Source organism: Ammospiza nelsoni, chromosome 22 (assembly GCF_027579445.1).
Source record: "Ammospiza nelsoni isolate bAmmNel1 chromosome 22, bAmmNel1.pri, whole genome shotgun sequence".
Taxonomy (NCBI): Eukaryota; Metazoa; Chordata; class Aves; order Passeriformes; family Passerellidae; genus Ammospiza; species Ammospiza nelsoni.
The window spans coordinates 1,514,739-1,584,376 of NC_080654.1; the positions used below are offsets into that span (position 1 = coordinate 1,514,739).

A 69,638-nucleotide genomic window follows, 5' to 3' on the forward strand; every position below is an offset into this window, starting at 1 on the left:
TTGTGCACTGTCAGGTCTGTGCACAGTAGGGCTGTGCTCTGTCATGTGGCCATACAGGGTACTGGCATGCAAGTCATAGCAATGCTGGCTATGCTCATGATCTGTAACTTTCCTGGGGACTTTTTCTAATATTTTTTTTTTTCTTGCAGTGGGTGAGAGATTCAGGAGGCTGATCCCTCAACTGTGGACGAGTAGGTCCCATTTGATGTCCAGCTTTTTCAGCAGAGCTGGCTGCCACATTGTGGCCTGTTCCCCTGAACGTCACATCTGGCAGATGTAAAACACACATGTTTTGACTGAAGCTTTTTCTTTAAAATGCCAACATTAAAGGAAGGCTTGCTTTGTAAAACTGAAACTGTAAAACTCTTCTGAAACCCAGTCTGGGGGATTAAAAGAACCACATGAAAAGGGATAAATATGACCTGGACATTTACTTCCTGTGCAGAAGTTCGCTGAACATGTGCCTCCCAGCCTGTCAGAGCAAAACAAGACCTTCTGCTCTTATTCTCAGAAGAGAAAGAAAAAAAAAAAAAAAAGAAGAGAGGAAGACATGACAACTCTTTTTTATTTCATGGCTTATGTCAGATACATTGACAGTTCTCTACAGTGGCATCTCATGCACCTTAAAACCAGAAAGATGCACAAATCGTAATAAGAAATTTAGTATTAACAAACCATTCTTATTTGTACTATAAGCTTGATCCATTTTTAATTGGCAATCAGGGACAGATATCCTTTGGGTTTCAGTGGGAGTAAGATCAGACCTAAAGATACAATGGACTGAGTCCAAGGATTCTCTGATGATGTACAGAAGAAAAACATGGACAGACAGAGCTTCAGTTAGTCAGAAAATGGCTCACTTTCAAACAAATGAATGCAAGATGTTTATATCAGCATTGCCCATTTCAAGTATTAAAAGTAATTTTTGGGTTCCAAAACAACTTTACTTAAATACTGAGACTTGAAAGGAAAAAAGAAATCAGTTATAGATTCTCTGTATTTCTTTCCTAGGTTTTGAATCTTCAAGAAGATATCATATTTTTTCTGGTTTCCTTTACTAATAATGAATTGCTAGAAGCTTGATTATTTTTAAAACTGAAACTGACATTGTGATTTATTATAGTATGATTTCAGAAGACAAGAGTTGGGAGGAAAAATCATATAAAAGCAGGCAATACATTAAAGTCATTATTGTTCTCAAAGTAACTTTTAGATCTCAGGTCTCAGTACACAAATTGCAGAGGGTAAAATGCAATATAATGTAAAGTTTGGGACTGCCATTCTGTTTTGCCAAAAAAGTTCCTTTATCCCAGTGAAGTTTCCTAAAAGCCAGTTGCACATTAATTTGAGATCATATTTCTCCCTCATGGACAATGGTGTTAAATTACTCTGAATGTGTTGCATTAGTTGCCCAAAAGTCATAATTTCCAGAAACACAGCTTTATATATAAAGAGAAGACACCACTTTCGATATAAAGACAGACTTCCAACAGAAAATGTTGGGCTCTGCACATGGAATGTTGTGGAGTATCTGTCTGCACCACTGGGCTGTAACTGCTGCAATAGCTCACCCTATGGATGCACATATGGGATCCTAGTTGGATCTGAGTTAGAAATTTTCTGTTGTTCAGGGTACCTGAATCTGTAGTCTGTCAGTTCAGCCCCACTGCTGTTTGACTTCTTTACTTGTCTATTTTATTTGTTTGTTTTTTTAATTTTACAGTGATTATGTTTGGATTGGTGTTCTTGGATAACACTCCCTGTCCCATATAGGAGATATATAGACACCAAATAACCCCACAACATACTACATTTTTGCTCTCCCAACTGGATTTCATCTTTGAGATGGACTCATCTCTTCTACTTGCAGTCTTAGTTTCTAATTCCATGCAAGCCCTTCCCATTGTCTGCTACTCCATCAGGCTAGGAAAGAAATCTTCCTTCTGTCTAACCCTGACAAAACTTTAAAAAAAAACAACGACAAATGAACTTTTATTTTAAAACCAGGACCAAGCAAAACAAAAATGTGTTTCGAAATCATTGTTCAATGGAGAAAAAACAGTTCCCCAGTCCTTTCCAAATCCAAAGTGGACAGTTCCTCAATCATTTCCAAGACGGAAAGAGGCCATTTTATGATCCAGAAAGCATCCATTTTCTGTGTCAGTCCTGAGCTAGGAAGGCTTGTGCCTGAGTCAGTTCTAAGGGGGGAATGGCTGGCATTTCTCCAAGCTTGGGAGTGTTGCTATCACAGCAATTGTTTGGTGATGCCATCCCAATAAAGCTTCATTATGGTGTTCCTCTTTCTATAAACCTCAGTGCCCTCCAGTGTCCCCAGCAATCACTTATCTAATATTAGGATATTAAAAAATATGGAAAGATTTTAAAGAGACTTATTAAAATGCAATTAGCAGCATGTACGACTTAAGCAGTGAGATTATTTTAAAAAATGACTTGATTGTGTGGAATGCCACGCACCTTATAGAGATAATAAAGCTGCCAATCAAGCCCATTTTCAAATTAGGAAATTTTCATTCTTTTTTTACAGCCCCCTAAGTGAATATTAAAACTGATTATTAACCTCGGAGTGTAGCAGCAGCCCCTGAGCCTGTAAGCTCTGAAAGGGAGGTTTCATAAGCGAGGGTAGCCTGGGCTTCAGCTCCCATTTGGACTGAGATCTCTGCGTTTATTTAAAGGGACACCCTTTAAATAAGGAAATCTGGGAAGCCTGCACGGGTCCCTTGTTTGGAAAGGGGCAAAGCTCCAGCGCTTGCCACGGGAGCCCGGGAGGCCAAAGCGCGCTGGCTGCAGCGGCCCGGCCGCAGCGCTGCGAGGCTGGGATAACCTGCAGGTAAGGCTGCCCCCGTATGTCCGATCACAGAATCTCCGCGAATCCTGCACTCCCAGCACGGAACCCGCCTTTCGTTCGAGGGAAAATGTGTACATTAACTGAATGTTTCTGTGGGAGCACACCCCTTTGACAGACTCGGGGTGCTGTGCATGGATTTTCAGTGGATGTTGTTATTCTCAGTTCATGTTGTTACTTCCCTTGTTAAATGTAAAACCCTGTCGTTTACCCTGCCTTCTTTTTATCTAATTTCTGTCCTACTGAGAGACAATCAAGTGTGACATTTCCTGCTATTTCACTTTGCTGGCATTTTCATTTCATTTATTAAAAAAAGGGCTCTTTCTCTGAGAAATTAAGTCACACTACCTTGACAGGTTACTCCTTTCGCAGCTCTTTACTCCACTGTCAAAGCAGATTTATTGATGCTTCCTGAATTCTCTTTCAAGCTGGAAATTATGAATTCTATAGAAGGCAGCAAGTTATTCTTAACTTCAATGCTTTATTTTTGGAAAAATGCAAAGATTCAGAGGGAGTCAGGAAGGGGTAGTCAGAGATTCCAACTCCAAAGCAAGAGAATGCTTGTTAAGCATAAAGTCCTTAACTTTAAATATATGCCTAAATTTACCTTTGCTGATCTCTTTGGGAACACACACAGGTCTGAAGGTATGAATGTGGACACTTCCCCAACAGCTTGGTGCCAAGCTGCTTTGCAAGAATGAGAGTCTAGACAATATCTAAACAGAGAGAATGTCACTGAGTTTGGAAGCATCTAGGATAGAAGTTATTTTACCAGCACATATCTCATGACTGCAACTCCCTCTAGAATCTAGCTGTGGCACCTGGCTCTACTTAGAATTTGCGTGGAAGCTATCTATACATCTTTTCAAAGTAAGTAATCTGCCTGGGTTGGATAATGGGGGTTAGAAGGATGACAAATTGGGTTAAGAAAATGTCAGCAAGAGCCAGGTTTCAAGTCTAGAATGAGTCACATGTGAAACAAGTTTAGTGGCCAGGGTTCACCCTTGATCTTGAACTTGTCCACATCACTGAGTAACCACAAGTCATCCAGTGTAATTCAGCAGCATAACTGACAATCCAGCACTGGCAATATTGCTGGGCGGAGAGGGGGAAAAGATGTCACTGCCTCGTTAGTCATGGCACAGTTAATGAGAAGCGCTGATGGAACAGTGTGCCACAGAGATGACATTAGGCCTCCAAGTCTGTGCTGAAAAGCAGCATCCCCGGCAATACCCCATGTCCTGTGCTGCTCCTGAAGCTTTCAGGGCATCTCTTTCCTGCTCCTCAGAATGGAGCAAGTGTTTTCATGGCTCACCCTTTAGGCTAGTCTGGGTGGAGAATGTCTGTGGTGGTTTAGCATGCTCATTGCAATGAACTGAGCATCAGTGATATTCTGGGAGTCAGAAAGCTGGAAGGGAAAGAAATGCAGGCAGTCAGTATTGAAGTACACCAGAGAACACATGTGGGACTCAGGGACCTATACTGCAGGTGGGATAATAGAACTGCATAAAAGAGTTCTGAAAATAACTGGGGGTTGTTGTTTTTGTTGCTTTATTTTTCCCATTTCCATAAGCAACTACTCACTGGTAAGAAAATTTTATGATTGGAACCACACTGAAAATGACAAAGAGAATTAAGGATATGTAATGGACATCTAATCTTTGGGTCTGTGAGCTACTAAATGTATGATAATGCCAAAACAGTAAATAACTGAGTTGTTAACATATTCTAAAACTAGATCAAGCAAAACAAGCATTCACTAATACTGAGACAATTCCTGGCAGCAGAGATTGCTGAAAATATTTCAACAAGTGTTACGAAAGAGTGACTGCCAGGCTGCTAAGCAAATTTCAAAAAGCATGAAGACTTTGTCCCACAAGCTGCCTTGCTTTCCTTGATTAGGATTAGCTTCAGGAAGAGCCTTACTGTGGGTGCTGGCAGAACCAGACGTGAAAAGAACAAACTCTACTTAATGCCAAATATTCCAGCTGCAGCTTTGACAGCAGGAATTGCTCTGCAAGTCTGTGTTTCAGAACTCAACACAGATTTAAACAAATGGAAAAGCAGTGGGAAGTCTGACATACAGCAATTCAAATATATTAGATGAACCAACTGAAAAAATAACCTTGCCTTATTTGTAGCAGCTTATTGATCAAGGTAAGTTTTGATCCAAATATTTCTGAGCGTGGAAGAAATGAATAACTAAGTGATACAGTCACAGCTCCTGTGTTTCTTCTCTACTCCTAAAAATAGGCATGGAAAACCTGAAACAGAAATCTGTATTTCTCTTTATTGTTGGAAAAGGGGAGACAGAAGCATATTGAAAGCATCCCTTCACCAGGAAAGCATACTTCCAAATCCTGGGATCTGCCACCCTCTCTGAGCTTTCCCCACCCACTTGTGCTGCCGGATGTGTGCCTGCTGCAGGCTCTCTGTCTGCCTCTCCAGTCCCTCCAGGTGTCAGCCTTGCACTTTGCATAAGGTTTTATTCCATCAGCCACATCTGGAATGCGGCGCTGGGTTCAGTGGAGATTCCTGACAAGACAGCATCACAGATCTTAAAATATTGAAAGCATTCCCTAATTTAATTTCAGACAAAAATGCTGAATTATCAGACTCCCGCCAGGCCTCTCTCAGAATGGTCAAAATGATGCCATGGTGTATAGGAGGGGATCTAAATGGGTCCATTAGCTTTCAGCAGGATGTGCCAAGGAAACCGTGAACATTTGCCAGCCCAGAAACAGTCCAGGAGTCAGGACTGTCACTTGAATTTTCTTTTTTTAGGATGTAATTGACATGACTATCCTTTCCTTGGCCTTAATCCCTAACTACTTCCCAAGATACTAAAAGCTTTTGCTGTCCTCTGCACTCTTGCACATAAATCAGGACTACACTGAGATTTTCTCACTGGATCTCATTGTGGTAATGCCTCTGGAAACTCAAATGCAGGAAAGCATATGCAGGCCCACCATAACACCTGACCCCAGTCTGACTTCAGGGTTAAGATTACTGGTTTTTACTTAAGGACCAACACTGCACGATAGACAGCAAAGAGAGATAAATATTGTCAGACTCCTATACCTAGAGGACTGCACAGACAGCCTGGATGCCAGCAGTAGGATTCCCCTTAGGATGTTCCTAATTTACAATACAGCCCAGAATTGCTACAATTCTTAAGACAGGTCAGATTTTGGAGGTGTACTTAAAACTACATGCATGAGCAGTAATGCACGAAATCGTGAAAACAGAAATCCATCCTTTGACAGAGCAGGAAGGGGGCTGTGTCAAGGCTAAGTGGTGTGGGAAGTTTGCAAAAATACAACGTTTCTTTCAGATTTAAGTGTCTTTCAGTTTCCGGAGCAGAAATTAGAGGCGTGGCAGAGTCTTGATGCCACAGGTTTTGAGATGACATCCACAGATGAGAAACTGGGCAGACTTCAGGCTTTAATCCTTGTAGTTGTAGCCACAGAAGAGCTGTTTGGTGGCAGCAATTTTCAGTAACTACTGAGCTGGGAAGGCTTCAAATACAGGCTTTGATGGATCCAAAAGTTTGTATACATTAACTGCCACAGGACAACTTGCAAACATGATAATGAATGCAGTTTTCACAAGGTCTTTCAAAAAGTCTGAGCATTTCAAAATTTTTGTGGCTGTTAGGAGCAAGTTTGTCATGACAGTACAATTCTGGGTGTCAGGTGTCACTAAGGTTTTTCACTGAGGGCTTACAGAATGACCATGGGGAGCCTGGCTTATCCCAATACTTTCAGTTTTCCAAGCAGCTACCTACAACATTACTGGCAAGAACCGGATTAATTAATTGCATGATAAATTTAAGGGCAAAAAGAAGACATGATAAAATTCAGAAAGATAGAAGTCGATCACCTCTGGCAGTTTGAACTACACAAAAAGTCCATTTGGTCACGTTTGGTTGATGGGTAGCTCTCACCACCCTCATCAAGGATGACTTTCACTTCTACAAGCATTAGTTCTCCCCCTTCTGTGGATGTCAACTATTTCTCATGTAAAGGTCTTGCTCCTCTTTCAAAATTACCTGTGTTAAGGCAAATTATGTGTTCCCTTCCTTTCCTTGTTCAAAGTCATTTACATGAAGAATCACAGAACTGAGATTATAGATACTGGGGCAGGGAATGTAGAAATACAGCTAAGGCTGGAAATTTGGGTGGGCCTCAATTTATGGTGGACAGCCAAAGAACAAAGGTCTGATGTCATCATAAATCATTTATATTGCAAATGATTTAAGATAATGAAAACCCATACGCATTAAATTTTGACCTGTACATCCATTTGAGATATTTTAAGTAGACAAAAGATAGATTTTACATAAATCTTCAGTAAATGTATTTCAAAAAAATATCACCAGGCAGTAAAGCCTAACTATCTTAAAAACAGTCTTTGTCTTATCCTTCAGCTCTTGCTTCAATGTGCATCATTCAAAACCAGCAAAAAACTACTCAGACTGTCTTCCCTGTCCTTGAGAGAAAAGCAGAAAAAGATAAAAAACATTGAAGGAAAACTAGACAAAGCTTGTGAACAGATCCTGCCAAAGCAGTCCTTCACGCTATTCCAGGTGTTCCAGAGTACTTGCTACACCTTACCCAAGCCACCTGGGACTTTTGAAGGAGTCTATTTCCAACCCCCTCTGTAAATTCCAATGGCTGCATTCAGTATTTAGAACCTGTCACACACCAATGAATGCAATTTTATGTTAGTTAGCAATTTTATGGACCAGTTCCCAGTCTGTGGGTTTTATCCTTTGGTTTATGCCAACTTATGCTGATGAAAGCTCATGCTCTTCCATGCTAGGAGTTACTATAGAATCTAGCCAAAAAGAGACTGAATCCCAGCTCCACTACACTGCACAAGGAATCAAATTCCATTGGAAGGTGCCTGGCATATCAGCATTGGGAACTGACTAGGTACCTCTGTGAAACACAGGGAGAAATTCTTCCCAGGCTCTGCTACTGGATGCTCTAGAAAGGCAAGGGAGATGACTTGAAGATGGTTTGATCTAACTCTGCCAAACAAAACAGAGCAAAGTGATTTTTGCATTCCCTGTGCAAGATGCAAATGTTTGATAGTTCCCACAGGTAGCACTCAAACAAGAGGGTGGAGATGGCAGATAATCCCCACTGTTCTAAACTCTTCACAGCTCACAAAGGTAGGAGCCAGCAGGCCAATGCCAGCAGTGGAGCCTTTTTGTCACCATTTGGGTTTCCAGTAACTACAGAAGATCCTTAGCTCCTACCAGAGCTCTCAGCCAGGCCAGTCCTTCTGTTTGCTCGGTTTGCTGAGTAGCAGCCAGGACACCACCACACCTGGCTGGTGAGCCCTGGAGTTCCAGTGACATGGACCCCAACAAGCCTCACCCAATAGCTACTAGGGCTGAAAGGACCCAGACTGAGCCACTGAGCCCTTCTGGAGCTTTAAAAGAGCCAAACCTATTTTAAAAAAATCTGATTTTCAATGTGTTTGCTGAGAGACTAAAAAACACATCACCTGTTCCAATCAGTCTGGAAGAATTAAGCAAAAAAGGAATGCAGAAATTCTTCCTCTTTACAAAACAGGACTAAACTATCTCAGGTGGATTAGAAATGAGATAACTGGAATCATCATTTCATAGGATCATGGTAAAAATGCCTTAAATATTTCAGGCACTATAATGAAGTCTTAAGTGTTGTTTTAGCTGAGAGAATTAGGAAGAGAGTGAGTACCATGGACTAAGCAATCTTTCCAGGTACTTTATGTGGGTGAAAGCTACTTATTTTGTTTCAGGGAAACTTTTCTTTAGTAGTTTTAGACTGCTGGGCATGAGTAAACATTTATGTTGATAACTTGCTTGTGAATGGAAAGCTCTCATTATGGTAGATGTTTATGGAGAAACTGTTCATCCTCCTTATCAATCTGACCAGACCAATACACCATTATTCATTAAATTCTCCTGTCTTTTACTGCTCTGTAATTAGGAATAGGCCCAGGCACTTTGTGTTTTTCACTACCCACAGTTGCATGGTGTTTTTGTATCAGGAGCTTATATTTAGGTGCCCGTTGATGTTGTTTTTCATCCCAAGTGCTTTTGGGAGGGCGAACAGTTGATCATTATACTGAGTTTGCTGGTACCCATGAGCACACTTAACCTAGAGCAGCAAATAGTTATTGTATTGCATTTTGTTTTGTGCCTCTGGGCACACTTAAGTCAATGTACATGATGGCTAGTACCACACATTATATTTGTCTGCACCCATGGGCCCTTGGAATTGCCAGTGTGAGGGAATTGGTGAATTAACTAGTGGTATGCTGGTGTACTTACTTCAAGAGCTACTGTTAATGCTACTGTTAATTGCTTAACTTAAACCTAATCATAATGCAAAATAACAGAAGTGCTGCAAGAATCCCGATTCACACAGAAAAGGAATAGTGACATTTGCTTGATTCTAAGCTAGTTTATTGCCAAAACTGAGGATGTTTTAGGGCAGAAGTCTCTGATGGCTAATTGTCCTTCTTTCCCTCCCTGTTTTACAGTCGGCACAGAGCTCCCCGTTCTCGTCAAGCTTCTACTCGCACAAAATCCAGTCCAAGGCTGGTGCTTACTCTGCTCATTAGTGAAATTACCACCAGGTGTTGTGTGAGATGGAGGCTGCTCTGCTTCAGCACCACAACAACCTCACTGCTAAACTGAGTGGAAATGGTGCAGCACATAGTGCTGACACACTACTATCACCATTCTGTCCTCACGGCACATTCAAACTACACTGGCTGTCTCCATGCTGACTTGGCAACACCAGAACTGGCTTTGGGATGCATATTGTGGATCACTAGAAAATTTCTTCGAGTGATCCACAATATACATTTCTTCTTCTTCTTCTTTTGTTAGCCTGCGTCTAGTCAGGTCCTCTCAGAACCACTGAAAAATGGTAATTCAATGGTAAGACTGAGTCTCAAGTCACACTCAAGGCATGGATGAGCTGAGCTTCAGTGGTGCTGGGAGCCAATTTTTGCACTTGAAGAAATATAAAGTGGGAGTCTTAAATACTCTCAGCAGAAGCCATTAATGCAGGGTACTGGATTAACCTTTTCTAGCAGTAGAGTCCTCTGTCCTTACTAATAGCTCTTAATTTTTATGAGATTCTTTGAGCGGGTTTTTTGAGGTTTCTTTTTCGGTTTTCTTTTCTTTTCTTAACACTCCTTGAGCTCTGGCAGCCCTGGGACCGTGACCACTGCCCTGGGAGCCTGTTTAGTGCCCGACCATCCTCTGGGGGAAGCATCTTTTTCCTGATATATTTGCCTGAACCTCCCGTGACACACCTCCAGCCTTCCCTCGGCTCCCGTCACCGGTCGCAGAGAGCAGAAAACGGAGCTACTCCTCCGCTGCCCCTCACGAGGAACTTGTAGGCTGTGATGAGGTTTCCCCTCATTCTTCTTCATGCTGAACACGCCAGGTTAACAAGTTTGGGTTTTGTTGTTTGTTTGGTTGGTTTTTTTTTTGTTTTTTTTTTTTTGTTTTTTTAATGAGGTGGCCTTGTTCTTGCTGGTAGTGGAAACAGGAGAGAGGCGTCACAGAGCTTCGGCGAGGATGCCTTTGCTAGCGGCTTCTCCGGGCGAGCTACCCGGGAGCGGCCAGGGAGCCGCTGCCCACTGCGGAGCTCCGCCGTGACGGCCTCGCCGGACCGGCCCCGGACGGCGCCGGCTCCCGGCAGCTCCCGCGCTCGCGCATGCGCGGGCAGGGCCGCACCACCGGCCCCGCGCCTGGGGGGAGCGCGGCTCTCAGAGCTGCCGTCATCGCCGCCGGTTCCGAGAACGCCCCGGCCGATCTCCGGCTGAGAGCGACCGGCGCCCGCTGGGGCACGGCCGGGGCTCCACGCTCTCCCGCGTTCCGGCCGCCCCGCCGGAGTTCGCTCCCTCCTCTCGGCCACCTGGAATGGTTCGGCCCGCGGCCCGGCCCGGCCTCTGAGGAGCCGCGGCCGCCATTTTGTGCGGCGGCGGGCAGAGTGCGGTGGAGGGGGTGTTGAGGAGTTTTTGGGACGTCGCTCCCTTTCCTGGCCGGTGAGCGGGGCCGGGGGGCGCTGGGGTGGGTGGAGCCGCATCCGGAGGTTGTGGGCTCGGGCGGGCCCGGCAGGCGGCGAGGCCGGCGGGGGCTGTGCTCCCGGCTCCGCGGAGGTAGCCCGTGGCGCCCCTGGGAATTTCCGCCGTGCTCGGGGACTAAGTCGCTGTTGGTGCCTCTGTAGCTCCAGGGCGGGCCGAGGCTTACAGCAGGCCCGGAGGCTTTAGTGTTAATGAATAGCGCGTTTCGGGGCCCCCTGTTGTGTAATAAAGAGAGATTCGTGCTTCAGGCCGAAGAAGATGAAAGCCAAGTCGGGGGGATAGGGTGATCGCTTATGCCTTCTCTTTCCCTTTTGTACTTCAGTAACTTCCAGCGAAGATGTCGGAGTATATCCGGGTGACGGAGGACGAGAACGATGAGCCCATCGAAATCCCGTCGGAGGACGACGGCACGGTGCTGTTGTCCACGGTGACGGCGCAGTTCCCCGGGGCGTGCGGGCTGCGCTACAGAAACCCGGTGTCGCAGTGCATGCGAGGAGTCCGGCTGGTCGAGGGCATCCTGCACGCCCCCGAGGCCGGCTGGGGAAACCTCGTCTACGTCGTGAATTATCCCAAAGGTTTGTCCTCGTGGCTTCGGTTCTCCCTTCTGGGCTGCTTTCTTTAAGGTCCCAGTCACTGCTGAAGTAACATGGCAGCATGTTAACTGCAAAGTTAAAGAGCAACATGTTACTCTTTAACTTTCCAGTTCTCAGAGATCCGTGATTTATTCTGGTGTCTGTTCTGCCGAGTCGGTCTGACCCCAGTGAGTTTTTTATTTTTTTAACTACCTAAACAAGTACTTTAAAGACAAGTCTTGCATTATCCTTGAAGGCTAGTCTTGTATAGGCCTTCAAAGGGTACTATTAGAAGTGTACTGTAATCTGTGTACTCACAGACACTTTTCTTCAAGGCATGGTTTAGTCAAAGGTACCATTTAGAAGTGTTCAGGAAAGGAGAAACCTGGCCACCCTGCTCCACCCCCCAAAAAAAGAGGGGAAGGAAATAAATTGCTAGTGAAGTAGTCTTGTTAAAAGTTCATGTTTTCCCCACCTTATAGTGGGGAAAACATGAAACTTTTCCCAACCTTATAGGACTGTGAATGGTGCTGGATAATTCTTAAGTAAACTAATGCAGAACTGACTGGGTCAGTTTGCATTTTGGAGGAGGGTTCAATTGTGGACTAGCTTTGGTTCAGGACAGTCAGATATGTGTTCCATTTAGCTCTCAACATCTGGTGTACTCTTCCTCACCATGGTTTCTAATTTAACCCCATGCAGTTGATAGTCACTGGGTCAATTTCCAGCTCTGAGGATGTCTAATGTACTTTTTTATATTCAGATAATAAGAGAAAAATGGATGAAACCGATGCATCATCAGCTGTGAAAGTGAAACGAGCAGTGCAGAAGACTTCAGATTTAATAGTCTTGGGTCTTCCCTGGAAAACCACTGAACAAGACTTAAAGGAATATTTCAGTACCTTTGGAGAAGTTCTGATGGTGCAGGTAAAATCCATTTGCAGCTCAAGTAAGGAGGGACATTGGGTAGATATCAGGCTCCTGAGAAAGCAGTAGAAACAAAGAAGCTTAATAAATTTGGACAAGATCAGAACCTGTGTCTCTTCCTAAGGATGTCTTTTTTTTTTCCATGAGCCTGTTAATTTTGGGAGAAGATGTAAAGGAATTAGAGGTTGCTGTGATAAGAATGGTTGGAAGACAGGTGAACTCTCAAACAGATTTTTACCAAATTCATTCAGTAACAACATGCTTCATACTAGTGGTTACTTCTGGTTTTTGTTTTTTTCCCCACCTAGGTTAAGAAGGATATTAAAACAGGCCACTCAAAAGGTTTTGGGTTTGTTCGGTTCACGGATTACGAAACCCAAGTGAAAGTAATGTCTCAGCGTCACATGATCGATGGAAGATGGTGTGACTGTAAACTTCCCAACTCTAAGGTACTTTGGGATTTCCCACTGCTTTTATTTGTACCAAACACTCCAAGTGCACCTCTTCATCAGCTGTGCACAGATTAACTGTCCGCTCTCGGATGTGGCTTTACTGTGAATGAACAGAACAAGCGAGAGCAAGGAAGGAAAACAGGGAGCAGGTGGGTGAGCTGGAAGTAATTTGAAATGTTGGGAAAATTGCTCATTATGTGAGGGAATGAAATACAGATAGAAATCTGTGTTTGATGTCCAGCAATACCTGCCTGACTTGCCTGTTGCATGAATAAATGCAGAATAAAGCAGATGGAATCACTAATTTGGGGAAGAGCAGAACAAGTCTTTGAGTTCCAGACTGAACCTATAGCTTCTATTCTTGTCTCTGTATGCAACTATTACAAAAAAAGTGTTCTGCAGTGGCCTTGTCACCATCCCTGTGTGTTGCTCCCATGCTCATTTTCTTGTGGTTCTTCCCCCCCACCTTTACAAGGTGCAGCCATGTCCTTGGAATAGAATTTTTTAAATTTACTTATTTTAAGTCTTAAATTTACAGTCTCAAACTTTGTTCCATCAGCAGCTGTCAGAACAGGCTAGATTCAGAGTGTCATTTCCCATCCTGTAACTCAGTTCTCAGGGACTGGAGTTGTGATGGTTTTTGCCTTCAATTCTCTCCAGCAAAGTCCCGACGAGCCCTTGCGCAGCAGGAAGGTGTTTGTTGGGCGCTGCACCGAGGACATGACGGCAGATGAGCTCCGACAGTTCTTTGCCCAGTATGGGGAGGTGGTAGATGTCTTCATTCCTAAACCCTTCCGAGCTTTTGCTTTTGTTACGTTTGCAGATGATCAGGTAAGTCTTAAAATATTTTAACTTCATAGACTATATTTTAGTAGCGTGATAAAGTGTCATTTCTGGAACTACACATGAAATGCTTACTTGTCCACTGTCTGATTTATTGACTGGACTGAGAGTACACTTTCAGATGCAGCTGTGCAGACAGGACTTTGTACTACAGTTAGTGTAGTGATGATTGCAAAGCTAAATCATTTCAAATTGAATTAAGTACATGCATATGCTTTCTTTGCAGGATAAATATCTGGTCAGAATTGTAGGGGGTGTTTTGTGTTTTGTCTTGTACTGCTAACATCTTTGAAAAAAAGGACATCTAACATACATTTAATCAATCCCTTATTTCTTATAGGTTGCCCAGTCTCTTTGTGGAGAGGACTTGATCATTAAAGGAATCAGCGTACATATATCCAATGCTGAACCTAAACACAATAGCAGTAGACAGTTAGAGAGAGGTGGAAGATTTGGTGGTAACCCGGGAGGCTTTGGGAATCAGGGGGGATTTGGTAACAGTAGAGGAGGTGGGGGAGGACTGGGCAACAACCAGGGCAGCAACATGGGCGGGGGTATGAACTTCGGGGCCTTTAGCATCAACCCTGCCATGATGGCAGCAGCGCAGGCTGCCCTGCAGAGCAGCTGGGGGATGATGGGCATGCTGGCCAGCCAGCAGAACCAGTCAGGGCCCTCGGGGAACAACCAGCCTCAGGGCAACATGCAGCGGGAGCAGAACCAGGGTTTTAGTTCAGGCAACAACTCGTACGGAGGGTCCAACTCGGGGGCAGCGATAGGCTGGGGCTCAGCCTCCAACCCCGGCTCCAGCAGTGGGTTCAACGGGGGCTTTGGTTCAAGCATGGATTCCAAGTCATCAGGCTGGGGAATGTAGACGCAGTGGGCTCTGATACTGACTCTATGGTGGGAAATCAAATTTTTTAACTCATGGTAAGTATACTGTAAATTACGTATATGCTAAAGTTTTCCAAATGAATTTGTTCAGTGTGCAGTATATTCAGCAGTATTTTTGACATTTTTCTTTTCTAAAAAAAGAAAAAAAAAAGAAAAAGAAAAGAAAGGTAAAAGGAGTTTTCTAAGTTTTGTTACATATCTGGTTGGAATTCTGAATGTTTGGAAGTGGACTGCTGTTTGCCCGATAGGTGAACTAACACTACAGTCTATAGGAAAGGTTTCTCCTGTAATACTTTACCCCTTGTTTCCCGGCTACATGAATTCTTTGCATGTTCAAAATGGAACCATTGGTCAGAAACAGCATTCTCTCCCTCTTGTTTTTAATTTGATCCCACCATAAGACTCTCCAAGCGCCCCGTTGGACAACACAGTGTCATTTTTGTTTGTGTTTGTTTGTTTTTTTTAACGCTGTCTCCCCTCCATACTAAAGTACGATATGAAGGCTTCATTTAATCTCCGCAGTTCATCTCATTTCAAATGTGTATGGAAGAAGCACTTCATTGAAAGCAGTGCTGTAAATATTCTGCCTTAGGAATACTTCTGTCTACATGCTTTCTCATCCAAGAATACTTCATCACACCGCACATGCTGCGTCTTAGACGGTGGGTGTTCCATTTTTATCCGCTACTCTTTATTTCATGGAGTCGTATCAACGCTGTGAACGCAAGGCTGTGAGATGGAACCAGAAGGCTGTTTGAACTTTTGAAACCATGTGTGGGATTGGTGGTGGTGCCGAGGCATGAGAGGGCTGGTATGTGCGAGATAAAGGAGCGAGCGCATGCAGAGACCTGGTGGTGCATTAATAGGATTTTATTTGACTTGGCGAGATGTCTCTCGATCCTGTGGCTTTGGTGAGAGAGTGTGCGGAGAGCAATGATAGCAGATAACGTACGAGTGTTTATTGCATTCAAAGGACATCCACATGTGGAAGACTTTTAAGTGGGTTCTCTACCTAGTTAATCAATTAGTTGAATGTGTTACGTGAAATGGAATATTTGTATTTCTTTTCCCTTATGTCAACTGCTGTGAATGCTGTATGGTGTGTGTTTTTTTTTCTGTTAATGATCTGTAAGTGTGGTAATGTGACCTGAAGATGATGGGGGTTTGTGATGAGAACATTGAGCTTGTGGTGTGCTTTGCAGTAGCTCTTTTAGCAGAGATCACTAGAGCTCAGTGTGCCTCTCCAGGGTGGAAGTTCCACTGTCTGTAAGATATCCAAAAGAATGCTGTTTGCTGCAGTTTCGTGTTTGGATGCTTTTTATAAGATTTGTCACTGTAGGAAATTCTTAAATAAAACTGATTTAAGTAATATGTGTCTTTGTTTTGCAGCCCTGAATGCAAAGAATTCATAGCAGTTAATTAATTTTACCCTTTTGCGATGAACTTCTGTAAAGCTTTTTGCAGCCACTCGGTTTGTTTCAGATAAGCAGGTTCTAAAGGAGCCACCGCTCAGCACGTATCGATACCTGACACTCTCCTCTAAGCCACTGTAGCCTTGCACTGTGCAGTGACATAGATCTAAAATCCAGGTCCCACACCTTGGGGTGCCCGCACCTAGACTGGTAAGCAGCTCCCTCCAGATTTCATCTGTGCCAAGGAACCTTACTTGTTCTTTTAGCAATGGAAGTTCCTTTTCAGAAGTGGGTTGGGGGAAACAGAGTTGCTGTCATGGTGGATTTCTGTCCACATCATCTTTGGGGATGGATGCTTTTAACTTGTTTTTAGATCAGCCCACTCATGGGAAACAGGCTTCTGCCACACTTCCAGCCCAGAAGAGTGCTGTTAACTAGTCACAGGAAAGGGTTTCCAGATGAGTAAAGCTCTGTAAATATACACAGACTGCTAAAGTTTGAAGTGAGTTATGACAGGTGCAGAGGTGTCACGTAGGAGGCAGCTTCTTAACAAAGTGCAAGGCATTAGAGCAGAAACTCGTGGAAGGTTATTTCCACTTGTGGTATGAGCTTGAGGAATTGTGTTGTGTACTGGGGGTTGCAGCCCACTGAAGCTTGGATCTGTATTTTTCTATACACCATAATACTGTGCTGTAGCCATGAATAGTCTGAATATGGATAATTACACAGTTTTTAATCTATGTGATTTTCAAGTGAACCTTCAGTACTCTCTCCCACCTTGGCTTGTGAATAGCAGAGCATCTAAACAGCAAACAAAACTGCATGACTGAGTTTTCCACCTGCAGAATTAAAAAATCAGTTGTGCCTTAATGTGCTTAGTTTAAAGAGGGTTTCTAAACACCCAGGCTGAGAAAGGATTCCCACACATTTGTTCATATTCCACTGAAAAAGTTGCTTACATTTTTTTTCTGCACCTTAATCAGAATAATCTCCAAACTGTCCCATCTGTGAATTTTGCATTTTAGCACTTGCACTATTACCAGCTACTTCTGCTGAGTAACACTTTAAAATGGTATTCTTGGAGCTCCAAAGACTAACTGTGACCCCCTGCAAGGAACCTCATGGTAAGTTTTTGTAATTAGCATGGTTTTAATTCTGTTTCAATTGCTCAGGTTTAGGTTTAAGAGACTGGTTGGCAGCACTGAGTAGTCTTTGCTAATAATTTTAGCCTTCCTTCACCTTCAAACAAAATCTCCTTTTCAAGTTACAGTAGCATTTCAAGAATTTCAAGTTACAGTAACATTTTAACTGCTTTGCATACTTTAATGTTTATAAGTGAGTAAATAAACTGTCACTGAAAATACTGAAGTGTTTGGAGTCTTAATTTTTTCTAGAGATACTTCATTTTCAGTTGCATTACTTCAGAAAGTGAAATGCTAATGAAAGAATCCAAGATACAAGAAAGAGGAAGTTTATTGTAGGGGGGGGGTCAATATAGAAAAAAAAGTTTTTCTAACAGTGCTAATTAGCTCCAAGAATCTGTCGTTGGACCGAAACTCTGAATGTGAAAGCTTGTTCTTCAGAAAAACACCATTTTTCCAGCTGAAAGCTGGAACTCCTCAAGCAGCAGTGATCTGTAGGGGCACAGGGACAGCAGGGCTGCTAAATGCCCCCACATACAGCCAGGAGCTGGTGCTGCATACCTGGCATGCACCACCTGAGGGGTAGGTGAAGGGATGTTGGTGCTCTGCAGGCTCTCACTGCACCTGTGTTCAGTCAAACAAGAATTCACAGCACTATTTAATGTCACCATTGAGTCAGAAGTGACACAGATAAATCCCTGCATTCACAGAAGGCTATATCTAACTTTATTAAGAACCCATTCCTTTTTACTCTCTAGTTTGCTACAGGTGGACCTAATTGGTCCCTTAATTAAAATTCTGTCACCATTGGCTAATTAAGATGACATCCCTTGGGAGTAAACAACTTGTTGCACATACCAGGTGCAGATTGATGAGAATTCTTTCTCTCCAGCTCCCTAAAGTTTCCCAGACCAATTCATGGAAAGCTCATCTAGCTTTCTCTCTCTCTGAGCAGGCTATTGCATCCACAATTTAAAAGAAATTAATAAAGCATGCTGTAGGCAGATGGCAGCTTTGTACAGTTGAAGGAGTTCTAACAGCTGCTGGGACATTTCCTCAACCATCATCTGCGCGTGATATCTGTAAGATTAGTACTGATTGAGATGTCCTGCTCCACTCTAACCAGTACCATTATCAAAGGGGATGAGATAATTTTTATAATCTTCATGAGTTAGATTTCTTTCTCCCTGGCCACCTTCATAGTGTTTTCTCAAAATTCCCAATTTACCCCTCAAAGATGGGATTTTTTGATCAGCTATATGGTAAGCAGCTGTTAGAACCCCACTGCCACCCACAGCTGAGCCACCTTCTAACTTTTCTTGCCCTGTAGATAACACCACTTATCAGGGAAGCTCTCCAGGCTCCTCTTCCCTTTCTGCAGGAACTCACTCCACAAAGTGCAAAACGGCAATGGCAGCAAAAGCTGTTTAACAGTTTGAGATCTAAATACTGAATTATTGTGCTCATATGGATTAAATTAAGTTAATGATTCTAAATGTAATTCCTGGATTGTTCTGGAATGGAAAAATTGCTTGCAAATGAATATTTGATTTAGAATACAATTTTCATTAGTATTGCATCCCTTGGAAAAGTTCTGTAATCAAGAGAGACAGCATTGCTGAGGAATTTGGGCACAGAGGAGGAAGTGCATTTGTTCTGAATGTAAATTAGGGTAATTGGAATATATGGATATTCTAATCTAAAAGATAAGAGGCATAATTATGCTATTACACTGCACAATATTTCTCCCAAAACTCAGTCTTGGATCTTGACTAATTTTACAGAGTAATGAATTTAGCAGTTCAGGCATTAAAAAACCAAATACAATCCACAACCCTGTACTCAGCAGCAAGGGGATTTTTTTCCTCTCACAAATCCTGCTGTAGCATAGTTCAATCTTCCTGTCAGAAACAATGCCAATCAATTTAAAAGCAACAATTTAGTTAATTACGAAACTGTGTTTTCCAAAGAGATCTGGAATACAGGAACATTTGGCTTTTTACTTTCCTCATGGAGAACTGCACTGGGTTCTGGGCATTACTCTGCAGTAGGCAGCCTTAGGCATGGCCAAGGCCTGTTCAACAGTAAATGATTTAACAAAGCTACGATCAATAATAGAAATTACAGTCACACTGTGAGGTTATCATAACATTTTCAGGTTTTTTGGCATTCCTCTGCGCTGTTAAACATTTAAATTAACTCACATTAGTTCAGTTATTCTGTGTTTCTACATAAACTGAATATGTGCATCAATTCAGACAGACTATGAAGTAACTGCTGAGGTAAGCCTGAGCCTCCCCAAACCACAATCACCTCAACTGTGATTTTAAAATTCTGTGAGCATACACAGTCTGGAGTATCTTCCAAAACTGCCTGCTGAGAAAGCTCAGTTCAGTTACTAAGAAATAAGTCTGAAACACTGCATTCAGCAGGAATGTCCATGTATTACTGTTTGAACTTCCCTGGAGAGGTCTATAATGAAAGAACATTAAAAATTCTCACCACAGATCATGTCAATCTGTTGTAAAATTGTTATTTTCCTCCAACATAATTAGAAGCAAATTTCTAAGTAGCAGCGTCCAGGGCATCAGCAAGGGCAGATGTACACACAGCATGCACAGACAGGAACAATTCTTTGGGGAGCATATCAAAGGACAACTGCTGCCAAATCCACCAAACACACCTAATTACAGTATGGGAATGATGGAAATTGGTAACAAGAAAGGGCACCTCCGTGTTTAATGCACGAGAAATTAAGTCAAACGGGATGCATTTATTCTGGTTTAGAGCAAATCTGGGAGAGAATCTTTAAAGGGGCTCTGGTAGGAAAGCAAATTTAATTGGCTTCTCCTTCTAACTGGTCTGGGAGAAAATACTTCTTTGGAGAAAAGTGGAAAAAATCTGTTTATTAAACAATAAAACTTAATATTGCACAATAAAACTTCTTGCTGCTCTAAAAGAGATGACCAGCTGAGAAAAGCCCATCCTCGGGTTGCAGCTGAGCTCACTCAGTCTCTGATCAGTCCCTCAGTGCTGGAAATGTCACCGGCCAGGCTTGGCCACAGGTGCAGCTGCCGGTGCTTTCCTGGGTGTTCAGTCCAGAGCAGGGTTTAAGAGGTCTAAAGAAAAGGGGGAAAAAACCACAGTCCAGGGAACTCCTTTGCTTCAGCTATCTAAACTAATTAAAAACAAAAAAAAGAGCTCTGTCTTGCTGTCTGTCTATCTGCAGACAACACAGTCCAGGAGCAGGAATGTGGAGGAGTGAGAGCAGCGTCTGAAAAAACTGTGCGCTTCTTCTGTGCCCCCTTCACCCTCTGCAACAAGGTGCAAAACTTATTATTCAGCATAAACAAAGAGAGACTCCTGGGGGATAAAAGCATCATATAGTGAACCCAGGACACGGGGTTTACAGGATTCCCTTACGTCGAGCGGCACAACCCGAGCCTGATGTGCCGCGCCTGCACTGGAGCGCTCTGACCACGCGGTGATGCTCCAGACCGCAGCAGAGTCGGAGTATTTTACTTACTGCTCAAGACTGCTGGGAGAAAACTGTCACTCTGGTTTTTTAAGATTTTTCTAAGCTTTCTAATGTTGACATTCTTGTAGTGAACTTTCTTACACGCTTTCTGCAAATAACTCATTGTTTTGCATTCTTTTATGGAAGAGGAGAGAGTTGACAGACTGTTAGTTTGACTCATGTCATTAGAGAAGTGTCACTGCCACTTTTTAATCTGCTGTCACTTTTAGAAAGCTACAAATGTTAGAGTCAGGAAATAAACTTCCCTTTTTCCTCACCTTGAGAACAGTAGCGTGTGCTTGTGTTCTTTGGTGTCCTATAGTGACAGAAAGCACACGTTTTCTCTAACCGGACACAATCTTCAACTGCTGAGAATTAAAGCAAAAAACCATGACTGACTCCTGATAATGTTCTCACACCTAAGGGGAGCAGTGACCTGCCACAGCCTGGCTGCACTCACAGGATCAGCCCAGGACATCTGCTGCCTCGATGTATAATGTTAAACTCTTGACAAGTTAGGAAAATTGTTCCATAAAATAAAATCATATGCCTGGATCCAAGCTGGTCTGTAATGATCAGCTGGAATGCTGGAGTTCTCTTAAGAGCATATCTAAAAGGAGCGTTAGGAAACAAAGGTGTGATGTGGTTCTGGTCTTCTTGCAGTTTAAGAGCTATATAAGGTTAAGCAACAAGAGCCAGATAAGAAATTCAAGAGTCTTCAGGTAGCTCTGATGCCCAGGGCCCTTTCACAATGGCTTGTCTCTTAGCAGTTCCTGTCTGATCTGCCTTCTTTTTTCCCAAGTGACACATGGGAACCTCAGAAAATGAATGTCCCAGAGGCTGCATTTGGCTTTCAACAGGCAACAGCCTCTTTATTTACTGCAGCAGGCGAGTCTGAAAGGCAAGGAGCCACATGGACAAGTCATGGAGCAAGAGAAGCCTTCAGCCCTTGGGCAGACTGCAACAGGTTTCCTTCCTGGACTGCAACCAGGAGGAAAACCAGCTCTCCCCAACACATCTGTCTCCATCTCTGCCTATGTGAGGAGAAGCTTAAATATCTTCTGCTGGAAAACAAAGGAGAAAAAGGGCCTGTCAATATCAGCCAGCTCAAACAGGAGTCCGAAGGACACAGGGGCAGCTTTTGCCCTCAGCTCATGAGGATGTGCAGAGACCTTTGGCACATCAGCAATGCCCAATGTCTTCACTGTCAAGGTGGCTCAGCCCATCACTATTGCTGAGGATCTCCCTCTGCTAGAAACTCAGTGCAACACAACAAGAGGTCTTTTCAAGGAGGGGAGCATAAATGTGCACACACCAATGGTCAGTGCAGAGCTGCTCGTCTGCTGGTTCACAGCCCTGGCTAACTCTGAACCTCCTCCCAGCTGCACCAGGCACACAGGGAGTACTAAAAATGAAAATGAAACCCCACAGCTTTCACTGATATTATTGTCAGGACTGGATTTAAGTAGATGTTGCAGATAGGGGAGCATCTCCTGATCTAGAAGGAGCTCACCTGTACATGTCCTCTTGTTTTCGTGCAGTGTGTAGCCAACCCTGCAGCTGCAATAGTAGCCCCCCATGTAGTTGTGACAGTGATGGCTGCAGAGGGGGTTGGTGTCCAACAGCTGCTTGCACTCATCGATATCTAATGGGCAAAGCACAGAATCAGGCAAACCATAGATTTCAACACAACGTTCTCTCAGTCTCAGCCACCCTGTGTTTCGTGAGGTTGGTCATTGGTCACTGTGCCCCTCTGCGTCTGCTTCTGCACGATGAGACCTCCTTGCTTCTCCTGCCCCACACCAGCAGCCTCAGGCACTGAGAGCACAGGGAATTGCCAACCCCACAGCAGCCCTGGCTCCTCCATCTGCAATGGGGCCAGTCGCTCACCTTCAGCAGCATAGAAGGCCTCAAAGCCTGTGAATGGTTTCTCGTTGGAGTAATCAGAGCGGAACACCACCGTGAGGTGGTTATCAGCAGAGATGTACGTCCTGTTACCCGGAGCCTCCTCGGTGTCTGTGCTGCCCCTTCCACACAGCGTGGCCAAGGTCTTCCCACCAGAGCTCAGCTGCAAAACAGGCAGAAAAACCCAGCAGGTGAGCACAGATCATTGGTCTTCCCAACCTGCTGCCAGGGCTGGAAAAACATGTGTTTAACAGTGTGAGAAAGGAAGCTTGGATGCTCTCAAAAGGTTCTTCTGGAGGTCAGTCCACATCCAAGGCCAGGGAAGAGTGGATTTCCTCTGTTCTCTGTGACTTAAGACCATAATTTTGTCTCCCGTTCTCCTTTCAGAGATCCTCATGAACCTCTGATGCCAGCCATGCTTTGTTTATAATACTCTCATTAACCTGGCACTCCCAGTGACAATCAGATCTGGGTAAAGCCAGAGACAACTGGGGTAAAAATGTTTTGCACACTGACAAATTCAAATGCATAGAAAAAGGTGTCCTTAAGCAAGTAACTCACTTGCTCTATGATGCACGTATTAGAGTTCCAGCTCTTCATTTATCTTTAACACAAGAGAAATGTTCTGATACATGGAGTTTATGTCGGGCATGGTAAAGAGGGAGCTGTGTACCACACAACCACCAGAAATGAATATTCTGTCCTACACAAGGGAAAGTACATGAAGAACAACAGACATTTGGGGAATGGGAGCAACTTGCCATATAAAAGTGTGGAAATGAGATTTTTCTCAGTGGGAACAAGGCTGCCTGGTTTGGTTCAATCAGATGAAAAGCTGGGTTTGCACACTCCCTGCATGCACATCTCCTTCCTTATTGCACATCAGGCCCACGCAAACAACAAAAGGAGTGGAGAGGTGGCATGGCCTCAGATCAATGACAGGACGCCTGGACCAGAGCACACACATCTTTGAGGGATGCTGCTGCTCACCCAAACTCTTCCCCAAGGCAGCATATTTTGTTTTTTAATTTTTTTTACTATTATTTTTATTGGGTTTTGTTTGGTTTTTTTTATTGTTCCTCTTCCTGAGGCTACTTCTCACATTAGCCAGCAAACACACCACAGTAACTGCTCAGATGAACTGACAGTGTCTTGTTTAGACTCTCACTTTCATTTTATGCTCTCCCATTATGACCTGTGTCAAGCATTACTTGTTAATTTAAAACTCTGTAAAATAGCAAAACACTCAAATATTGTTTCGGGCAAAATTTCACACCTTTTGCTTCACCACAGAATAACATCAGAATTTTCTGAGCAAAAGCATCTCACGTTTCAGACGTTCCAACGTGACAACCACATCTGCTTCCTGGTCCCGTGGGCCTCAATAAACACATAATTTAGAAACCAGCTGAGCCTGAGCTTTATAAGTAGACTAAAATCAAGAGCTGACAAAGAGTTATGTTGATTCTGCATGTGCCCAGGATCACATAAACAGAGTTTTTAACAGCTGCACCTGCTACATGTTACCCCATCCCACACATACCTTCACATAATCATATTCACACAGGTAGGACAGCTCCAGGTCAAAATGGGTGAAGTAAATGCGAACAGAATATCCTTTGGGGACAGTAATATTCCATATTTTCTCCTTGTGATTTGGGTAGACCTTTGGGAAGTTTGGGGATGTGATCCTTCCATACTTTTTTTGTGGCACAATGCTGCTCCTTACTCCACTACAGAGCACAGCCAGCAAAACAAACAGCCTGTGTCAAAGTGACAAGAAATGACCTAAGAAAGAGTGAGAATTATCTTGGATCATACCCCAAAAGCCACACATCCTTGTTGCCTGTATCGACACCAGATCAGGTCACTCAGTTCTAGCTGAAACCTTCATGGCCACCGGCAATGAAAGCAATTGGGAGGGATCAGTGGGGTCACTGTAGTAACAGCTAAATAGGATGAGCCTCATGCCCACGCCTTCTGGACCCTGCTCAAAATCAAGTGGCCAGAGGAGCTGGATGGAGGTGACAGCACTCACCTCATTTTGGTGCCCTCCCGTCTGAGCCCGTTCTGCCGTGAGCCTCGGGGAAGGAATCCCTGCCCGCGTGTTTGCATTTGGGGGTGGATGTGTTTATTGTGCGTGCTCTGCTGTGTTTGTCTGGATGTTGAACCCTTGTGCTTATCTCCCTCCCACCCCCCTTCAGCCTGCTGAGTTCTGGGAAAGGCAGGATCACTAAAAACCAGGCTTCAGTCAGCGACAGGGAGAGCAGGCAGAGATGGAGAGGATGGATTAGGAGTGCTGCAGGCTCTTGGAGGGAGCCATAACATCACTGCTCTGTGGGAAGGGGGAGGAGGTGGCTCCACACAGGGTCTGCCAGGGTGAGCAGATGCTGTTATCTTGTTGTTATTATAGTCTTAAAGAGTCCTTACCTTCTCGCTGGTGCTCTGCCACATAGCTGTTCTCTGTAGCACAGTTCTCCATAGCTTCTCACCCCTTTTATCCCAGCTATCTTTACGAGCCACAGCTGCTGCCCAACTAAGGACTTGGCAGCTGTGACTCATTTAGAATAGCTGGGACCCACTTATCTAATACATAGAACTCTCACTACATTTCAGTTGTTGTATTCTTATTGCTGTTATAACAATACATGTATTCAGGCCCCCACAAGCAAGGGGAGCTGGCAATGCTCCTTCCCTCTGAACAACTCGTCCCCATTTACTACTGATGCAAAAACAGCAAGTGGCTGCGTCCATCAGCAGAGCACAGAGGTGTTGAAAACAAAATAATGGGGCACGTTACAGGATTTTAGAATAATGATGCCTCTGGTTGTATGGTTCTTGGTAACAGGACAGAAATGCTGTGGGGACATAACACTGCAGTACACACAGGCACCAGTTTCAGAGATGTAAATTCTTCCTGTTTTCAGCTGCAGATTTTAATCCAGTGCACGCTTGTGGCGACCGAAATCTACTCCATGCCTTCTCCATAAGCATGGATTGCTTTTTATCCTGCCCATCCTGGAACAGCCATAAGTAAAAAGTCACACTTGAAAAAATAATTAAAATTTCTTTTAAACATTTGTGGATCTACACAGGGGTTTCACACTGCCCAGGTAATTCAACTGGGAGAAAAAACACTATGGGACATAAAGCTTTATGAAGTCTCCTGCATGTAGACTGCTTCTTTCCAAATCAGCATTTAGGTTTCCCACAAAACTCCAGCACATGTGGAAATAGTCCTAATATATAGAGGGTGAAAACCCAGATATATTAAAGCTGAGCCTAGGTTCATCTCTTCTCTGATGAAAATGAACAGAATTGGAAAACTGATCTGCAGCATGGAACAGACTGTTGGATTGCACATGCAGGAAATTTAGCCTGAGATATCCTGTAATCTAATGGACACCTTTTCAACAGCCAAAAGTCATTACCCCGGGCACAGAAGCTGGTGCTGGCAGGAAAGCAGGAGTTATTATATGAACAAAACCAAGGCCAACAAACCATTCAGCAAACTGCAAGCAGAAAACACCATTTAATAAAAGCGAAGGAGAAAATACTAGCATAATAAATAGTAATAATGGTGTGGCAGCAATACCTACAAGCACAGCTAACAGACAAGAACCAAGAGGGCATTGACTTTTCCCATGGCCCACTAGCTGCTAAAACGATCCTATCATCAAGATAGATGTGGACTTTATACTGTCTGGAAAAGGGGGAAGAGAGAAAATTTTGGAAAAAAAATCAATCCATGCCTGACTGAGCTGCTGCCTGATTCCCATAGGCATAAACACTTCCAGAAGCATTCCACTTCAGGCTTCCTGCTCACATCAGTGGCAGAGGAATGGAAAGCCAATTCTGATCTAAGGTCTGAAAAGTTCCTCACAGCCCAGAATTTGCTGAATGCCCTGAGGCTGATAGTTGCTGCCAAACATTGAAACAGGACTGCTGACTCAATGAACAGTTATGCCGGGCACACATTGGCCTTCCTCAGGCATGAGAAGTAACACCAGATATAAACCAGGCTAAAAACATGTCCCTGTTTTTTCTCCCAGAAGCCTTTCACCTCTAAAATACTGCTGGGGATTAGCTCACCAGGTGCATGAGCATTTTGAGAGCACTCATAGCTAACCAAGACCCACAGATGCTTTTCCTGCCCACAATTTCCCTTCCGTCACAGGACTAAGCCAGTGCAAAGGCTGAGTGGACTTCATCCACATCACACACTATTTAGACAGTTTTACAATATAAATAAAATACTATTTTTATTGTGGAATGGAGCAGAAGATCACCAGTGCTCTTTCTTCTCAGCCATTCTGCTTCTAGCCCTCTCTGTCCCAGAATGGCCAGCTGCCTTCCAGGACTGGACAGGGCTCAGTTGTGCTTTTGGAAGAGCAATCATAAGGCACTTCAGAGCCTGCTGACTCCCAGCAGTGGGTAAATTCATCTGTTCACAGATGAAGATGAGCGCTGTTTGCAAGCCAGCATTTTAGAGCACAAAGACCTCTGTTTGCTCCCCGTGGCTCTGGACTCCTAAAGCACACAAATCCATGGTTTTTTGGGCAGCTGCAGCTCCCCGTGTGCACACCTGCACCTAAGCTTCTGGCAAGGAAGCCGCCTCTCACCATGGGACTGATTGGGCTCTGGCTGGATTCAGCAGCACAGGGCCAAGGACGAAGGCAGAGCTCTCAGAAAGGAGACGTGTCCTGACCCGTGAGTTTCACTCTGAGCAGGGGAGTCCCTGCACAGAGCCTTATCCCAGCTGGAAGGCTTAAAGTCCTAGCTGGACAATCTCCTTTTATTCAAATATATTCATTCAAATAGATAAATAAAGTCATAGTGAAACCAACCAGACCTGAGGACTAACACTGACCAAATGCACCACGTGTCTAAAGTGATGGATTCCAAAGCCATCATTGTCACTTTAGTTTTTTAAGATTTTCTAAGCTTTCTGATGTTGACATTCTTGTAGTGAGCTTTTTCATACACTTTCTGTAAATAACTCATTGTTTTGTATTCTTTTATAGAAGAGGAGAGAGTTGATAAACTGTTAGTTTGACTAGTGTCATTAGAGAAGTGTCACTGTCACCCTCCAATCCACTGTCACTTTTAGAAAACTATAAATGTTGGAGTCAGAAAATAAACTTCCCTTTTTTTTCTTCACCTTGAGAACAGTGGTGTGAGCTTGTGTTTTTTCATGTCCCATAGTGACACATCATCTCAGTGACCAAATGTCTCCTGGATAATTTCTGGAATGTACAAGCCAGGAGTGGGAAGCTTTTCCCAATCATAAGGCATTGGCTTCTTCCCCTCTTTCAAGAAGAGACTAAAATACACCAGCCAAGCACAGCCCCAGTCAAACATTTTTAAAAGTAACCTTTCCTAACTAGCAGTCTTGCATGAGGAAGCAGGCCTGACCTCAAACCCAATTCAACAAGGTCTCAGCTGTAGAGATTGCTTGTAATTTTTTTTTTTTGTTTTACACTAAACATTAATTGCTTAACAACTGCTCAGCACTAAGACACTCTCTGGAGAGGTGGAAGATATGCATTTGAATTGATATTTCCTTCACCTTCCAAACACTTCCTCTGAGAATTGCTATGAGCTTTCTATGCCTTCTGGCAAACTTTTAAATCTTTTTCACTTTCTAAAAAAACCCAGAGATAACTTATGGGTATTTGCTCTCGCTCAAAGAGCAAGACACATTATTCTGAGCAGAGACAAGACTCTAAAGTGCATTGGCTACTGCATCTAAAAAAGAAATAGTAGGCTCTCACTCCCTTCTAACTTGTCAAATGCCATTATAAGTCTCACAATTCTTTTGTGAAAATTCAAATTTTTTGTGAAAATGGAGAATAAGTCACTCACACTGAATCTGATTTATCCTGACACACTCACTAATTGCTACCATCAGGCAGGACCTCGCATCGCTTCAGTCTCGGCACATTGACTTAGCAAGGAGACTGCACAGTCAGATCCAGCTCAAACACTGATTTCAGAGCTGATAAAAGAAGCTGTCCCCATGGTGCTGGCCCCTGTCCACAGCAGGTGCACTGGCAACTCACGCTTCCCCTTGGTGCTCAGCCAGTGCCTCTGCCCATGGTAGCAGGAGCCATCTGTGGGGATGAAAGAGCAGCTCAACTTTCAAATTTGCTTCCAGCCTTGAGAGCAGCCAGATTCCATTCCTCTCTCCTGTGGGAACCACTAAATAATCCAGCTCACAATCTGCTGAACCAGCAGGCTCTGTCTGGGGCAATCCCTACATCCACGTACTCAGGAGTTTCTTGTTTTTACTGCACAATTTCTTGACCATTACCTCAACTGCCACAAAACTGGCTGGCTTGCTGATTAATCCAAAATGCTGCTGTTGACAGGAGTGACCCCTCCTGGTCACCAACCTCCAAAAGCAAGATGTAAAGGCTCAAAATGAAGCCATTAAAAATAGCTGCCTTCAGTTCTCATCAGGTCTGGGGACAAGATCAGTGATACACAGTTGAAGACTCCTATTTTGTAGGGCCATTCACAGCAGCATAATACAGCTCTGAAATTCAAGTTCCTAGCTGAACTTGAACCAAAAGAGTGACTAAATTTCATACATTTTTGTTTGGCCAGTATGAGAGATTCAGCAGCCTTCTTCAGAGGGAAATACCTGTGAACTCAGACTGTCTACTGTCCGTATCTTTTTACTACCTGTTAGTTCTAAAAATAAACAGTTCAAAGATCTCCTCAATAATCCCAAAGAAATAAAACTACATGCTCTGCTACTCTCCAGGCAGCAAATGGCACCCAAGAGGGTAGGTAAGAAAACCCAGGTGGTTTGGTTTTGGGCTTGTTTAAGCAAGTTGAGAACACACCAAGAAACCATGAGTGAACCAGAGCAGAGTCACAGCTGTTCAACCCAGGATTGTGGCCAATTTATATAATTATTTTGGTTTTAGATGCAGCCCAAAATCACCCCAGGAACTTCTCTGGAATTACCTGCTGGCAAACCAAAAGTAGGTCAAGCTCTGGGCATGTCTCCCTCTCCCCAGATGCTGCTCCTGCACCCCACATCTGTGCAGCACTGCCTGGGTGCTTCACTAAGCCAGCGTGGAAAGGAGCATGGGGGGCTGCTCTCTCCCATGTCCAGAATCAAACCATCCTCTCCCCACTGGGGCATGGCACCTTATCCTGACCAGGGGCTGACACTGAGGATCCTCCCCATGAGGCACAGCCCCAGCTGCCCAGCACTTCACTGCACACCCATCTGGTCCCTCAAAGGCTGGGGAGGCAGCTGCAGCAGCTTTAGAGGCGGCTGTGCCTCCTCCGAGGGCTCCCCTCACACCTGCAAACCCTTTCCCAAAATGGCCATGGTCCCCCAGGGCTGCTCCTGGGGGAAAATGTGTGTGTCCCATCCCCCCAGCACGGCTGCCCCACAGAGAAGCACAGACACGTCCCCGAGGCGCTATGCTTTATTCTGAGGCGTGCAGGGCACAGAGAATGAGCTGGGTGGACAAGGAAGATGAGCTGTGGGAAGGCGTTTGCAGGCTGGCAAGGCCAGGCTGGGCAGCACTAGCAGGAGGTGAAGGTTTTCCAGAAGAAATTCTTGCAGGGCGCCTTGCGGTCTCGCTGCGGGAGCTGGGCAAGCCGCCCCAGCGCTGCCCGCTCCTCCTGCAGCTTGCCCTCCTCCTCCTCCCCATCCGGCAAGGCTGCCTCGCTCCCCGCATCCACGCCGTCCAGCAGCCCTGCCAGCATCTTCAGAATGACGTCCTTGTGGACGGTACTCCGTTCCTGCAGGCAAAGGGCAGGCAAAGTGAGGGATGGAAGGCTTGTCCCCCATGGCTGTCGAGATTCAGAGTACGCAAACGTACCCCACGGGGCCCCTTCTCATTCCCCTGCCGCATCTCAGAGCCAAGAGATGGCAGAGCCATGCTGGAGCTCAGGGACCTGTGGCTGCAGAGGCCACTGCTGTCTCCCATCCCTATCCAGCTCAGCCAGTTGGGCCTCCATGTGCCATGTTAGAGCTGGAAAAGAGCTGCTAACAAATAAGCTTGAATTGCTTTTAAGGCCCTCACTGCAGCACTAATTAAATTTCAGTGTATGCCAAACTGCCTCTTTGCTGCTCTGGCCTCTGCCTTGGGAAGGCCAGGGAGGAGGCACAATTCTCTAGGCAATAGTAAATTATTTTACCCCACAGTAAAATGCTGAGAATGAAGTGCAACAAGGAGAGGGCTGGGTTGATGGGGAGAGGGACACCCCAAATATCTGAAACAAAATGTTGCATCGGTGGAGACAGGCAGCTGTACTGTGTAATGCCATAGCTGGACCTTGGGGGAAAGTGGGATGGAAAAGAAACTTTTGAGCTCCATCCTATTGCTTAATCATCCCACAGAAGAACAGAGCCTGTGGTTTGGAGCTTGAGGGAATTCCACAGGTACAAGCTATGAGTTACAGTGTTTCTCTTAATTTTACATCCAACAAATCTGAGAAATTTCCTCTTGCCTGAGCATTCCTGGTCTCTGTGACTCATTAGCAGAGACAGCTGGTACTGGCCTAGCTGAGATAGGATCTGTTCCTGTCAAACCATCTATTTCCCATGCAGATGGGAATCTTGGAAACAAGTTTCCACATCGTCCCTCACAAATGCCCACACGTACTTAGCATTTGCTAAGGACCACCTCGTGAGCAACTCAAAAGATGGGCGAATACAGGCAGAGCAATTGTCTTGAGTTCACCTTACAGAAGGTTTATGGATATTTTTAATCACTTTCTTAGCTCTAGTAATTACTCCTGCTACCACACAAAAGAAACCAAGGAACAGAAAATTCCACACTATATCTCTGGCAGAAGAAAAGATAGGCAAACCAGTTTGTGCTCATGGTTCATCAGCATCCATGAGCTTTCCAGTTTGCAGAATGGTCTATAATAATGACTCTCTTTAATGATACCAATATCTTGTAAGCAAGTGTGTAAAAGACTAAGAGCCATTACACTTGAATTAATTTTTACCAAATACTTATTTATCAATTTATCCCCTATAACTTGTTTCTTTTTTCCCCAGCAGCTAGGATTTGCACCAAGAATTTGTTTTTTAAGAGAAATTAGTTCACATTTTAAGTACTGCACTTGTTATTGTAAGGATGTAGAGCTGAAAATTTCCAGTTATACCCAGAATGGTTAGTCCCAGGCAGCTGCAGGAGCTCTAATCTCTGACAGAATGTCCACACTTCACACTGTGTATGGTTCTGTCTTGCAGCCAGTTTTGTCATTAATGGGATGTGAGCCTGCTCCTGAAGTACTAACACACCGGTGGAGCCAACACTAAGACCAAAAAAACAATGTGGATGTGCACAAAGGAGAAGTTAGTGCCTGTGAAACCACCACTGGCATCCCTCACTTCTCTGGAATAACAGCAGCCTTATGGATCCAGCCAGGTGTGGCACTAACCAGAGCTCAGAGGCACATCAGGAATATGCAGGTGAGAGGACTGCAGGGCAAGGGCAAGCAAAGCAGGGTTTGTAATTAGGTTATGCTTTGTTTCCCTATCCCTTTGGCCTCTTAGGGAAATAGCACTGAAAGCAAAGTTATTGGAGTGCTCTAGCCATTATAATATTAGGGTTTTGCCAATTGGTAAGATAATTATACTGCTGTAAGTTCTGCCATTGCATTGAGCTACGCTGACTCAGAGCATAATTATCCTAGTGGAACTATGTCAATATAATTCCTCCTGTGAATACTACTCCAGAAAACACAATTTTATTTTGATGCAATTTCTTCATTTATGATTTCTCTGTCACTTTCCTATCTTTTAAATGTTTGTCCTTCCCACAAATTCTATTTAAAATATCACCTCCCTTGATCATTTTATCAATTATATATCTTTTCTTGCGATCCCTAGTACTTTGCTTTATTCTCTCATGCTGTACCCTTTCAATAATGTTTTCTCCTTTTCCCTCCGATCTCCTTTGTGCCAGTTTTCACTTAGCTCAGGCTTCACATATTCCAGCTCTCTGGCATCTGTCCTGGTACCTTTCCTAAATCAGCTGGCCAGCAAGCCATAGTAACAGCCCAGGGCTTTGCAGCACATCAAACTGTAAAGCCTTGGAATACAGAGGGATGGAAGAGTTGCATTTGGTCCAGCCTACTTGCCCTTATCTCCCTTTCCTTGCCTCTATCCTGCTCCTACCCAGGGCATGTTGTACTCACCCTGATGCTCTGCAGTCTCTCTTCCCCGGGCAGCGTCGTGGCTCTCACACTCCACACCAGCAGCAACACGGACACCAGGCTGGCCACCAGCTGCATGATGCTCAGCTTGTCACTAGTGCTGAGATAGGAACACTGGTAGAGGGAGCTGTTCCTGGACTCTCTTCTGCCTCAATCAATTGTTGCAAGCCATTTTATAGCCCTCCCCCAGCCCAGTAGGTGACGCAAACAATTAAGTCTATATCAAAGGGAAATTAGGCTTTGGAGAGGTTGTTAACATTTGGCTGCTTGAGTGGGATAATTCCGTGCCTCTGGGTTTTCCATGTGCCAGACCTGCAGAGGCTGAGGAAGCAAAAGTCTGGGACTCTCCAGTGACAGGCTGTTTCTTCATGTCACAAAATTGCAGGCATCATCTGTGCCTCTTCTAGTTAGCCAAATTCTGTTTGGGAAATAATGAGGAGTAGAACAGTCCACCAGCTCCCACAAACCTCCGGCCAATGCCGGATGAATCAGAGGCAAGTGGTAAAACCTTTGGCCACCAGTACTTAGATATAGCTTGATTGATTTAAATGGGAACTAATGAGACTGAAAGCCCTTCCCCAGAAGCATTCCCTGCCCAGCACAGGAGCTGTAACTGCTGGAGCAGGGCATGACATCTGAAGGAACACTGCAGCCATGGCATTAAAGCCAGCAAAAACAATTACTAAGTAGAAAGAGTTACTCAACCGGTCCAACAATCAAGTCTTTGTGGCTCATCCTCAAGGGGTGAGCCCACTCCAGGGAGGAATCTCCATGCAGCCCTTGAGCATTGGAGTCAGATGCTGCCCAACCAGTGGAGGACAAGGGGTTAACAAAGCTTTTTGGACCCTGCCCTCAGAGTGGTTCCTCCAAATGTCCATTAAAGCGGATCTTTAAATAAAGACAGCTTATACATATGCTTGCAATGGGTACCCCTATTTTTTTATGTTATTTCCTTAAATATTGGCTTATATTCTATGTACCTATGTTGGCTTATATTGTATGTACTTATATTGCATGTAATTATGTTGGCTTACAGTGTGCTTATACTGTGTGTACCTGTTTTGGCTTATATTGTGGTCTCCTGTAGCAATAAAGCAAGGTGTAATCAACTTTTCAGAAATAGAAAAATGGTTATATTGTGTTCATATATATTTGGCTTGTAGTACCCTGTATTGTTCTGAATTTGCATTTGCTGCTGCGTGTTGATGCATTCCCTCTATGTAAATTGGACTTCTACTTGTTTGTATATATATATTGTATTATTACTTGCATTTGTATCCATTGTTTCAATTCCTCCTTCAAGGCTCAGCTCCAGTACCAGGCTCAAGACCTGGCATGCACATGCATTTGGCAGGGAGTAGCAAATCAAGTGAAAGAACATTTTAGTGGGTTTTTTTCAGCTGATTCCTTAGGAATTTACTTGGAATAAGCTTCCTCCCCAAGAGGAATTTCAATTCTACACATGCACAAAGAGGAGAAAACATTAATGCAGCATTGAGACAGCTCTGTGCTGAGAGCACTGGTTTTAAGGTTAAGGCCCTTGTATATCTGGGAGGGTGAAACCTCTGTGTTCAACCCTCTGGGATCATCACTTGGGCTTCCTGTGCTTCTCAAGTTCTCAAAGTAAAATTGACCCACCAAACTCATCTTTGTCTCAAACCTAATCCCTGCATCATCCTTCAGGTGTATTTCCTCACAATGAAATTGGAGCAGAAAATGCTTTAGGAAATGCTTTGCAGCCCCTTCTTCCCCAAAAGCCCAATCTGCTTTAATTGGGAATGCTGTTCAAGCACAAGGTTTGGATGCAGCCAGTGAGACTCACATTTCAGAAGGACCATCAATGGTCTGATAAAGACACAGCACATTCAAGCACGATGCTGGGACTGAGGAGGATATTTGAAACCTGCTGACATGCAGTTCTAGCAGAAGTACAAAATGAAATGCAAGGTAGTAGAACTGGAAAATTAAATGCTGTTAGACAAGGCTGCTCCCCAAATTGGCTCTGCCTGCATCCACGTGCCCTGCAGCACAGCCTTCTCCCTTTCTCCTCACTGCCCTCTGCTCAGCACCAACCCAAACCTGGGCTGTTTCAACTGTTGTAAAACTGCTGGAAAGCGCGGGCGTCGTAGAACTGCCGTAAAGCAACACTGTTGCAAAATCGACCGTAAACCACCACTGTCATAAATACGGCCATAAAGCGCGACTGTCATAAAAGGCGCCGTAAAGCGCTACTGTCGTAAATACTGCCGTAAAACGCGACTGTCGTAAAGCCGGCCGTAAACGACGACTGTAGTAAAGTGTGCCGTAAAGCGCCACTGTCGTAAAAGGTGTCGTAAAGCACGACTGTCTTAAAAGAGGCCGTAAAGCGCCACTATCGTAAAAGGTGTCGTAAAGCACGGCTGTCGTAAAAGAGGCCGTAAAGCGCGGCTGTCGTAAAAGGTGTCGTAAAGCACAACTGTCGTAAAAGAGGCCGTAAAGCGTCACTGTCGTAAATGCGGCCGTAAAGCACGACTGTCGTAAAAGGTGCCGTAAAGCACGACTGTCGTAAAAGAGGCCGTAAAGCGCCACCGTCGTAAAAGGTGCCGTAAAGCACGACTGTCGTAAATGCGGCTGTAAAGCACGACTGTCGTAAAAGGCGCCGTAAAGCGAGACTGTCGTAAATGCGGCCGTAAAGCACAATTGTCGTAAAAGGTGCCGTAAAGCGTCAATGTCGTAAAGGCGGCCGTAAAGCACAACTGTCGTAAAAGGAGCCGTAAAGCGTCACTGTCGTAAATGCGGCCGTAAAGCACGACTGTCGTAAAGGTGACATAAAGCGTCACTGTCGTAAATGCGGCCGTAAAGCACGACTGTCGTAAAAGGTGCCGTAAAGCACGACTGTCGTAATAGATGCCGTAAAGCACGACTGTCGTAAATGCGGCTGTAAAGCACGACTGTCGTAAAAGGTGCCGTAAAGCACGACTGTCGTAAAAGGTGCCGTAAAGCGTCACTGTCGTAAAAGGTGCCGTAAAGCGTCACTGTCGTAAAAGGTGCCGTAAAGCACGACTGTCGTAAATGCGGCCGTAAAGCGTCACTGTCGTAAAAGGGGCCGTAAAGCACGACTGTCGTAAAAGGTGCCGTAAAGCACGGCTGTCGTAAAAGGTGCCGTAAAGCACGACTGTCGTAAAAGGTGCCGTAAAGCGTCACTGTCGTAAAAGGTGCCGTAAAGCACGACTGTCGTAAAAGGTGCCGTAAAGCACGACTGTCGTAAAAGGTGCCGTAAAGCACGACTGTCGTAAAAGGTGCCGTAAAGCGCGACTGTCGTAAAAGGTGCCGTAAAGCACGACTGTCGTAAATGCGGCCGTAAAGCGTCACTGTCGTAAAAGAGGCCGTAAAGCACGGCTGTCGTAAAAGGTGCCGTAAAGCGTCACTGTCGTAAAAGGTGCCGTAAAGCGTCACTGTCGTAAAAGGTGCCGTAAAGCACGACTGTCGTAAAAGGTGCCGTAAAGCACGACTGTCGTAAAAGGTGCCGTAAAGCACGACTGTCGTAAAAGGTGCCGTAAAGCGTCACTGTCGTAAAAGGTGCCGTAAAGCGTCACTGTCGTAAAAGGTGCCGTAAAGCACGACTGTCGTAAAAGGTGCCGTAAAGCGCGACTGTCGTAAAAGGTGCCGTAAAGCACGACTGTCGTAAAAGGTGCCGTAAAGCACGACTGTCGTAAAAGGTGCCGTAAAGCACGACTGTCGTAAAAGGTGCCGTAAAGCACGACTGTCGTAAAAGGTGCCGTAAAGCACGACTGTCGTAAAAGGTGCCGTAAAGCGTCACTGTCGTAAAAGGTGCCGTAAAGCGAGACTGTCGTAAATGCGGCCGTAAAGCACGACTGTCGTAAATGCGGCCGTAAAGCGTCACTGTCGTAAAAGGTGCCGTAAAGCACGACTGTCGTAAAAGGTGCCGTAAAGCGTCACTGTCGTAAAAGGTGCCGTAAAGCACGACTGTCGTAAAAGGTGCCGTAAAGCACGACTGTCGTAAAAGGTGCCGTAAAGCGCGACTGTCGTAAAATGTGCCGTAAAGCACGGCTGTCGTAAAAGGTGCCGTAAAGCACGGCTGTCGTAAAAGGTGCCGTAAAGCACGACTGTCGTAATAGATGCCGTAAAGCACGACTGTCGTAAATGCGGCTGTAAAGCACGACTGTCGTAAAAGGTGCCGTAAAGCACGACTGTCGTAAAAGGTGCCGTAAAGCGTCACTGTCGTAAAAGGTGCCGTAAAGCGTCACTGTCGTAAAAGGTGCCGTAAAGCGTCACTGTCGTAAAAGGTGCCGTAAAGCACGACTGTCGTAAAAGGTGCCGTAAAGCACGACTGTCGTAAAAGGTGTCGTAAAGCACGACTGTCGTAAAAGGTGCCGTAAAGCACGACTGTCGTAAAAGGTGCCGTAAAGCGTCACTGTCGTAAAAGGTGCCGTAAAGCGAGACTGTCGTAAATGCGGCCGTAAAGCACGACTGTCGTAAATGCGGCCGTAAAGCGTCACTGTCGTAAAAGGTGCCGTAAAGCACGACTGTCGTAAAAGGTGCCGTAAAGCGTCACTGTCGTAAAAGGTGCCGTAAAGCACGACTGTCGTAAAAGGTGCCGTAAAGCACGACTGTCGTAATAGATGCCGTAAAGCACGACTGTCGTAAATGCGGCTGTAAAGCACGACTGTCGTAAAAGGTGCCGTAAAGCACGACTGTCGTAAAAGGTGCCGTAAAGCGTCACTGTCGTAAAAGGTGCCGTAAAGCACGACTGTCGTAAATGCGGCCGTAAAGCGTCACTGTCGTAAATGCGGCCGTAAAGCGTCACTGTCGTAAAAGGTGCCGTAAAGCACGACTGTCGTAAAAGGTGCCGTAAAGCACGACTGTCGTAAAAGGTGCCGTAAAGCACGGCTGTCGTAAATGCGGCCGTAAAGCGTCACTGTCGTAAAAGGTGCCGTAAAGCACGACTGTCGTAAAAGGTGCCGTAAAGCACGACTGTCGTAAAAGGTGCCGTAAAGCGTCACTGTCGTAAAAGGTGCCGTAAAGCACGACTGTCGTAAATGCGGCCGTAAAGCGTCACTGTCGTAAAAGGTGCCGTAAAGCACGACTGTCGTAAAAGGTGCCGTAAAGCACGGCTGTCGTAAAAGGTGCCGTAAAGCACGACTGTCGTAAAAGGTGCCGTAAAGCGTCACTGTCGTAAAAGGTGCCGTAAAGCACGACTGTCGTAAAAGGTGCCGTAAAGCGTCACTGTCGTAAAAGGTGCCGTAAAGCGTCACTGTCGTAAAAGGTGCCGTAAAGCACGACTGTCGTAAAAGGTGCCGTAAAGCGCGACTGTCGTAAAAGGTGCCGTAAAGCACGACTGTCGTAAAAGGTGCCGTAAAGCGTCACTGTCGTAAAAGGTGCCGTAAAGCACGACTGTCGTAAAAGGTGCCGTAAAGCACGACTGTCGTAAAAGGTGTCGTAAAGCACGACTGTCGTAAAAGGTGCCGTAAAGCACGACTGTCGTAAAAGGTGCCGTAAAGCACGGCTGTCGTAAATGCGGCCGTAAAGCACGACTGTCGTAAAAGGTGCCGTAAAGCGTCACTGTCGTAAAAGGTGCCGTAAAGCACGACTGTCGTAAAAGGTGCAGTAAAGCACGACTGTCGTAAAAGGTGCCGTAAAGCGCGACTGTCGTAAAAGGTGCCGTAAAGCGTCACTGTCGTAAAAGGTGCCGTAAAGCACGACTGTCGTAAAAGGTGCCGTAAAGCGTCACTGTCGTAAAAGGTGCCGTAAAGCGCGACTGTCGTAAAAGGTGCCGTAAAGCGTCACTGTCGTAAAAGGTGCCGTAAAGCACGGCTGTCGTAAAAGGTGCCGTAAAGCGTCACTGTCGTAAGAGCGGCCGTAAAGCACGAATGGCGTAAAAGGTGCCGTAAAGCGTCACTGTCGTAAAAGGTGCCGTAAAGCACTACTGTCGTAAATGCGGCCGTAAAGCGTCACTGTCGTAAATGCGGCCGTAAAGCACGACTTTTGTAAAAGGTGCCGTAAAGCACGGCTGTCGTAAAAGGTGCCGTAAAGCACGGCTGTCGTAAATGCGGCCGTAAAGCACGGCTGTCGTAAATGCGGCCGTAAAGCGCGACTGTCGTAAGTGCGCCGTAAAGCGAGACTGCCGTAAGAACAGATGCTGTAAAGCGCGACTGTCGCAAAGGGGAGTGTCGTTAAGCCCTTTACCAAAAACTTGGGACACAGTTGTTTAAAGAACTTTATTGTATCTCCCGCTGCACCACGGCTGCCGCGGAGCCGGCCCCAGCCTGCAGGGCGCTGCTGGAGCTCTTTGCTGCACGGGGGACGCCCCAGCGCCCGCCCCGCCCAGCTCCACCCCTTGATGACGCGATCTCCAACGGGACACGCCCCCACCTCCCCGCCGGACCCCGCGGCGCCGGTACCGCAGTCCGGCTTACCCTCACCGCCCCGCCCCCGGCCCCTCCCACCGCTCCCGCCATCCCCGCCTTTGCCGTTCTCCCAGTCCGTGCTGCCGCGGCTCCCGCGGGCCCCGCCCCTCAATCCCGCCCACCGGCGGCCCCGCCCCCTCCTGCCCCCGCCGCTCGCTCCCCGCGAGCGCGGCCGCTCCTGCCGCCCCCCGAGTCCCGCTCGCCCCCTTTGCCGACCCAGCGCCGGTGCTGGCCCGAGTCCCGTCGCTGCCGCCGCGTCTCTGCAGCCCCGTGCGGCTCCCGGATCCGCGGTGCCGAGCCCGCCCGGCGCGGCCCCGCTGCGTCCCGAGCGCCCCCTGTGCGCGCTGCCGCGGGAAGCCTTCCCCCCACCCGGAGCTGCCCGCGGGCCCCGCGGCACGGCAGACACCCCCGGCTGACCCTGTCCCTGCCGCCGTCTCGGCGCCTCCCGCGATCATCTCCCGCTGACGAAGCCGCCCCGCCGCCGCCCGTGGCCGCTTTCCCGCTCCTGCCGCCGCCGCTGCATGGCGGGCCGAGCCTCCCCTTCCCCAGCGCGGCCCCCCCCGCCTCGGAGCTGCTGGATTGCGCGGCTCCGCGGCCTCCTGCGGCCGCGGCCGTCCCGGCGCTCCCTTCCACGGCCGCCGCCGCAGCCCCGGCTCCCGTTCCCGCAGCGCCGCAGCCCCGGCTCCCGTTCCCGGAACGCCGCCGCCGCAGCCCCGGCTCCCGTTCCCGCAGCGCCGCCGCCGCCCGCCACGGCTCCCCACGCCGCCCTAGTGACGTAACGCACGCATGCGCATTGCTACAAGCCCCGCACCAGCTGCTGCCGGGATCAGCCGCACGCATGCGCAGTTCTACAGCACGGCCCCGCCGCCACTCCGCCCCCCCCCCCCCCCCCCCCCCCCCGCTTTCTCCGCAGCTTTGGTGCAGCCCGGTCCCGGTTCCGTTGCGTGCCGCTGTCCCGCCACAGCCGGCATCCCCGTGCCCTGTCCCGCCGCCACCGGGTCTATACACGGCACCGCAGCAGGCGAAACGGCAGCGCTTTGAATGTACCTTCCGCGTCTCTCCCTCTGCCGGAGCCTCTCTCTCTGCCGCATCACCGAGAGATCCCTCCGCAGCGCGTGACGCTGCGCAAGCGATCCCCGATATCCCTCCGCGCTTCCGCCTTCCGCACTGCCGGCACCGAGCGGGACTACTTTGCGTCGCGATTCGCCCGCGCAGCCACATCCGCGCACACAAACCGTGCGACGAGGAGGGGCAGGCTGGAATGTGACAGCTGCTTTAATAAATACGGGACAGACAGATAAATTCCATGCAAACACAGAATCCTGTGTTTGAATGGAATTTATGCATCACGTGTGAGGTGTATGAATATACAACAGGTTATTGTTTTTAAGGGTTAATCCTCTGTTAACGTGGGTCCTTTTATGGGACCTGGATGTCCGTAACTCTTTGTGTTTATTGTCTCATATTGTCCTAATCCAAATTGTCCGAATTATTATTACTCTAATTGTATAATAGAGTATTATACAACATACAATATTATTGTATATTGTATTACACAATATTGTATAATATTATTACTCTAATTGTACAATATAATAGTAATTAAATGGTTATTTTTATAACCATTTTATTAGTATTAAACTTGGAAAATTTTAAAAACAAGTGATTGGCGTTTTTCATGGGGAGCCTGGAATATGACAGCTGCTTTAATAAATACAGGACAGGCAGAGAATTATTTTGCCCCGGCAAATACCAACCCTCTGATCCCAACACAAAAGAATTTTGAACAAGAACTGTTCCCAAACAGCTCCAGAATCCCCTCAGTGTTTGGGACAGATTTCTCGACCCAAAATGAGACACTAAACCCTGAAAATTCGCCAGCATTAATCCCAAAATTAGAAAACTCACAAAAATATTTTGATAATTTTCACCCTGGAAGTTGAAATTTTTGATTTTTTTTTTCATTCAAATTTTGGGGATTTTGAACCAAAATTTCAGGGTTTGGGGAGTGAAATTTGGGGTTTTTAATGAGAAATTTTGCCTTTTTTAAATTCAATTTTGGGGGGTTTAGGGGCAAAATTTGGGGATTTAAAGGTAAAATTTTGTTTGAGGGTTGGAGCTTTTGCACCTTAGGAACTCTGTAAAATAGGCTTGATTATCCTGATAGTAATAATTGGAGTTTTAGTAGCAGTACCCCGTATAATTCAATGTGTGCAAAGAATTATGAGTGAGACGGTGTCTAATATTTTAGTTGTTCATCAGGACTGGGGAAATGTTGGGGAGGATGAGACAGGAAAGGCTTATAGATATGATTGCCTGGCAAAAGATTTTGAGAATACAGAAACTATAAGCAAGATTGAAATGTTTTTAGTGTTTAAAAAACATGTAACACAGTATGGTGATGTAGTGATTCTTATAAATGGAATTTCCTACAGTATGGAAATGCTGTAGGATTTGTGTCATTGAAACTTCAAAGCGAAACCTCTGCTGATTCAGCTCGTAAAAATCATTTGATGCATAAAATCCAACAGTAATTGTTAAGAAAGAAAGGGGAAGGAGGGAGGGTTGGGAGAGCAGAGGAAGGAGAAAAGGCAACCCAACCCCATAAATGCACACAAGGCAGTTTAACTCTTCCACGAAGCATTTGCACCCTTGTGTGGGGGAGAGAAAAGAAAAAAGTGGATGTGGAAAAAAATTCTGTGGGAGCTGGAATTAAAGATGGAATTGAGAAAAACCATCTCTTTTCCACGTTATCTATCTTGGATGGAAGCTTCTGGTCCAGCCAGCAGCTTGGGAGCGTCTTCATTTACAATATTCCTTCCTGAAATCTGAAAGCAAATGGAAAAGGGGGTCAGCACACCTGGAGAGAGATTTCAAACCATTCAAAGAAGCACAAAAATATGGATTTTTTAAATAGGGTGAGCAATTGCAGACACCCAGAACCCTGATATCAAAAATCTCCCCCAGTGAGAGAGATTGAGGGTAAATTATTGCCCAGACCCACCCTGCAGGAGAAAATTCCAGGAGAATTCCATCAGGGACAGCTCCTGGGCTCTCCATCCCATCTTGGGGTCATTTCAGCCCCATTTATTAAATCCTCATTGCCCTGAAGTGAGTCATGGAATCCCAGGGCTGATCACAAGAAAAATTCCCATTTGTGCTATGCCCAAAGCTTTTAAAAGCCAAATCTTGTGGAAATCAAGAAAAATTCCCATTTGTGCCATGCCCAAAGCTTTTAAAAGCCAAATCACTGCTTGCATCTTGTGGAAATTGAGAAAAATTCCAATTTGTGCCATGCCCAAAGCTTTTAAAAGCCAAATCACTGCTTGCATCTTGTGGCTCCCTGATGAAAGGATGGGAATGCAGCTGCCCTCTCATTCCTGCTTTTGCCATGAGGTTTCTCATTCCCTTCTGGCCGTGGCTTGGTCACTCACTGATGGGCCGTTCCCATCAGAACAGCCAGCAATTAAAGGGAAGAAAGTGATGATTACCTTTGTCTAAATCAATGTTCTTTGCTGGGCAGCTTCTGGCTTGCTCAGCCTTCTCCTTCAGGATGTTGTTTTTGTAATCTGCGCGAGGGAGGAGCAGAATTCACACAGGATATTAAAATAAAACAAGATTTGGTGAGCAACACAGAGGTGATCAGCCCTTCCTCGCTGTGCTCTGGGCCTGGCACCTATGATTTCTAGGAATTATTTGTGCAGTTACTCAGCAGGAAAACAGCTCTGAGTTCATTTTAGCCCCTGGCATGAATCAGTTGTGCAAACTTCAGCTCACAGATCTTTCCAGCTCTGGATTGTCTCCTCAAAGCTCACCTGGAGATGACTGAGTTGTGATTATTATTATTAGTAGTAGTAGTCGTAATAATAATAGTAATAATAATAGTAGTAATAATAATAATAATAATAATAATAATAATAATAATAATAATAATAATAATAATAATAATAATAATAATAATAATTTATTAATATATTGATATATACTATAATAATCTGTAATATAGTATTAAAAACATTAAAATTAACATAATAGTATAATATATAATATATATAATATAATATATATAATAATGTAATATATAAATATTACATTATTATTATTATTATTATTATTATTATTATTATTATTATTATTATTATTATTATTATTATTATTATTATTATTATTATTATTATTCCTAGATTTTTGCAGCCCACCCTCTGCAATTCCTTTCTTTACTTCCAATTTTTTTTGTTTGCTGGGGCCTTTACAGCAATTCTTGGGTTTGTCAGCTTTTTCTTTAAAGGTTCTGCCTTTATTGGGGAACAGAAGGTGGAGAAAATGAACTCAGCTAACTCAGGATTCTCCTTACCCAATTTTGGTCAAATAAAGTCCATGCCCACTTCCAGAGGGTAAAGAATGGGTTAAGTCACTTCCAAATATGCAAGTGCCATTGGAAATTTCAGATTTCCAGGGTTGTGACCTGGTTTGGTGCAGGGATACCTACCCAGCCTGATGTCTTCACTTTTGTGTGGGGTCAGATCTGTTGTGTCCACTGTAAATTCTTTAAGGTTCACATCCTTCCTGAAAAGGGAATAAAGGTGGAAAATGGTATTGTCTCATTTTTTAATAACTGGCTTCTTTAACACTTTTCCCCTTAGCTTTTCTAATCCTTTATAGAGAATTTATTTAATTTTTCATTTTTTTCCCCATCTGTTTGTCCTGATCTTAGAACAATGGGCAGCCAATCCCAAAATTTCCTTTTTTTTCCACTTTAATCCTATAAAATAGAGTCTGGAGGAGCCCAGCTCCATGATCTTGGCCCCATTTCCCCCCAGCTCTGTGCATTATTCCTTTCCCCACTGGCTCCCAAGAACATCTCACAGAAACTTCACCCCTCAATCAGATCCTAAAGAGTAACAAGAGGAAATTCAATTACAAATCAGCCCCACAATTTTTTCCTTTTACTTCCTCCTCCTAACCAGATTTCCAGCTGGTTTAGGCTCTTAGCTGAGGAAGAAATTTAAATTATTTCACTTGAATGCATTCTAAACTAAATTAATAATATTTAAATTGATTATACTTACTCTCCATATTTCTAATTAATAATATTACTTATATTAAAATTGATTATACTTACTCTCCATATTTCTTCACGTTGTACTCATAACCTGAGCAGGAGGAAAAAGCAGAATGAGCACTCACAGCCAGTCCAGACCCATTCCCGGGGTTGGTGTTTTTGAGTGGCACCAAAAACCAGTTCTGAGGGGTTTCCAACCCCAAGAACTTCACAAAATCAAAACCTGGACATTTTTACACCACACCAGCCCTGCAAATCCTGGACACCTGAGCTCCCCAGGGTTAAATCCCATTTGTGAAGGGCTTTTTTCTCCCTTCTACAGGAGGTGATGACCTGGAGGTCTTTTCCAACCCCAACAATTCCATAAAATCAAGGCCTGGACACTTTTACACCCCTTCAGCCCTGGAAATTCTGGTCGCCTGAGTTCTCCAGGGATAAATCCCACTTGTGAAGGGTTTTTCTTCTTTTCTATGGAGTAACTCAGCAAATCATGAGTGGGGTACATCCAAAACCTGCACTTGACGACCTTGGAGGTCTTTTCCAACCCCAACAATTCCACAAAATCAAGGCCTGGTATTTTAAAACCACACCAGCCCTGCAAATCCTGGACGTCTGAGCTCCCAAAGGATAAATCCCACTTGTGAAGGGTTTTTCTTCTCCCTTCTGTGGGGCAACTCAGCAAATCATGAGTGGGCTTCAGCCAAAGCCTGCATGTGATGACCCTAGAGGTCTTTTCCAACCCAAACAACTCCATAAAATCAAGGCCTGCTATTTTTCCCACAAAACCAACCTTGCAAATCCTGGACACCTGACCTCCCAAAGGACAAATCCCACTTGTGAAGGGATTTTCTTCTCCCTTCTACAGGATGTGATGACCCTGGAGGTCTTTCCTATGAAATCAAGGCCTGGTATTTTTACACCAGACCAGCCCTGCAAATCCGGGACACCTAAGTTCCCAAGGGATAAATCCCACCTGGGAAGGGCTTTTTTCTCCCTTCTACACAGCAAATCATGAGTGGGATGCAGCCAAAGCCTGGAGATGATGACCTTGGAGGTCTTTTCCAACCCAAACAACTCCATAAAATCAAGGCCTGCTATTTTTCCACGAAACCAACCTTGCAAATCCTGGACACCTGACGTCCCAAAGGACAAATCCCACTTGTGAAGGGATTTTCTTCTCCCTTCTACAGGATGTGATGACCCTGGAGGTCTTTTCCAACCCCAAACAACTCCATAAAATCAAAGCCTGGACGTTTTTACCCCAGACCAGCCCTGCAATTCCTCCCCCTGGGCAGGTTCCTGGTGTTCCAGAGGGGCTCCCTTCTCCTTTCAGGAATTATCCCAGCATTTCCCTGGGCTCACCTCTGTGCCGGCGCCTGCGGGTGACGAGCGCCACGATGATGAGGAGGACGAGGAAGAGCAGCAGGGTGGCCAGGACGTAGCCCAGCTGCTGGAAGAAGTGCATCCTGCCCTCAGGGATGATGACGTTGATGACATTGTGGCCCCTGACCACGTTGGGATCTGAGGGAAGGAGAACAGGGCGTCACAGGGAGGAATTCTGGATTGCAAGGATTAATCAGTTCCTAAATTATTATTTATTATCATTCCCAGGGTTTAACAGGATCCCTTCCCTGGGATGAGTGATTTCTGGCCATCAGAGTGCTCTTGGAGGGGGAAATTTCAAAGCAAAGCCAGCCCCAAACCTTCCAGAGGGTCCCACAATGCTCAGGGAGGAATTCCAGATTGCAAGAATTAATCAGTGCCTAAATTATGATTTATCTTAATTCCCAGTGCCTAAATTATGATTTATCTTAATTCCCAGGGTTTAACAAGATCCCTGGCCATCAGAGTGCTCTTGGAGGGGGGAATTTCAGAGCAAATCCAGCCCCAAACCTTCCAGAGCGTCCCACAATGCCAGGTGGGAATGCTCAAGGAGGAATTTTGAATTCCCAGAATTAATCAGTGCCTAAATTATGATTTATCACAATTCCCAGTGCCTAAATTATGATTTATCATAATTCCCAGTGTTTCACAGGATCCCAGGTGTTCTTGCAGGGGGGAATTTCAGCCCCAAACCTTCCCAAAATTCTCCTCTGGGTCCCTTTCAACACAAACTCCAAACTGCTCTGGCTCCAGCCAGCAGCTCCTCCTTGCCAAGGGTTGTAATTTATGGAGTGGGAAGAGTTTTCAGAGCCAAAAAAATGAGCTTCCTTTGAAATGAAATAAAATCAATAAAACAAATAAACCCCCCCCCCCCCAAAAAAAAAGCAGAGGAAAGCCAAGATTCCATTCCTTTGGAGGGTGCAGCAGGATTTCTGCTCCACAGCACAGGAATGGGGAGCTCAGAACTTTTATGTGGAACATTTTTTCTTTTGCAGATCTCAAATAAATAGGTCAATGTTTTACACATGTAAAGAGGAAGTGACTTCTCTGCTCGGCACATTCAGAGGAATGGACAAAGGCAGGCCAGGCATGGATGGAATCCCACAGGACTCTGCTGGGAGAGGGATTTTTCCTTCAAAATTGAGATGAAGAGATTCCCAAAACGGGGAATTTTCACAGAGAACCAGGCAAGATCAGGATGGAGCCCTTGGGAGAGCCCCCTGCTAATTTCCCAGAGGGAATAAGGGCAAAAATGGGGGAAATAATATCTCAAAAATACCCCAAAAACCAGAGCACCCTTCACAGATGCGTCCTGGCACTTCTGGCAGTGCTGGCACTGGGACTGCCTCCAGCTTTTTGCGCAGTTTCCAATGTTTAAAAACCCAGCAAAAATCAAATTAAATCAACCTTCAGAATTTTCACAGATCAGGATGGAGCCCTTGGGAGATCCCCCTGCTAATTACCCAGAGGGAATAAGGGGAAAAATGGGGGAAATAAAATCTCAAAAATACCCCAAAAGCCTTCAGCAGATGTATCCTGACTTTTCTGGCACTGAGATTGCCTCCAGTTTTTTGGGCAGTTTGTTTCCAATGTTTAAAAACACCAACCCAGCGAAAATCAAATTAAATCAACCTTCAACCCCTTCCAGAATTTTCACAGAGCACCAGGCAAGATCAGGATGGAGCCCTCACCTCCCATTCCCTTGGGAATTTCTCTGCAAATTCCCCAGAGGGAATAAGGGCAAAAATGGGGGAAATGATATCTCAAAAATAGCCCAAAAGCCACAGCACCCTTCACAGATGTGTCCTGGCACTTCTGGCAGTGCTGGGACTGCCTCCAGGCTTTTGGGCAGTTTGTTTCCAACGTTTAAAAACACCAACCCAGCGAAAATCAAATTAAATCAAGCAAGAGTGGGTGGAAATAAACACTCTGGAACCAGAGCTGATGGTTTGCCAATGCCAACAGCACTCCTAGAAAATCAAAAACCTTGAGCAACGTGCTCTGTTCTGGTGGCCCAGAGCTCCACTCTGCTTTCTGCTGGGATTTCCAGCTCTCCCTGCACACAGAGCTGGAAAAACCATGGGATTTCCACCCTGCCAAGTTGAAAAATATGAATTCAAACCGAGAAAGCCACTTGCAAAGCTGCAAACAGCACATGTGACAGCTCTGCCTGGTCCCACCCCTGGCTCATTATTGCTGCCATAATGAGGTGGTGCCACAGCAAACGCAGGAAATTCTATTCCTGGATTTTTGCTTTCCCACAGAGCTGGGTTTAAACTTCAGGCAAAACTGAGGAGAACGCTGCAAAAACAAAGAGTGGAAATTGAGATTTAATAATTTTGGGCAACGGGATGTGTCCCGTTTGATAAGTGGGGAATCTACCCTGGAAACAAAATCTGGCTTCCATCTGTGGATAAGCTCAAGGGCTGTGTGCAGGAACTCTGATATTTGGATGCTCTGGTCTCCAGCCACCCCTCTCAGCACTGCCTGGATTTTCTGGACACCAACTTTGGCCCCAGGGGAAGAGTTTAGGTCTCTATGACTTGAGAAGGCCAATTTCTTACAGGAGAATAAACCTGTTTAAAAATAAACCTATTTAAAAATGTATGAAATGAATCAAAATTCTGTATTAAACAGCCAATAAATATTAAAACACAATGAATATTTTAAAGTGTTAATAAAGAATTATACCCAAAACACGTTAAAAATATATATATGTTAAACTTGGGGTTTTTGTTTTCTTTTTCTGCCTGAACGAAGTGTGATGGTTTTGAGTTTGGACAGGCTGACAGATGATAGCTCAGTGCAGTGGAAAATATGAAAATTGGTTTATGGCACATACACACACAAAAAAAAAAGAAAAAAAAAAGGGTGGAGGAAAGAAAATTCCTGGTGGTTGATTCTGCATGGTCTGGCACCTTGCACAGCCCAAACATCCGTGCAAAGGGGAGAGAAGGAGAAAAACTGAAAAATTCTGCTGGGAAGAGTTGGGACAGCAAAGGCAGGGCTGCATCAACCCCCTGCCCACACCTCCATAAAAGCATGGAGGAAAGAGAGGCAATAAAAAGGGAAAAAAAAAATATATATATAAAAATACAAAATATAAAAATACAACCCAAAGCCAGCTTGTTTGCCTCAGGGCCTGCCAGCAGTGCAGAACTGCCCTGGGGCAATAAGGAAAGGTGATAGGTGAGAAAAGCAAAATAAATCCTGTGGCAACACTGGGTTAAAAGCTCCATATTGCCTGGTAATGAAGAACCTGTGACTATCCCGAGCTGTGGCTGGCTGCTTGCTCTTGGAAATCTCACAGCCTCTGATGTTTATCTGAGCAATAAATAATTCTTAGTACAATTGTGGTCCCATTCTGTTGGAGCCCTGGGTGTTGAGAAATTCAGACTTTCTGTACAGAAAGACTCTGAGCCCCTGGAGAGCACAGCATTGATCTGAGGCTGTGGAGAAACTTCCAGAATGGAATGATAGAACTGGGATTATGGGTGTGGAGTTGGTTAGAAATGTGTAATATCACGGGGTGGAAAACTGAGAGTTTGGGGTTTTAGAATATAGAAATAAATATGAAGCAAGATGGAGGATTTAGGGTGGAGGCAGGTTGTTCTTCTTTACCTTTTTCTTCCTTCTTCTCCATGGGTTTGGGTGGTTTTGTGTAATTGGACAGAAAACTCCACATAACAGGCTCTGAGTGATCAGTTATTGGGTTAAAAGGAAAATAATTTAGGTCTCATTTCTTAATTGGATAGTTTATAGTTAAAAGGCCTAGTAACAAAAGATAGCGGCCATTTTGCGCCTCGTTTAATGAAAGACTGCAGAACTCATGGTTGTAAGGCTGTAACATTGATAAGAAATAATAATACACCCGAATCTGAATGCAAGCCATCACCTCAAATGCCTTCAGTCCCAACCTTGATGGAGGCAGACAAAGCAAGCTGAGAACCCACAGCATGCCTTTAAATTAATGTGATGATTGCAGCAGTGCCCATCTCTACAGGGACACTGCAGGGACCTTGATGTTCTCCACCTTCAGTTCCCATCTCCACAGGGACACCACTCACCTGCAGCAGGGACTGTGGTGTTCACCACCTCCAGTGTCCAACTCTACAGGAACACCAGAGGCCATTCACCTGGAGAAGCGACCATGCTGTGCCTGGTGATGTTCAGCACCTTTAGTTCCCATCTCTACAGGAACACCACTCACCTGCAGCAGGGACCTGATGGGACCATTCACCTGCAGGGACCTGCAGGGACCGTGATGTTCTCCACCTTCAGTTCCCATCTCTACAGGAACACCAGAAGCTACAGGAACACCACTCACCTGCGGCGGGCACCGTGATGTTCACCACCCTGCTGTCCCTCTGCGGCTCGGTGACGGCCAGGTGGTAGATCCTGCGCTCGTGCAGCCCGCAGTAGTGGTGGTGCAGGTGGCACGAGTAGGTGCCCTCGTCGGCGCTCTCCAGGCGCGAGATGCGCAGCGAGAAGTCCCCGAGGCCGAAGGCTCCGCGGCTCACGTTCATCTTCTGCCTCAGGAACTGGGGCCCGTAGGAGCGGCGCTCACCGGACGCGTACAGATCCACCAGGCGGTCGGCGCGGTCCTGGGGCACGCCCGGGGGCTGCCGGTCCCAGTGCACCACCTGCTGCTCCTCCTCGCTGTGCCGCTCCGTCCAGATGTGCTGACGGTTCACGCACGGCAGCGTCACCGTGCTGCCCTCCGGGGCCACCAGCACCGGCTTCTCGCCGTCCCAGTACTCGCCGGGCTCCTCGTCTGTGGGGAACACAACCTGGAATGGGTTTGCTCCGTTTGCTCCGCTGGTTTTGCCCCAGCTGTCCTTTTTCCCCCCCACAATATCTACTTAAATTTCCTTCACGGGATGCTTTTTGTAGGCTGAGCTAGAACAGAGGCTGGGCAGAATTAAAGAATAAAGCAGGGATTTTTTAAAAGGATCTCCTCCATGGATCCACCTTGGGCAGCACGCGAGTCTGGAGGGGAACACAACCTTGGAATGGGTTTGCTCCACCAGTTTTGTCCCACCTGTCCTGTTTTTCCAACATAATTGACTTAAGTTTCCTTCCTGTGATGGTTTGTGAAGGCTGACTTAGAACAGACTAGACAGATTTAAAGAATAAAGCAGGGATTTATGGAAAGGATAAAGGATCCCCCTTGGGCAGCACAAGAGCCTGGAGGGGAACACAGCCTTGGAATGGGTTTGCTCCACTACAGAGAAAAAGGAGGAAAAATCTGGGAGATGGGAAGAGGAAAACACACTTCAACCTGAGCAGCAGCTTCTTGGAAATATTTGGAGGGATGCCTTCTGAAAGCTGGTCTAGAACAGAGACTGGACAGAGTTGCAGAATAAAGCAGGGATTTATGAAAAGGATCTCCTCAATGGATCCACCTTGGGCAGCACAAGAGCCCAGCCAGGGCTGCACCCAGGATGAACTAAAATGGTCCCAAAATGAACCAAAATGCTCCCAAGAAATGGATGATTGGTCACAAAATTATAAGTTCCGCTCCATTTGCATCTTGGAGTGAATTGTCCCATCCCAGCTTTAGCCCCTGCAGTCCCATCCTTGTTTTTCTCTCTCCAGCCCACGGTGTTTGTGCTCCTGGGCTGAGATTTGGATCATTTGTCCTTGGTGCCCAGCTGGAGCAGGAATTGTTTTGTCTCCCTGCTCTGTGCACAGAGCTCAGCATGCCCTGATGTGAAGCCCAGACTCACACACTAAAGCAGCACAGAATGTGAAAAATAAAAAAAGCCAAAACCTGAGGCACCACCCAGGTTTCCTTTTCTTGGCAAAAATCAGCAAAATTTTAGGCCAATTTGCTGTTGCATGCGTGGACGCAGGCGATGCAAAATTCCCACTCAACACCAAGTGTCAAGGACAGCCAGAGACACCTGAGATTGCTCCCACACCCTGGAATTCTGAATTCCAAGTGTCAAGGACTCCCAGAGACACCTGAGATTGCTCTCATGAAATCCTAAAACTCCCCAAGATTGAAATCCTATAACACACCCCCTCCCAAAATCTTAAAAGGTTAAAATCTTAAAAGTGCCACATGGCACAGCCTGAACATGCACTAACATTAACAACCCTGGCTTTTTCACATTTATTTCAGCAGTTATTAAAAAAAAAAAAAAACTTTATCCTCTAACATCCTTGGCCATTTCATGAGCCGAGGCCACTTTCTCCTCCTCCTAACTCAGAGTTAATCTCCTGCTTCAGAGAGCAGGAAGCAAATTCCCTTCACAGGCTAAGAATGGAACGAGGATCTTCATCCCAATCCCCTGAGCAGGAAATGCTTTCCTACCCACAAAGGCCCTAATTACTGGAGGAGCTGCTCTGATTTTGGCTCTTGAAAAAGGAATAACAGAGGAAGCCAGAGCACAGAGGAGCAGCTTGGGGCTCTCTGGGTGTTTTTATTGCAGCAGAGGAGATGCGCTCCCAGCCCAGCAGCTCCACTGGTGTCACCCAGAGGTTTAAATGGATTTTTCAGGGGTGCCTGTGTGGGTGGGTGGGACTCCCTGCAGCTGCCAACAGCTGGATGCTAGAGCTGGGCTTAAGGTGGGGTGGGGTTTAAGTACAGACTGGATAGGATAAGCTCAGCAGCAAGAGAACAGGCTGGTCCTTGTGGCTGGGATGAGGGTGGGGATTGTTACCAGGGTGGGATTGTCACCAGGGTGGGACTGTCACTAGGAGGGGAATTGTCACCAGGGATGTGCTGCTGCTACAGCAGGGACAGTTTGGTAATGACCAAGAGCAAACACTGAGCTGAGCAGGCCAAGGAAAATGAGATTTTTGTAAATAAACCCTCTGAAAACCAGCAAAGCAGGCAGCAAACAGGACAAGGAGCTCCAGGTTTTCCTGCTGCTGCTTCCCAAGCCTCCTGTGGCACCTGTAAAACCAGAACTGTCCCCACACCCACCTCTCTTGGCGATGACCAGCTGGACTTTCACAGTCTCGTACAAGTGGCAGTAGTGGTGGTGAAGGTTGCAGGAATATGTGCCTGCATCACTCTCTGCCACACCTGGAGAGCAGGGAAAAGAGGGGAATTCAGTGGTTTATACTGAGACAATGATGATTTGTGTCAGTTTCCCAAATCCTTGATGTAAACAACTTCATTCTAAGCCATCCTTATCACCTGGGTGGGTTAAGCAGAGATAAATCATCTCACCCAATATAATGATTTGGTCACCGAATGAAATTAGGAATTGATTTGCTCTTCTGAGCAGAAATTTGTGTATTTCTTGTGAGTAGAAATGTATTTCTATTAACAGGTAGAAAGAGGAAGCTGGTTTGGGTTTAGCTGTGAGCAGGCACAGGAACAATGACTATGGAGTGTTTATAGTTCAGGAACTGAGTCACAACCAAAGGGCCACAAAAAGCCCAGGTGGCTTTCAGGTTGTTACAAATCCTCTTTCACTGAGATTGCTCCCAAACCCTGAATTCCAGGTGTCTCCCCCACCCCCCTGGGCAGCTCCAAACTCTAAAATTCCTCCTGAGAATTCGACTTATTAACCTGATATTCACAGAATGACCAGGTTGGAAGAGACCTTAGAGATCATCAAGTCCAACCCAGGCCCTAACACCTCAATCACCTGTTTATCAAAAACCATCCTGCGAACCACCCATTCCCACCAAAACCCATCGAGGAGGGGTGAAAAAACCTCCCCACCTTTGATCACCAGCGAGAAATTCCCATCTGCAAAGGCGTTCTCGGGCATGAGGATCCTGCCCTGGTTGTAGGAGCTGTAGACACGCTGGTCCCCAGCCGAGTACATGTCGCAGAGCCTCTCCATCCTGCCGTCCCCAAAGTAGGAGCTGAGCAGGTCCCAGTGCACCACGCGCTGCCGGTCGTTCAGGCGGTCCTGGGTCCACACCATGCGGTGGCTCTTGCAGGGCAGCACGGCCTGCGAGCCCAGGGCTGCACTGATGTTCAGCACCGACACCACCACGCTGCTGGAGGGGTTGGAGGCGTCAGCTGGGACTGGAAAAAACAGCAGGGAAATGAGTTGTGGGGTTACGGAGTTAATGGGGCGGGAATGAGCGGCTGGAGTCTCTACGCGGTTTTTGATTCAGCATGGAGCGATGTTGTGGAGAATCCTGAGCTGGAAGGGACCCCAGGAATCTCTGATCCAACCTTAACCCTGCACAGACACCCCAACAACCCCACTTTGTGCATCCCTGAGAGTGGCATCCTCCAGCTCTTGGGGTTTGGCTCTTGGACCATGCCTGGGTCCACACCACGAGGTGGCTCTTGCAGGGCAGCACGGCCTGCGAGCCCAGGGCTGCACTGATGTTCAGCACCGACACCACCACGCTGCTGGAGGGGTTGGAGGCGTCAGCGGGGACTGGAAAAAACAGCAGGGAAATGAGTTGTGGGGTTACGGAGTTAATGGGGCGGGAATGAGCGGCTGGAGTCTCTGCGCGGTTTTTGATTCGGTTTCAAGACATGGGACAATGTCATGGAGAATCCTGAGCTGAAAGGGACCCAGAAATCACTGATCCAACCTTAAACCTGAACAGACACCCCAACAGCCCCACTCTGTGCATCCCTGAGAGTGCCATCCTGGAGCTCTTGGACCATGGAGTTAATGGGGTGGGAAGGAGCTGCTGGAATCTCTGCGCGGTTTTTGATTCGGTTTCAAGACCAGCATGGGGCACTGCCATGGAGAATCCTGAGCTGCAAGGGACCCAGAAATCTCTGATCCAATCTTATCCCTGCACAGGAACTCCAACAATCCCACTCTGTGCATCCCTGGGAGGGATCCAAATGCTCCTGGAGATCATTCCCTGGGGAGCCTGGGCAGTGCTCACTCAGGGGGAAGGACCTTTTCCTAATAAATTAAACTTTAAACCACAGATTTCATTCATGTCTGTTATCAGGACTGCACACTCGAGCTGTCCTACCCACCCTTCCTAATCCTGAGCCCCAGTTTAATGCAGGTTTAGGGACACCAGTGCATGGGATGGATAATCCATGGAATTTAGGAATGGAAGCCCCTGTTAGGAATGAAAGCCATGGAATCAGGGGCCCTCTCACCCCTCTCATGATCACAAAGCCTGGCACATTTAGAGATGCCACTCACCTGAATATGAGCCCACAGAACCTGTAAAAAGCAGAAAATAAAGAGTGTCACTGACAACAAAAGGATAAAAAGGCCACAAACACACTCCAAGCCAGCAGCCTCTGGTATTGCTCCATCTATTTCCCCTTCCTTGCTAATGCTGATGTTTATATCTGAATGTTTACATCCATTTCCCACTCCAGCCACACTCTTTGTCTGCACAGTTAATTAATTCTGTGTCACAATTAATGAATTCTGTGATACTCTGGATGCAGCAGCTCCCTCCAACCCACACGACTCTGATCCACACAGGAGGAACTCTGCCAGAGATTATCCAATTCCTCTGATTCTGAGGAACTTTGCCAGAACTGAACCAATTCCTCTGATTCTGAGGAATTTTGCCAGGGATTATCCAATTCCTCTGATTCTGCATTTCTCTGCTCCAGCCCCTCCTGCTCCTCGTGTGGGAAGGGTCCAGAAGGTCTCCTGGCATCAGGATTTGTATATTCCCAACACAACACCACCATTCACCTCCCCACCCAGCCAAACCCATCAAAAGTCACAGGAGGTTTTGTCCTGCTAATGTCAGAGGCACAAAGTCCTCCAGACAAAGACTATATTTTTATTTTATTGTTTTTTAGCCCTGGAATTTATGAATTTCAAATTAAACTCCAGACTTTGGATATTTTAGCACACCCCCAAGTGCTGAGAATTAATTTTATTTTTCCTCTTTTTCTATCACAAAGCACTGGGCAGCAGAGAACAAAAAAAATGAGCGGCGCTCTCTGTTGAACTGCCAGCTCAAAGGCACTTCAAACAGGAGGGTTTTTCCTTAAAATAGGAGGAAAAGTGCCTTTTCCTTAAAAAGGCACTTCAAATAGGAGGGGTTTTTTCCTTACATTTAAAATCTCAGCATCACAAAGAGAAAAATCAAACCTTGGACAAGGTCTGTGCTCTCTGTCTATAAGAGACACCACAATTCCATCATTTGATTGTTTCTCATGATAGGCTGCAAAATGTGTCAGCAAGTCAGGACTTTAGATTTGGCTTAGAAAAACAAAAGAATTATTTAAAAATCCCTTCCACAGCACCAAATCAGCCAGGAAAAATCGGTGTCCAGGTAACGTCCTGTGAACGGGTGCGGTTTGCCCCGGGGCCAGGCGACAATGTCGCGACATGAACGGCGATTTGGGAGCTGGGGAATGGTGTCTGAGCTGCTTCCAAGCCCTGCCCCAAGGACAAATGGATTCGGTGGGGCAGAAACATCCTCTGCTGGCCCAGGAGAGGAATGAAGGCATTGACTGCTCTCCTCTGCTAATGGGAAAAACACGGAGCAGCACGGAATTGACCACAATATTCAGGAATGCAGCACTGGAAATCCAAAAAGCTCTGAGCTCACATCAGCACCTGGTTCTGCACCTTTTTGGAGCCCGGCACCTCTGACCTGCAAGGGCAAGGAATTTCCCCTTTCCATTTCCATTTCCTTTCAATTTCCTTCAAGTTCCATGGGATGGGGAATCACTTTGTCTTCTCTGGGTGATGTAACCACAAAAAAAAACCCCAACAAAAAACAACAACAAAAAACCCCAACAAAAGCCGATTCTGTGCTGTGCCCTGTGCTGACTCAGCAGGATCCCAGAGATACTCTGTGGTCCCGCAGTAAAAAAGAGGAAAGCAGCCTGGAAAACTATTTCTTAATCCCTTGTAAAAGCCAGAGCCAGCTTTTACTCCTTGAATCCCATCCATTTTTTATGTGAAGAATTAAGGCACAAAAAAAAAAAACCTAAAAAAAAAAAAAAAAAAAAAAAAAAAAACAGAAAAAAAAACCAAAAAAACCCCCAAAAAGACCCAAAAAACTGTGGGCAAACTAGGAGCAAAAGGCTGGGGCTGTGAAAGATGTGTGACATGCTCAGAGCTCCCTGGAGCAGGGCAAGGACAGAAAATTGTCCCCTGAGCCCTGTCTGGACGATGCTGGGCTGATCTCCCTCCTGGGACACTCTGAGCTCCTCTTTCGCACTGGGGCATGCAAAACAACCAGAGCAGAAAAGGAAAAGTTCTCCCCCAAATCTGTGTGTGCCAAATTCCTCATTTCCCCCAAAATCCCTGTGTTTGTAGGGGGTTTAATGGGCTCTGTGGGGTCATTACACAATTATGTGTAAATTATAAAAAAATTATGGCAAAAGCAGCAGCCGGTGCCACCAGGCTGTCCCCAAACCCTCTGGGGGTGGCAGTGGCTCCATCCTGACTCTTTGGGGGGGGCTGAGAGGCCCTGATGGATTTTTTTTGGTGACATAAATGAGCCCAGGTTTTTTTAAAACCAGTGAGAAATGACCAGGAGAAACATCTGGGCTCATCTGGAAGGGAGATGTGGTGAGCAAACAGCTGATCCCAAACTGCTCCCAGCCCAGCCTGCAAGACTTTTCAGTAAAACCGAATTTCCCCTCAAAGCCAGGCTTTGAAATGGGATTTTTTTTCTCTCTAAATCTCGGTGTTTATTTTTTGAAGGCTTCCTGGGAGAGCTTTCCCAGCAGCAGGCTCTGCCACTTCCCAAAAGGATGCCAGAGCCCTGAAACACCAAACCAGCCCCAGCAATTGCTGCCCTCCCTGCAGGTGGGAACACGCAGAGAGCAGGAATGTGCTGCCTCTGCAGAAAGGAGAATCCTTGTGGCTGTGCGTGAAAAATGTGTATTTTTATTATTGGCTTTTGGCAAATATTAAAGTGAATGTTATGTGTGTTGTGTTACAAAGTGATGCTGTGCTAATTGTCTTGAGTAGTGTGTTAAATATAGTTTTAGGTTATAGAAAATGTTAAAATAGAAACGATGCTATGTAGGATACTTTTTAAAAGGAAGGGTTGCAGGGAGAGAGCAGCCACGGGACACCTGAATCTTTCAGAGAAAGAGAATTTATTGCTCCACTATCAGAAAAAATGAACTTCTTCCTGCCTTAAAGGCGCTGTTAGGATTGGAAGGAAGAAGTTGATGATGACCAAACAGAATCCTGTGTTTGAATGGAATTTATGCATCACTAATGAGGTGTATGAATATGCAACGGGCTGCTGTTTTTAAGGGTTAATCCTCTGTTAACGTGGGTCCTTTATCGGGCTTGTGCTGCCCAGAAAAAGGTACCCGGACTGTCTGTAACTTTTTGTCTTTATTGTCTCATATTGTCCTAATTCAAATTGTCCAAATTATTATTACTCTAATTGCATTACTATCTTATAACCATTTCATTACTAATTAACTTTTAAAATCTTAAAAACAAGTGATTGGCGTTTTTCGCATGTGCAAGGAGCCAATCGCCAGCTGGGGCACAGTCAGGATCCCTCAGAGGTCTGCCCCAGCTTTTCTGGGATTTTTGCAGAGTTTTAACTTTAGAAATCCTCCCCTGGCTGCAGGCCCGCGGGATGGTTTTGCAGAGCCGTTCCAAACACGGAGCTGGGCCATTAACGCTTGAGTGAGTGGCGATTGCTGTGCAGGAGGGGTGACAGATTTCCTCAGAGCATAGATTTCCCCCTCCCCGTCCTCGTTATTGAGTGATATCAACAAATACATAAATAAATAAATAAATAAATAAATAAATAAATAAATAAATAAATAATATATTTTATATATTTATATATAATACATATTTTATATTTCATATAATAGATATTATATACATTTTATATATTAAATATAGAGTGATATGTATATATTTATATATATTATATATTTATATATTATATATAATCGAGTAATATATATTTATATTTATTTATCTGTATTATATAGAATATATATAATATCTATTTTATAAATTATATAAATAATTGAGTGATATACATTTATATTTCTATTATTTCTAGATTTATATATTATATATAATTTAGGAATATATTTATATTTATTTATATAGTTATATATTATATAAATTATATATTTTATATTATATATATAATTTATACATATATACATATATATCTCTCACTCAATAATGAGGATAGGGAGGGGGAAAATCTGTGCTGTGAGGAAATCTGTGCTGTTATATATATATATTTATATAATTATATATAATTATTTATAGAATTATATGTATAATTGAGTTATATAGATTTATATTTATTTATATATTTATATATTATATATAATTTAGTAATATATTTATATATATTTATATAGTTATATATTATATAAATTATATATTTTTATATTATATATATAATTTATACATATATATATCTCAATAATGAGGATAGGGAAGGGGAAAATCTGTGCTGTGAGGAAATCTGTGCTGTTATATATATATTTATATAATTATTTATAGAATTATATATATAATTGAGTTATAGATATTTATATTTATTTATATATTTATATATTATACATAATTTAGTAATATATTTACATTTATTTATATAGTTATATAGAATATAAATTATATATTTTTTATATTATATATATATATATATCACTCAATAATTAGGATGGGGAGGGGGAAAATCTGTGCTGTGAGGAAATCTGTGCTGATATATATATGTATATATATATATATATATATAAATAAATAAAACCTGATTTGAGTGGTCTCAAACCTCAGAGTGCTCCCAGACAAACCCAAAATGCCCCTGAGGCTGTGTCAGAGACCATCCCTGCTCAGGTGGCACCTCTGGCTCTGCAGCAGCCCAGCCCGACCTGCTCCTCCTGCCCTGGCTGCTCTGCCAAACCTCACTGGGACTCACCGGGCTGGTTGGAGCTCCTGGAGCACACAGCTGTGGGCTCGCCTCCTCATCATCACCCTCCTCCTCCTCTTTAACCCCACAGCCCAGATTTCTGAGCCTTTTTGTCCCCATGACTGATGCCATCCCTTGCCAGCCTTGCCCTGGGGCATTGCAGAAATGCCCGGTGACATGGAAGGTGGATTAATGAGGGGGCAAAGGGAGAATTCCTCACCTGATTCCTCACCTGATTCCACAGGGAATGGTTTCTGTGCCGGAGGGATCACAGATTTCCTCACAGCACAGATTTCCCCCCTCCTCATCCTCATTATTTAGTTATAACCTGATTTGGGTGGGCTCAAACCTCCGAGTGCACCCAGGTCAATCCAAAATGCCCCTGAGGCTGTGTCAGAGACCATCCCTGCTCAGGTGCCACCTCTGGCTTCTCCTCCTCCTCTCTAACCCACCCCACCCCCGGATTTCTGAGCCTTTTGTCCCCATGACTGATGCCATCCCTTGCCAGCTCCTCAGCCTTGCCCTGGGGCATTGCAGAAATGCCCGGTGACGTGGAAAGTGGATTAATGAGGGGGCAAAGGGAGAACTCCTCACCTGATTCCACCCCAGTGCTGAGGAGCTGAGGGGCTCAGGTGTCAACCACAGCCTATTAAAGGGGCTGGGAAGGCCAGGGGGTCACCGATCCCCCCAAAAAATCTCATTTCCTACTCCTTTCTTGCACACTGCTACCCAAAAGTGAAATCTGTGTGTGTCTTTATGCTGACAAGAGGAAAAGAAACCCAAAAACCACAAATCCTTTTTTCTTCCTTGCTCTGAAGCCTCTCACACCCCCCCCCCCACAAGCTGTTTCTGCTTCTTCAAACTTAAATAAAATAATGTTAAATCTATAAATCTGACTCTGAAAGCTTTGCTGTGCTCACAGGCAAGTTATTGGGTTTGAATCTGCTGATAGGGAAAAACAAAATTGCACAAACATGCTGAACAGAGCTCCAACAACCTCAAACATTTTTCCATTCTCTCTCCAAAAACGCAGAGAGGAAACCTCGGACTCCCTCCCCTGCCCAGATGAAAACAGAGCAAATTTAGGAATCTGAACAAAATCTCACAAAGATGACACTTCAAAATCTTGTAAATCTGAAATAAAAACAAATAACAGCACAGCAGCAGCCCAGAGCTTACTTTGCTGAAGCAGAATCTGCCACAGGAGGAGTTTCACCAGTTGCTCCATTTCTTCCTTTGGCTCCTCGGGAGTTTTCGCCTCTCTCAAAAAACAACTTCAACGCTTCTCTTTTTTTTTCCCCTTTAACTTTCTTTTCTGTGGCTGGAAAACACGACGAGCTCATCAGTTTGCATCCCCAGGGCTGAGGGCAGCCCAGATGGAGCAGCTTTTACCCCACCTCCTTCCCTTCCCCGACACTTTCTGCAGATCCCTCCCTCCCTCGCTCTGACATCGAACCCACAAAACAAATCTCTTCTCCCTCCCCCTAGGGATGGAACCAATTTTCCTGGTGCTTTACTGGGTCCAGCTGTTGCTGCCTTTGTCTGACACTCCTCCACGCTGGGTTTGTGCTGCTGCTGCCTTCAGTGGGGTTTTGATGTCCTCATATGGTTTTACTTCCAGCTCCAGTCTCCAAAGACAGCCTAGAAAATAATATTTACCCTGTGGTGTGATTTGTAAGCGAGGGCTGGGTGTTTGCAGGAAAATTAAAGTCAAGAAATGGAGTATAAAATAGGAAATAAAGTAGCTGCTGCTAGGATATTAAAAGTAAAATTATATATTATAAGGAAATTAAAATATGGTGGATTTTTATGTTTTCTCACATTCTGTTGTCAGGTTGTTGTTGTTATGGTTAACACCATTTAGTGGATTGGATTTGTTGGATTTTATTCAATCAAATTAATCATCAAGTGAAGAAAGGGAATTAAAACTCGTTGTCCCTTAAATGTCTGTGGGATTCCATCAGAGAACTTACAAACAAAAGTCAGGAGCCTTCCCATGGGATCCATGAGCATAAACTTAATTGCCACACTGGAATTTTTCCTGCTGACATTTTTCTGTCTCTCTGCTCCACCAGAAAATGGATTCCCTCTACCCCAGAGGGGGAAGAGTTTCAGGAAAGAGGAGAGAATTATAATTATAATTGTAACAACCCCTTAAATAAACATTTCAATAATTGCACGCTGCAACAAGGGAAACTTTGGGAGCATCCAGATCAGAACTTCAGCCAGCCCAGGATCCTGTCTGCATCATCAGACAGAACCAGACACTTCCAAACAAATTCCAAGAAACTGAAGCTATTATTATTATTAGATAATGTGACCATGACAAAAAAAAAAAAAAAAAAAAAAAAAAAAAGCAGCCTGCTGTTAACTCCACATTGTCCAAGCCAGATCCAGTTTGTTTCTAGGGAAAAATCCTGAAATAATCTTCAGATAAAAAGAAAAGTTTGCTTGGAAATTCCAATTCTGACATTTCTATGAAGGGAGGAGGTTTGGGGGTGATGGGATGGGAACAGCCCCACCTGGGTGTGAACAAACCCCACCCTGATCCCATCTGCTCCCCCTTTCCAGCCTCAGGAATTCCCATTGTCCCATTCCCCCTTTCCCAGCCTCAGGAATTCCCATTATTCCAATTCCCTTTTCCAGCCTCAGGAATTCCCATTATTCCAATTCCCTTTTCCAGCCTCAGGAATTCCCATTGTCCCAGTCCCAAACCACCTGCAGGCAGCAGAACCTCCTGTTCCTGTGTCCCTGACCTGTGCCAGGTGTCACAACGAGCACAGCGCTGATCCAGAGCAGCTGCTGGGCCAGAAATCCCCTGGAATTTCATGGAATCTCCTGGAATTTCATGGAATTTCATGGAAGAATCTCATGGGGATTGCTGGGCCAGGAATCTCCTGGAATCTCATGGAATTTTGTGGAACCACCTGGAATTTCATGGAAGAATCTCACGGAGATTGCTGGGCCAGGAATCTCCAGGAATTTCATGGAATTCAATGGAAGAATCTCATGGAATTTCATGGAATTTCATGGAAGAATCTCACGGAGATTGCTGGGCCAGGAATCTCCAGGAATTTCATGGAATTCAATGGAAGAATCTCATGGAATTTCATGGAATTTCATGGAAGAATCTCACGGAGATTGCTGGGCCAGGAATTTCATGGAATCCAATGGAAGAATCTCATGGAATTTCATGCAAGAATCTCACAGAGATTGCTGGGCCAGGAATCTCCTGGCATCTCCTGGAAAAAGGAGCCTTTCCTGTTGTCTCCATCGGGGAGCCAGCCTGGAAAATGCCTGCCAGGGAGGTAAAAATCTTCTCCCACCCAACAAACAGCAAACCAAGAATTTTCTCCTTCCCTGCTCCCTCCCAGCCACAGGAGGACCCTCCAGGCTGCAATTCCAGGGTTTTTTCCCCATTTTTCTGCCTCCCAGCTGTGGCAGTGCAGAGGTTACTGCCTCTCCTGGCAGGGTGTTTGGGAGGGAGCAGATTTGCTGTGGTTGCTGCTCTCATGGACTGGATATTTCCTGACTGCAAGGAGCCAAGTCCAGGCTGGACAAGGCTGAAATCTCCTAAAATCACCCAGGGGGGAGAGCAGCAGCTTCTGTGGGGTTCAGAGAGGGGATCAAAGGGACACATTTAGGGGTTTTAAAATAATTATTGTATTATTTTTATTAATAATTTTATTTATTTATTATTTTATAATTAATTTTATAAATATAAATAATTTTATTAAAATATATAATTTTATTTATTTTATAAAAGATAAAATTTAATTTCTTTTGTAAAATATATATTTTATTCAATTTATTTTATAAAAATATATAATTTTATTTTATTATTTTTATTAATAATTATTTTATTTTATTATTTTATGATTGTCCAATCTCTAATCCTGCACAGCTCTGCTTCCTGGGGCTTTGCTGCTCCAAAGACATCCTGCAAGAGCAGCTGTGTCAACATTTTTGCTGCTCTAGGAGGATTTGAATTTTGAGTTTTTTAACCAGTTTCTCCACTCTGAGCTGAGCTGTGCTCCCCAGCCTTTCTCCCTCCCCACTCCCAGGGGAATTTGGGGTTGATTCTGCCAACCCTGAGCATCCCCTGGCTGCCAGTGCTCACCACAAATCCAGGGGGGAATTTCTGTGGATTTCACCTGCCTCTGGTTATTATATCTCTATAATATATCTCTGTATCTATAGAATATCTCTGGTATTTAATGTTCCCATTTCTTTTTTATATTTATTTTTTTAAATTTATTTTTTATTAAATTTATTTTTTAAATTCCCCACAGCCCGAAGGTGTCAGAAGCTCCGCTCATCCTCCAGCCGCTTATGGTGGCTGCATCCCAGGCTGCTGATCCCAGTGCATTCCAGTGAAATGAAACATAAAAAAAACCCCAACATCTGGTGAGAGCATCACCTTGTCATTGTGAGAAGGCAAATTTGTGTTTGTGGCTGGGGAACAAGCAGGGAAATGCTGGGGCTGAGAGGTGCCTGCCCTGTCCCAGCCCTGCAGTAATGACAGGCTCTGCCATTGTGGCTGGCCCTCAGTTCTGTCCTTTGCTTCACATTTCTTGCTCTAAACTGGATTATTTCATTTCTGTCCCTTCAGTTCTTGCTCTAAACTGGATTATTTCAGTTCTGTCCCTTCAGTTCTTGCTCTAAACTGGATAATTTCAGTTCTGTCCCTTCAGTTCTTGCTCTAAGCTGGATTATTTCAGTTCTGTCCCTTCAGTTCTTGCTCTAAACTGGATAATTTCAGTTCTGTCCCTTCAGTTCTTGCTCTAAGTGGATTATTTCAGTTCTGTCCCTTCAGTTCTTGCTCTAAACTGGATTATTTCAGTTCTGTCCCTTCAGTTCTTGCTCTAAACTGGATAATTTCAGTTCTGTCCCTTCAGTTCTTGCTCTAAGTGGATTATTTCAGTTCTGTCCCTTCAGTTCTTGCTCTAAACTGGATTATTTCAGTTCTGTCCCTTCAGTTCTTGCTCTAAACTGGATTATTTCAGTTCTGTCTCTTCAGTTCTTGCTCTAAGCTGGATTATTTCAGTTCTGTCCCTTCAGTTCTTGCTCTAAACTGGATTATTTCAGTTCTGTCCCTTCAGTTCTTGCTCTAAACTGGATTATTTCAGTTCTGTCCCTTCAGTTCTTGCTCTAAACTGGATTATTTCAGGGCTTTGTGGCAGCTGGAGGATTTGGTTTCCAGAGAAAAGTGAAAAATGAAAATGGTGTTGGTCTTTTGCTGTTCCCATGCAAAGTTCTTTTTTTTTTTTTTTCCCATATTTTATCTTGAATTTTATTTTATTTTTCCTTGCTGCCTTTGCCGCTGCCAATTAGCTGTACCCTTGTACTCTACTACAGCACTCCCTTCTACTTTCCTGTCCCAGGAATTTCACCCTTTCTTCTTCCCATGAGTGGGTATTTTCTCCTTTGATCCTGGTGGAACACTCTGTATTTAAAGGAGCTGCTGATGATGAGCCTGGAGCGCTGACAAACCCTGCACACAGGTCCTTGTGCTGTAATTTGTGTCAGCAGATCATTAATGCTGGCATTCCTTTTTAATTAATGCGTTTATGGCTGTGAGGATGGCGTGGATCCGCTCCTGTTGGTGCCTCTCAAAAATTGCATTAAAGGATGCAGAGTTCCTCTTGACATCAGAGCGTTTTTCCTGAGTTTTTCTGGCTGCTGCTCTTCAGTTTTGATTTATTGGGAAGTCTCTCAGTGCAGCCTGAAAACAAAAACAAAACAAACAAAAAACAAAAACCCACCCCAAAAACAAACAAACAAACAAAAACAAAACCAAACAAACAAACAAAAAATATATAAAAAAAAAAAAAGCCAAAACCTCCTCTGGCTGCAAAGCTTCAGATTCCTGGGATTCGTCTCAAAAGCATTAATAAAAAACAGTTAGAAAAACAGAGAAATTGCCCAGGAAACCAACACTGATTTTTATTTATTTTTTCTTTCCTATTTTTTTTTTAAATTCCAGACAGAAGCTGCCCAAAAAAAAAAAAAAAAAAAAAAACTACTGACCAAGGAGAAATGGGGAAACAACAGGCAGCAAAATCAATCAGGGATGGAAAAAGAGACACAAAGCAGCAACTCACAGACACCCACAGAGCAGGTGTAAATTATAGTTTTCTGTTAAGTTTAATATTTTTGGCATGACCAAACTGTATGAAGGTAAATCTAGAAAAATTACTTCTCTAGAAAAATCATTTTACTAAAAAAAAATATTGATTTTAAGTACTTGAGATGATTGTTTTAATTTAAATGCTGTTAAAAATAATTTAAATTATATTAAATGTGTTTTCTGGTCCCTCATTGATGTGTGCAAGGCTCTCCCTTGGTCAGAGCACACTTGGGTCTGTCCCACACAGCTCAGGCAGCTCCTGGGAGGGAAAATGTGGAATCTGAGCAGGAGCAGGAGGTGGAACATAAAAGGAAATGAGTCACCCAAACTCACAGAGCTCAGCAGCAGCAGGACTGGGAGCAGAGCCCGCACCAGCTGCACAGATTTTGGGAAAATTTTGAGAAAAACTATAATTTTTAACTTTCATCTCATCCCTCTTGCCTCTCAGGTCTTTCCAGAATTCCCATTCCCTAGGGGAATCAGGAGCCATTTCTACCTGCTGCTTCTTTACCCCAGTGAAATTACATTTTTTACCTTTTATTTCATTTAAATTATTAAGTATCTATCTCTCAGTTTATTCTGAGAGCAAAGAGTGCCTTCAACATAAGAAAAAAAAAAAACAGCTCAAAATCCATGAGGGGATGGAAAAATGTGCAGCTCTGAACTGGAGTGACAGCAATCAGAACTCCCGTTCATGGATCTGCATCTCTCCATCCTTCCCTGAGGTCCACAGCAGCAGCCAGCAACTGGATTTTCCTTTAAAAAATCAGGATTTTTTTCAAGGCCACTTGCAACTGAGTGCTCCCAAAGCTCCTAAATTGATACAGAAGATCCCCCAAAATCAACTTTTGAACCTGAGACAGAGGAGTGCCCAAGCCATGTCACGGGACTGACTCACTGCCATGTGCTTCTGGAGCATCTCCAGCGTTCCCAAATCCACAAGGAATCCATCAGGCTGCGCTTTGGGGGATAAATCCTCAATTCTGGTCCAATTTAACAGCAGGAGGCTCAGAGGAAATGGCTGAGGCATCAAATCACCCTTTGAATTCTGCTCAGAAGGTTTGTCCTCAAAAACGGGGGAGAAAGCAGCAGCTCCTGGCTGTTCTTCATCCATTTTCTCAATTCCAGGGAAAAGCCACCAGAGCTGGGTCCCTCAATCTCTAAAGGGATTTTTCATCCTCTCTCATTCCAGATTTTGAGGCATTTTATGTGGAAGCTGTTAATCCTACACAAAGTTCTGGAGAAAAGTGGGGAGAAGCCACTGAGCTGGAAAAGTGCCCAAAAATCCTGCAGCACTGTCCAGAATGCCAGGTCATTCCCAAAGCCCTGGAGGAGGCTGACCACAGCACAAACCCTGACCACAAACTGAATAAATTTCACTCCTCCCGCAGGCACCATTAAATCAGATTTCACTAACCTGGGAAAAGCTCAAACCACAATCACCCAGTACTACCCAAACTGAATTTCTCTCCTCCAACTAAATCAGATGTCTCTAACCTGGGAAAACTCAAGCTACAGCACCCAGCACTGCTCAAACTGAATAAATTTCACTCCTCCCACAGGCACCATTAAATCAGATTTTTCTAACCTGGGAAAAGCTCTACTCAGAGCACCCAGCACTGCTCAAACTCAATTTCACTCCTCCAACTAAATCAGATTTCTTCAACCTGGGCAAAGCTCAAGCCACAATCACCCAGCTCTGCTCATTCCTATGAGGAACAAGAAAATTCTGGGAGTCCTCAGGAGCTGAGAGGTGACATTTTGTGTCCCCTTTGTGGCCACCAGCACTGTGCCTAAATCACATTTTGTGGCTTTTCTGCACGTGGGAACAGAATTGTTCAAACAGCAGGTTTGACACTAATTGCAGCCCATCCACTGCACCCGCCTAAAATAATTAAGCAGTGGGATTGCAGCTTATTTTGAGATCAGAAATGACTGGGAAAAGAGTGGGAAAATTAATGGGTTGGTCCTGAAGAGGGTGCTCGAAGATACCTCCCAGAGTTGGGTTATTTACCTCAGGTTTGCAGGCTGTTTCATTAAAAATAAAAATACTCTGGGTGAAAGGAGGCTGCCTTCCATAATGCGGTGTAATGCTGCCGCCAAATTGTCCAAATCCAAATTTAGACACATAAACTTGGAGCCTGCTCAGCTTTTAAGGGGAGGCTGTGTGAAAAGGGTGTTTGCTCAGGATTAACCCAAAAGGACTCTGGAAACTGTAATTTTAGCTAAAAAACCCTCAGGGTGCTGCTTGCTTTGCCTCCTTTGGAAATCAAGGGAGAGTTCCCACTCCACTTTGGGGGTGACGCCACGTGTGTAAATCCCAATTTCTCCCTCAGAACAAGGTGGAAATCCCAATTTCTCCATCAGAACAACAAGGAAATGCATATTTATTCCTCAGAACAAGGTTTAAATGTAATTTCTCCCTCAGAACAGTGTGGAAATGCAATTTCTCCCTCAGAACAAGGTGGGAATTCATAGTTCTCCTTTAGAATAAGGTGGAAATGTGTATTTCTCCCACAGAACAATGTTGAAACGCAATTCCTCCCTCAGAACAAGGTGAAAATTAATATTTCTCCCACAGAACAATGTGGAAGTCCACACCTCCCTCAGAAAAAATGTAGAAACGCAATTTCTCCCTAAGAAAAACATGGAAATGCAATTCTTCCCACAGAACAAGGTGGAAATTCATATTCCTCCCTCAGAACAAGGTGAAAATCCAATTTCTCCTTCAAAACAATGTGGAAATTCCTATTTCTCCCTCAAAACAATGTGGAAATGCAATTTCTCCCTCAGAAAAACATGGAAATGAATATTTCACCCTCAGAGCAAAGTGGAAATCCATATTTTTCCCACAAAACAACATGGAAATCCCCACTTCTCCCTCAGAAAAATGTGGAAATGCTCACAATTCCACATCCTTGTATTAACACCAGTCATTTTACAAGTGAGAAAGGAATTCCAGGGTATTCCAGCTGCTGAGAGGCTCCAGGAGTGGTTTTTTCCTAGACCAAAGGCAGAGCAATTCCCTCAGACAGCACCTGCCTGAGCAGCACCAAGCCTCAATTAATGAACAATTTTAAAAATCCCAATTTTTTAAACATAGCCACTTCCATTTAGCCTTGTCCATTCCAACTCCTCCTTCTTCTCATAATTTTGCAGAAAATAAAGCTACATTTAAGAGGGACAAGTCTCTGTTTTAGAGTTCTTAGTGTCCATGCAAAGAGCAAGACAAAGAAAAACCCTAAATCAGGGATTTGACCCAAAAGTGATGTATCAGCTTAAATCCTTAAATCCTCTGACTCACAGAACTCCTTGTTTCAATTTTATTCCTCAGTTTTGTAGGAAAAATCAAGCAAGAATGGATTATTCCACAGGAAAACCAGCACCCTGTGTTTGCTCCAAGCTACCTCAGGTGTTTACAGCAGCTGGAGTTATTGATATTTTTATTTACTTATTTAAGAACCAGCAGGGAAATAAACATCAAAAAACCATTTTTCAAACCAATTTCACATCTGCTCCAGGCTGGGTACAGAGTGCTGTTGTTTTTGGAGAGGTTCAGCCCAAACGAGCCCAAACCCAGATGTTTTCCTGGAAAACCATGAATGGTGAAAAGAAAAGGTGGCATTTGAGGCAGGCCCAGGTGCTGTTTGTAAAATCAGGAATTCCACCCCAGCCAGGTTTGCAGCTGGTGGGAACAAGCCTGGTTTGTTAAATTTGGAATTTTTGGAGCAGGAAGGATCCAGGACTTGAGGAGGTGAAGGTCACAGCTCCTGCAGCCAACGTACACCAATATTTTGGTTTTTTACATCAAAGTGCCCCATTTAATAGGGCACAGTAAAGGTACCCACTGTTCCTGCTGAGAATTATTAAATTTATTAATTATTAATGGTGCTCAGGTCCTATTAATACACTGAAAGGTGTTTTGTACACCAAATGTTATAAACATCTCCTGGTATTGGCTGATTTATTCCCAATTTTGAGGCTGGAGCCTATTAGTGGAAGAAAGAACAATTCTCACAATAAAAATATCAGAACAAACCTTTT

General features: G+C 44.8%; 4 protein-coding genes across 6 annotated transcripts; 1 reads left to right on the plus strand and 3 right to left on the minus strand.

The window, feature by feature from the left end:
• Positions 1-10,609: 10,609 nt before the first annotated feature.
• TARDBP (TAR DNA binding protein) lies at positions 10,610-16,017 on the plus strand. 2 transcript variants are annotated; one of them, XR_009419887.1, is made up of 7 exons: positions 10,610-10,924; positions 11,286-11,538; positions 12,299-12,462; positions 12,771-12,911; positions 13,575-13,745; positions 14,098-14,684; positions 15,139-16,017. XR_009419887.1 is itself a non-coding variant. In XM_059487291.1 (6 exons), the coding sequence occupies exons 2-6, from the start codon at positions 11,301-11,303 to the stop codon at positions 14,626-14,628; spliced, it is 1,245 nt and encodes a 414-aa protein (XP_059343274.1). In that variant the 5' UTR covers positions 10,610-10,924; positions 11,286-11,300; the 3' UTR covers positions 14,629-16,017. The 2 variants fall into 2 exon arrangements, 1 of the variants encoding a protein (XP_059343274.1); XM_059487291.1 differs by having other exon boundaries at positions 14,098-16,017.
• A 5,547-nt stretch (positions 16,018-21,564) lies between these two features.
• On the minus strand, positions 21,565-24,706 carry MASP2 (MBL associated serine protease 2). 2 transcript variants are annotated; one of them, XM_059487293.1, is made up of 5 exons: positions 24,663-24,706; positions 24,168-24,387; positions 22,610-22,787; positions 22,233-22,364; positions 21,565-21,780 (listed from the first exon to the last, which is right to left on the minus strand). In XM_059487293.1, exons 1-5 carry the CDS (start codon positions 24,665-24,667, stop codon positions 21,770-21,772), a joined length of 546 nt encoding a protein of 181 aa, XP_059343276.1. In that variant the 5' UTR covers positions 24,668-24,706; the 3' UTR covers positions 21,565-21,769. The 2 variants fall into 2 exon arrangements, with proteins under 2 accessions (XP_059343276.1, XP_059343275.1); XM_059487292.1 differs by having other exon boundaries at positions 21,565-21,783.
• Positions 24,707-30,065: 5,359 nt separating this feature from the next.
• LOC132082877 (somatostatin-2-like) lies at positions 30,066-35,066 on the minus strand. The gene is made up of 2 exons (XM_059487294.1): positions 32,807-35,066; positions 30,066-30,391 (listed from the first exon to the last, which is right to left on the minus strand). The coding sequence occupies exons 1-2, from the start codon at positions 32,900-32,902 to the stop codon at positions 30,173-30,175; spliced, it is 315 nt and encodes a 104-aa protein (XP_059343277.1). The 5' UTR covers positions 32,903-35,066; the 3' UTR covers positions 30,066-30,172.
• Positions 35,067-41,471: 6,405 nt separating this feature from the next.
• Positions 41,472-60,876, minus strand: MXRA8 (matrix remodeling associated 8). The gene is made up of 10 exons (XM_059487624.1): positions 60,644-60,876; positions 54,775-54,795; positions 53,361-53,672; positions 52,611-52,712; positions 50,004-50,450; positions 45,656-45,814; positions 44,354-44,384; positions 43,721-43,797; positions 42,723-42,800; positions 41,472-42,059 (listed from the first exon to the last, which is right to left on the minus strand). The coding sequence occupies exons 1-10, from the start codon at positions 60,690-60,692 to the stop codon at positions 42,034-42,036; spliced, it is 1,302 nt and encodes a 433-aa protein (XP_059343607.1). The 5' UTR covers positions 60,693-60,876; the 3' UTR covers positions 41,472-42,033.
• Between the last annotated feature and the right edge of the window lie 8,762 nt (positions 60,877-69,638).

Excerpts from the sequence above, each read along its gene's own strand:
- TARDBP (XM_059487291.1), top strand. The coding sequence starts at position 11,301 with ATGTCGGAGTATATCCGGGTGACGGAGGACGAGAACGATGAGCCCATC. Across the intron at positions 11,539-12,298 it reads CGTCGTGAATTATCCCAAAG|ATAATAAGAGAAAAATGGAT; the intron begins GTTTGTCCTCGT and ends TTTTATATTCAG. Across the intron at positions 13,746-14,097 it reads TTACGTTTGCAGATGATCAG|GTTGCCCAGTCTCTTTGTGG; the intron begins GTAAGTCTTAAA and ends TATTTCTTATAG.
- MASP2 (XM_059487292.1), bottom strand. Across the intron at positions 22,788-24,167 it reads GTGAATATGATTATGTGAAG|CTGAGCTCTGGTGGGAAGAC; the intron begins GTATGTGTGGGA and ends CCTGTTTTGCAG. Across the intron at positions 22,365-22,609 it reads GGCCTTCTATGCTGCTGAAG|ATATCGATGAGTGCAAGCAG; the intron begins GTGAGCGACTGG and ends TTTGCCCATTAG.
- LOC132082877 (XM_059487294.1), bottom strand. The coding sequence starts at position 32,902 with ATGCAGCTGGTGGCCAGCCTGGTGTCCGTGTTGCTGCTGGTGTGGAGT. Across the intron at positions 30,392-32,806 it reads AGAGACTGCAGAGCATCAGG|GAACGGAGTACCGTCCACAA; the intron begins GTGAGTACAACA and ends CTTTGCCTGCAG.
- MXRA8 (XM_059487624.1), bottom strand. The coding sequence starts at position 60,692 with ATGGAGCAACTGGTGAAACTCCTCCTGTGGCAGATTCTGCTTCAGCAA. Across the intron at positions 50,451-52,610 it reads GCTGGTCATCGCCAAGAGAG|ACGAGGAGCCCGGCGAGTAC; the intron begins GTGGGTGTGGGG and ends TGTTCCCCACAG. Across the intron at positions 45,815-50,003 it reads CATCACGGTGCCCGCCGCAG|ATCCCAACGTGGTCAGGGGC; the intron begins GTGAGTGGTGTT and ends TCCTTCCCTCAG.